The following is a 72,089-nucleotide window of genomic DNA, read 5'->3' on the forward strand; positions in this document are numbered from 1 at the left end:
TCTTATCCGTTTCCCTAACTACTGACTCTCCTACAATAACCACAGTGTGCTCCCCTTCCTTTGGCCCCTTCTTTCTAACAGTCCAATCACAGCTTGAACATGGACTTAAAACATTTTTACACCTTGTCACTGATGTTGTCAATGCCTTCCCTGTGCTTATCCTTCTAGGGATCTTGCATACAGAAAGGTGTCCACAACTGCTGTCGTTTTTAAAAACTGTATTCTCTGGATATGGCCATCACTGGAAAATCCACTATTTATTGAGTATTCCTAGTTTCTCTTGAGAAGGTGCTGCTGTACTATGTTATCATCCCGTGTAAACCCGTTTGTGGCCACAGTTTGTATCGTATTCTAAATTCACTGCTTATTAGGCGCGTGCGCAACAATAACACCTTTGTGCTTCTATCTCTCCATTGACTGGTACAGAGGGCAGTTCTACAATTCAGAGGAAACTTTTCAGGGTCCATTTGAACAGACAGTAGATTTTGGCCAGAATTACTAACATAAAATTGTGTGGTTGTTGCTCAGAACAGACCAGTCTCTTTAAGGGATGAGAAAGAACAACTGATTCAGCTAACCAGTTTTAAAACCTGCAGCTGTCATTTGCAGTGTTATTTTGCATTGCTTCTGTGGGGGGTTGATCACATTGCCAAGGCTCAGCTGAAACTCAGGCTATTATTTTGATTACAACACATAACCAAGGATGAACCCATGTGATTGCTTTATGTCATGTACTCTTTATGCCATTTATAGTAAGAACAGAACAGTCCACTATTTACAGGACACAAACACCCACCACCCTGCCGACCGAGAGATTGGAGCCAAAACTAGTGTCAGCTGACAAAGGCTCAGATTTAGCTCAGTTTGACGAAAATATCAGCCTTTGAGCCCAAACTGATTCAGCGCCTGAACTTTGCTAGGAACGGTTTCACTTATTCCTGACATAAGCAGTTTTAAATTGAGAATGATGACCCTCTTACTTCTACCAACAATTTTATATTTTTCTATTTCATCAACTAAATAATCCTAGCTTGCGGGCATCAGTAGCTGACACTGGACTGCATTGTTTTTTTATACATCATTCTTTCAGTACTTGGGACCTCACACTGATCCCAAAAACACATTGACCCATGTCTTCTGCCCCTCCAGGAGGTGAGGAAGGAGGTGGTGGACCTGGGAATTTGGCAGGTTGGCATCAGGACCCTTCCACCAGAAGTAAGCTCCAGGCAGGAAGGTCCAAGATCAACTTTCCTGGCCTGCCTCCAATTAATGGCCACTTAAAGGCCTCTTCCCGCCTCTGTTGCAATCTTCCCAACTCCAGGTGGGCCTGCCGACTTGTGACCTATGTGCCTGGTAAAGCCGTGCAGGCTACATGTCAGCTGGGCTGATGGGGTGGGGTGGCGGGCGGTGGAGGTGGTGGTGGGAATAGCTTGATCTGCAGTAATCTGTGCACGACTGAGGGCATGGACATGGCTGAGGGCCACCCCCCTGGCCTTGCTACCGACCCCCATGGAGCCCCCCTCACCCATGACCCCCACCCTATGAGACCCGCCACAACAGCACGTGCCTTTTTCCTGGCATCGCTCCACGATCCTTGGACTCTGGGGTTGGGGTGGGGGGTAGTGTGGCTCTGGCAGCGGCCACGGCCGCCTCCATGGCACCGCCAACTGCAAGAGCTGACAGCCCTCGGTGGGCAGAAAGTCGTCTTCCGGAGTCTTCAGTCTGGAGGAGGACCCGCCACTGTCCACTTAACTGCCTGATGAGTAGAAGATATGACGGGCTCTCCTCATCGGAGTCAGCGTGGGTAACTCACCGCTTTTTCAAGCAGCGATCAAGAATGCAAGATTCCGCCTGTTATGCAGGAACTAGGAACTGACTTACAATCAAAAACTGTCCTATGAATGAATTTTTATTAACCAGATTTTCCACAGGAAAAATTGCTCTGTTAGAAGGTCAGGACATATGTTGGAAATACTATTGTTTAGTAATACAGATCTTGGCAGTGCACAAGGTACACATGCAAAGTCATTATGGTGGTCTGTGTGATAACCATTACACGTTTGTATTTTGGATACTAATGATCCTACTAATGATCCTCAATTCAAGCACAAAGTAAAAACTGGAGACGGATGAAACCGAAAACTGAAACAGAAAATGCCAGAAACATTCAGGAGGCTGACTTGTGGAGAAAAGCGATGAATTAATGTTGCAAATGTGGAACCTTCATCAGAGTCATAAAACTCGACAGAAAAAAAATGTTTAAGAAGGAAAAGAGCAAAGGGAAGGTAAAAAGGGAAAAGCTTCACCTAAACTAAGTTGTGCATGTATCCAGTGACGGTTCAGAAAGGGACTGTATCAGATGTAAGTTAATGGCCTTTTTCATGTGGATCAGGCATATATTGTTATGAAGAATTTTTGTTGTGACTCCATGTGCACACTGGGCTACAATTTTTTTTACACAAAGAACAAAAGTTACTCTTGGGACCATGGCTTCCTTCAAAAACAGGAAGTCCACTCCAGATGAGAAACACATTTATCTAAATTCCCAGCCAAGCAAATCAGATTCTGAGTTTCTTCCAGAAGTTTTCTGTCTCATTTGAGTAAGCATTTAGCAAAACTTGTATTGATCGAGAAATTACTAAAAAAAAAGACCAATAATAGATTTTGGAAAATGTTCCAATCGGTTGTTCAAATTTAGTTTGGATGAAGTTTTTCCCTTTTTACTTTCCCTTTGCTCTTTTCTTTTTTAAATGTTGCTTTCTGTCATCTTTAATAACTCTGATGAAAGTTCCACATTTGCAACATTATTTCATCGCTTCTCTCCACAAGTCAGCCTCCTGAATGTTTCCGGCATATTCTATTTCTGTTTTAGGTTTCAACTATCTCCATTTTAACTTTGTGCTTGAATAGAGTGTTGTAGGACCATTAGTATCCAAAATATAAATGTGTCCATCAGTACAATAGGTAGGGCTAAAAATGTATTGGATGATTTCAGAATATTGAATCAGCGTACAATTTCTACCAGGGTAGTAATAAAAATGAAGCGTTAGCTGGAAAAGCTCAGCAGGTCTGACAGCAGCTGTGGAGAGAGAAACATAATTAACGGGCAGAATTTTGCCCTTGGCGGGTGGGCTCAGCAGGGATGGGCAGGGGTGGTCGAGAAGCTGATCGTCGCCCGCAATTGGCACCACACAGCAATTTCACACTGGCAGGCCAATTAAGGCCCGCTCAGCGAAACATTTATCTTAATTGATTATTTAATGGCCTTAACAGGCCTTTTAATTGTCGGCGGGCGTGCTGCCAACTCTTGTGCATGCCCACTGACCAAATTATCGCGCGATTGCGCGTTGACGTTGGCACGCTCGGCTGACATCAACACATATCATTTCATGCTCGAGCAGGTCGGGCGTGCACCCGCCCACCCGCTGGGCAAAAATTCCTGCCCACCGTTTCAAGTCCAAAATGACTGTTCTTCAGAGGTGAAGAAATGAGGGAATGTGATGGGTTTTATGCTGTCGTTGGTGACTTGAAATGGCAAACCTCCGGAAGATCAGGGTTGTGCTTACAGAGCGAGCCAAGGTGTTCCACAAAGCAATCACCCAATCTGCATTTGGTCTCCCCAGCATAGAGGAGACCCCATTGTGAGCAGCGAATACATTAGACTAAACTGAAAGAAGTACAAGTAAATCGCAGCTTTGCCTTAAGTAGTATTGGCCACTGGGATAGTACTGGGGACTCAATATTACGTCTTTATCCAGTAGCCAGCTCCAGTAAACCTGAACTTTCCATGGCATATATCTCCCAATGCGCTGCAGCGCTCTAGATTTTGGCTGTGTTTCAATGGAGCTCAAATAATTTAATTACAGGTTTTTATTGTATCATACGTTAATTTTAATCAACAGCCAACCAGAATCTCCATCTCGAAATGTCAACTCTTTTCTTCTCCCCAATGCTGCCAGACCTGCTGAGTTTTTCCAGGTAATTCTATTTTTGTTTCAGAATCTCCATCTGTCTGCAAGCCACAGTTGCAGAAATCTCCTCCTCCAGCAAAGATTATGAACTTCCTACGTATGGAGCCATATCTAATCCAAAGTCGATATGTCACGAGGGCTGAATGAAATGTATCCCAGGCTGTTAAAAGAAGCTGGGGAGGAAACTGTGGATGGCCTGGCCATCATTTTCCAATCCTCAGTGGATACAGGTGAGGTGCCAGAGGATTGGAGGTTTGCTAATGTTGTACCTTTGTTTAAAGAGGGAGGGAGGGATAGACCAAGGGCAGGATTTTTCGCTGAGGGGACAGGCATACGGTTGACCCACTCGGGTGTAAAATGACGCGTGATGATGTGGGGCGAGCGCCCCGACATCATCGCACATTGGCGCGATGTTTCGGTTGGCAGGCATGCAGGGGAATCGGCAGCGCACCCGCCGACAATTAAAAGGCCTATTAAGGCCATTAACACTGTACTTGATTTAAATATTTCGCTGCCCATCCAACCTTAAGGTTGGCAGGCAGACAAAAAGGCCAAGCAGCCTTTGCATTTTTGGTGAAACCTCATCCGCAGGCAGGATGAGGTTTCAACTTGTGACTTAAAAATTTTTTAAAACTTTTAAACCCATATTTTACATGTCCCTGCTCATGTGACAGAGCCACATGAGGGGACTTTTTTTTATCATATCAAAAATCTTTATTGTTAGATCTCAGAGCTCTTCATCTCCCTGAGGCAGCTCTGTTCCCCAGGGAGCTTTTCTAGAGTGCACATGTGCGCATGCACGGACTTACGCTCTCTCCCTCCTCTGCCCCCCCACCCAAACGCACAGGCAGTGCCTTAATTGGCCCGCCAGCGTGAAATCGTAGTCTGGCCCCGATCGTGGACGGCGGCCTTCTTCCCGCCCGCTTCCATCTGCCCCCCCACTGACCCTGCCCAACAAGAGAGATATCCTGGCCCAAATAATTACAGGCCAGTCAACCTGACCTCGATAGCGGGTATATTATTGGAATCAATTCTGAGGGACAGATAAATTGTCACTTAGAAAGGCAGGGATTAATCAAGGACAGTCAGCATGGATTTGTTAAGGGAAGGTCATGTCTGAATAATTTGAATTTTTTGAGGAAGTAACAAGGAGGATTGATGTGCGTAGCATGGTTGATGTGGTCTGCATAGATTTTAGCAAGGCTTTTGACAACGCCCCATCTGGCAGACTTGGTTAAACAAAATAAAAGTCCTTAGGATCCAGCGGAATGCAAGCAAGCTGGATACAAAATTGCAGACAACACAAAAATTGGCTAGTGTTGATAATGAGGAGGATTGCTGTAGACATGGAATAAAGGAACAGTAGCAACATGGATACAAAATTGGCTAAGTTATCGGAAACAGCAAGTAATAGTTAATTAATATTTTTCAAGCTGGAGGAAGATTTGTAGTGGAGTTCTCCAGGGGTCTGTATTGGGACTCTTGCTTTTCCTGATATATATTAATTATCTAAATCTTGGAATGCAGGGGACAATTTCAAAGTTTGTGGAAGATACAAAACTTGGAAGCATCGTAAACTGTGAGAGGGACAGTGTAGAACTTCAAAAGGACATAAACTAAATAGTTGGTGGAGTTCAATGCAGAGAAGTGTGCGGTGATTCCTTTTGACAAGAAGAACATGGAGAGACAGTATAAAAAGGGGTACAACTCTAAAGGGTGTGCAGGAGCAGAGGGACTTGGATGTATCTGTGCATAAATGATTAAAGGTGGCAGGACAGGTGGAGAGAGCCACAATGTGTGGTTCTGGAATGCACTGCCTGGAAGTGTGGTGGAAACAGGTTCAATCAAAGCATTCAAGAGGGCATTAGATGATTATTAAATGGAAACAATATGCAGGGTTACAGGGAAAAGGCGGGAGAATGGCATTGAGTCATAATGCTCATTTGGAGAGTCAGTGTAGACACAATGGAGCGAATGGTCTCCTTCTACACTGTAACAATTCTATGATTCTGTGACTGCAGGAAAATATAAATGGACTGGCCAGGCGGGCAGAAAAGTTGCAAATGGTATTCAACCTAGAGAAGCATTAGGTGATACATTTGGGAGGTCAATCAAGTGAAAGGATTACACAATAAATGAGAAGATACTGAGAGGTGCAGAGAAACTGAGAGACCTTGGAGTGAATGTCCACAGATCCTTGAAGGTGGCAGGAGAGGTTGACAAGGTGGTTAAGAAGGCATATGGAATCCTCTCATCAATTAGCCAATGCATAGAATATAAGAGCAGGGAGATTATGCTGGAACAATTTAAAACCTTAGTTAGGCCACAACTTGAGTACTGTGTGCAGTTCTGGTCACTTCATTACAGAACGTTGTAATTGCGTTAGGGTACAGAGGAGTTTTATGAGAGTGTTGCCAGGACTGGAAAAACGCAGCTATGAGGAAAGATTGGATAGTCTGGGGTTCTTCTCCTTGGAACAGAGGATGCTGAGTGGAGATTTGATTGAGATGTACAAAATTGGTTAAATAGAGTGGATGGGAAGAGCCTATTTACTTTAGCAGAGTGGTCAGTGACCAGGGAGCATAGATTTAAAGTGATTGGTAGAATGATTAGAGAGGAGAAGAGGAAAAACAAATTCACCCAGACGGTTTTTGGGGTCTGGAACTCACTGCCTGAAAGGGTAGTAGAGTAGAAACCCTCAACCCATTTAAAAGGTGCCTGGTTATGCACCTCAAGTACTGTAACCTGCAGGGCTATGGACCCAATGCTGGAAAATGGGATTAGGCTGGGTGGCTCGTTTCTCGGCCAGCACTGACATGATGCGCCAAGTAGCCTCTTTCTGTGCCATAAACTTTCTATGATTCCAATCTTACCTAAATCTAATGCTGGTTAAGACAAACCTAGTGCATTACAGAAGAATTCACTGGTAATTCATGCTCAGTGAAGTATGAGAGTGCTTTTTGCTTTAATCCAAACCCTAGAGGATATGAATTCTATCATTTTGAATGCCAACCAGCTTATGGGCATCTCTGAATTGGATTGTTATATATTGTGGACCTTTACCCATTCAAACTAGGTTTAGATTGGCCAATCTCATTACACCCAGGATCCTAAACAGCTGTTGGAGAGAAGGGCCACTATTTTATGCTGTTTTTTTCCAACCTCGGTCCCGGACATGAAAGGATAGCAATTTAACCCATTGTATCACCCAATTGGTTTTGTTACCTATTCTCATCCCTGTGGGAAAGTACAAGGCCACTACCTTGCCATGGCCATGAAATTATCAGACAATAGAAGCAGGCAGGAATATATTTGTAAAAACAAATAACCTATTCAATGTAGTGTAGTATCATTGAAAATCAGCATTGTAATATATTTCAGTTTAGGTATAAAAATATACAGTGTTCCCTTAACATCAGTAAATACAGTGTCAATGTTGGAATTAATCAACCAGTTAGACCCAGCCCGGATAATGAGATAATCTGCACGATGGAGATTGTAAATTTTACAAAGAGCTGCAGAATGTAAAGTTGTTTTACACATAATAAAATCTGGCTATTTCTTAAGGATTATTAACAACCAGAAAACTATTTAAGGACTATGCTAGTACTGTGTTCCTTCAATAATCTGTAGATTGGTTAAAATCTTGAAAAATGTGATTGATGTCAGCACCAGTAATGGTGTTTACCAATGTGATAATGGACAATCAAAATGGTGACAAGTGAACTCCAGTTACAGCTATCTCAGATTGAATCAGCTCTAGGCATGTGCCTATTTTTCATTTAGAATTTCAGTATAGACTATTCTGCCTGTATAGATAAATATGCAGTTTGACTTTGCCTTTATGATTGGACATGGTACAGAAGGGAAGCAAACCGTATTATGAGTCAGTGCAAGCTTTCACATTCTTGTCTATAATGCAGGCTGCCAATTGTATTATGCTGCTAGCAATGATATGTCAACATTAATTTGTCTGTCAAAACAAGATTAGAGAACAGCCCAGGGGGAAAAAAACAGTTTGGACAGTACGCTTATTTCCCAATTTTTACTGGCGTTCCATTTTAAGGTATACAAGGCCGGTTTGGACCAGTACCCTTATTTCCCAGTTTTTACTGTTTTTCCTTCTGGGAGACTTTCTTCTGAATCAATCACAAGTTTTGTCTTTGAAATTCGGAGGCCAGTCTAATTGGTTGTTGCATCTGGATAACACATGAAGAAATCGCCTGAAATAGACAACAGGCATATACAGTATGCAAATAAGCTTGTTTAGAAAATAGGCCGAGAATTAGGAACCCTTCCATAAAACTCGGAGAAATGGCTATCCAATCAGGCATAATACAGTAATGGTTTATGATAATTAGATTTTATTTGCATGCATAAATTAGATTTATTAGAATATAGATGTCATAACTTTAACTCATAACAGCACATCTTATCTGTTGCAAAATGTTTTATTTCAAGTGTTTGACACTCCAGTCCCACAAACCTCACCATTGTGAATATTTACTTCAACCAATTTCACATCATTTTAACAAAGTTAATATATCTTAATGTTGGTACTATCAATATTAATCAATTTTTGCTGTTTTGGCAAACATGTTCAGGGCTGTTCCATCGCATAATTGAGGGCTGGAAAGTACACTCACCCACTAAATAACTTGTGGGTGGTTGGGGTGGGGGGGGCGGGGTGGAGTGGGGTGGTGCAGGTTGGGGTAAATACTTTCCCACTTGGGTGAGGAGAACATTGAGATGATTTATCAGTTCAATCAGACCTCTAAGTTTCTCCTCATTCACTCTTTCTTCATTATTGTTTCCTGGCCTTCCTGTTGCACCTTTTCCCTCCTCAATGACCAGCCATATCTGTCCTAAAGGAACTGTTCTTTTACCGATTTACTTCTCTCATAATTGAAGGAATGATTTTGGCAACTGAGGCAATTAAGACACAATTTCTGGGAGCTGCAAAAGGCCATTAGGTGCAAGAAACCTGAGCCCTTTTTCATAGCTGCATGAGCTATCACCTTAGGGGGGAAGTTATAAGGATAGCAGTAATGATTTTACCACATATTGTGGAAACAGTTGCCCATGGTTTCCCTATTCCTTCTCTCTCTCATTGCCTTGCCTAAAAACCTATTCCACAACTCTATTGTTCTTTGGGTTAAATTTTTGACTGGATCCCTTCCCTACACCAAGCCTGTTTATGTATTGTATTTACATATCAATCAGTAACTTTATAGTAATGTTAGTGCTCTTTTTGGAAGCGCTGAGTATGGCTCCAATGAGAGCACAGATGAGGCTTCATTTGCCCTCGGTTGCCCACAAGACAGACTTGGTGATCTCACCCCTCACATTCTGGGCAATGTCAAGTGTAAGTTGGAAATATCTTCCTGAAGGAGTTTAAATCAAATGGGAGAGTCATGATCAGCCACACTTTCATGCACGGGGGCAAAAGCAGGCCCTTTGAGCCTGTCTTGTCATTCACTTACATCATGGTTAATCTGTACCTGAACTCCATTTATCCGTCTCGTAGTGTCTAACTGAGAGTGACTGAAAGTTCATTGACCTGAAATGTTAACTCTGTTTCTCTCTCTACAGAAGCTTCCTGACCTGCTGAGTATTTCCAGCATTTTCTATTTTCTTGTCAGTACAAGAGAATATCGGGTCAACTGTCTCACTGCTGTGCAAATTGCCAGCTGTGTTTACTACTTTACAATAGTGGCTACACTTCCAAAACACTCCATTGGTTGCAATGCATTTGGGTTTTGAATATTGCTATGTAAGTGCAAGTGTTTCTTTTAATTTTATGCCAAATTTAAACATCTGCAACTGTAAAATTAAATAACAATTATTTGCATTCACTCCAATTGCCATGCAGTGTTTTACATGGTTCTCCATTCACAAAGGCTGCTTCTATATGTGTCAATCTTTCATGTAAATTTTAATTTGTAATTTACAGATATTTACACACAGTATCTGACAATGTATCAATTTGGCAATTGGTTTGATCCTGCGCAAGTAGGACTGAAGATGCAGTTTTGTAAATAGAGACAAATTACTGCTGTGTAATGTTATTTAAACCTTAATAACTTTCGTTCAGGCTAGGAATGCAAAGAGGCATAGGACAAAACAAGTATATAGTTTTCTAGCTTCTATAAAGAATGGAAGGACAGGGTTTGAGAAGGGGTGAAGATGAACAATGATTAAACTGGTTTCTAGAAGACTGATTTGAATGATGGAGATAAATAGATAGAGTGCTCTTTTGTTACCTTTACGTTAGTTAACCAACACAACAATTTTTGGAATGCAAAATCCTTATTCTATATATAAAACTTTCCACTCATTACTGCCTCAAATTTCTGCAGGCAAAAAATGCCTACTCCATGACTGAATTCCATGTAGAAACAGCGGAACATTATAGGAGTCCTGTCCCCTTCAGTGAAGTGTGTTTTTTATTCTTTCATGCGATGTGGGCTTTCACTGGCAGGGCCTAGATTTGTTGTCCATCCCTAATTGTCCTTGAGATGGTGGTGGTTGATAATAATATGTTAATTATATTGCTAAGATACACAGGTGAAGGGCATTGTTTAATTAAATACTTTGAACACATATAAATAGGGGATAGCTGTGACACTAGGGGTGGGTGAGGAGTGTTGAGACTGAACAAATTCAATAAACTCTTTCAGTAAGGAAAAGCTCTGTGTCTTGGCTTTGACTTCACCAACAGGCTTAGATCCTGTTAAAATTTGTAGCAGAGCATGGTTGGCCTCAAGGTGAAGATTGGAAACTAAGGGGAGAATTTTCTCCCCATCGGGCGGGCCAATCAGGAGCAGGCGCAGGTGGGCATGGAGCTGATCGCCACCTGCAATTGGCCATGTGCCGCCATTTTATGTGGGTGGGCCACTTAAGGCCCACCCAGTGTGATGCGCAACTGGAAGCACATGCGCACAAAAAAGTGCAGAAATCGTCCTGAGGCACAGAGCTGCCTCAGCGAGATTAAGTTCAGTTATGAAGATGGTTGAAATAAAGAAATAAAATTAATCAGACATGAACCCTCATGTGACAGTGTCACGTGAGCTGAGACATATTTATGAATTTTAATAGAAATTTTTATTTAATTAATAAACCCTTCATGTAACCTCATCCTGCCTGTGATTGAGGTTCCATAAAAAATGTGAAGGCCGCCTGGGCTCTTCGCCTGCCCGATAACCTTAAGGTTGGACAGGCAGCCCTGACAATTGCTTTAATTCGGTTATTAATGACCTTAACAGGCCTTTGACAGTTCGATGGGCGCGCAGCCGACTCCAGGGCGTGCCCGCCGAATGAAAGATTGGAATGACGCATGGTGACGTCGGGACACACGCCCGATGTCATCGTGCGTCATTTTACGCATCGGTGAGTGGGGCCCACACCCACACGCCAAACAGAAGGTTCTGGCCTACGATATCTTTTCAGACAGAAGATTGTAATTGGAGTTATTTTGGAGAAGAATGGCTGAAACTAAGGGTGGGATTTTCCACACCTGCCCACCGCCATAATCTTCCAGTCGTGCCACAAGTCAACGGACTTCTAGCTGGGACGCCGTGACGGGCTGGAAAATCCCCGCCAAAGTGCAAAGTATCAGGGTATGATTTTCCACCATTGTTCTGTGAAGCTGAATCTTATCACTAATGGAAGAATGAAGTGGATATATAGACACGGGTTACTTCCTTACTAAAGGGAAAGCAAGGTTTGGCCTTGGTGCTTTTGCTTCCTAACAGAAGCATGATCAGGTGCTAGGAATTCTCGGAACTGGAGGCTCATAATTTGGACACTGAGGAAGGTTTAGATAATCTGTTTCGGATCAAGATTTCAGGAAAGATGACCTGTGAAATACATATGAGGCATGTTCAGACTTTGATAAATTTAGAAGGATGGATAGTTATTCAATAGGCGAATATGTCATACAGTTTAACAGGTTGTACACAAGATTTCAGAAATTCAATTTGGAGATCTCTAATTCAGTGCTTGCTTTCAAATTGTTGGATTGTACTAAACTATCAAACATAGGCTCTTAGTCTTGACTGGAGTTAGATCTTCAGAAAGAGATAAGTTTATGTAACAGATGTCTTGTAGTATAAGGGTGTTTGGGAAGAGCAAAGGTTAATGTGGGACCGGAGAACAATACTGCCCATAGTATCATGCAGAGAGTCACATGATGGTAGCCTGTGTGTAGTAGAGTCTAGCAGAAGCTAGCATGGAGATGGTAGCCAAGCACGGCTGTACCTTGGAGATGTAAACAATTATGAGTTACCAATAAACAGTTTATGTTCAACCATGCAAGCCTCCAGACATCTTAGTGAGACACCAAACATCCTTACGGCATGGTGGCAATGAAGGACAGGCACCAAAATCCCGAAAGCTTGAAAAAGTAAAGAAACTACAACCTGACCTATGAGAAATGTGCTTACATTGAGATCGCCAAAAAGATTTCCATTGTTAGACCTGATCAATCACAGAGGCAGAGTCAAGGGACCTAGCCATATTATAAAAGGGCTGAGCAAAAGTCAAAAAAGGAAAAGAGGCAGAAGAAGAATCCACAATGCAAATGAAAAGATGAACCTGAGTAAATGCAGAGTCAAGGGACCTGGCCAAATCACAACAGGGGTGAGCAAAATACAGTAAAAAGCAAAAATTACCTTTTAATATGGGTAGCATTCAGGATCAGCACTAGCATACCAGAGCAAAGCTAGAAGGAAGCTACAGGAGGGTCCACAGCTGGTGCCATAACACATGGTGGCCGAGCTTGACTAAAGAAAAAAGAATGTTTTGAAACTGAAGGCAGGACCAAATAACTGCCTTCAGTATATTTTACCTGGTTTAAAAATCCACTAGATGTCTCAGGCTTCTTGTTTTGTTCTTCAGAGTTAATCAGTTTAAAAAAAACAGCCTCATCAGCAGAACAGGAGCCTGCCATAACCCTACAAGTGCGGGAAGAACAAAGAGATGAAAAAAAATGACTGTGGGACCATCTCAAAGAAAAAAAATTAAAGAGGTTCTCCCCTGTTATGAAAAAATGACATTGTATAGTAAATTGAAACCACTAGACCAATTTGGGCTAAGGCAAGGGAAACCCAGACCCAAAATTGGGCATCTTAGAGAATGTTTTTTAAGCTACAGAGGTACATCAGGATCAAGTAAGAAATACATTTTTATACTTGTTTGGTATATTTGCAGATGAAGTAATCCTAAAACAAAGTATGGTTGAATCCTCAACCACATTTGGTGAGATATTAAAAGCCTTTGGCAAATATTTCAAACTCCATGTTGTGGAGAACGCAGACTTTAAAAGAAGGTCTAGAACACACCCAATAAAGCACCAAAGGGGCAAGGAGACCTCAGGCTGAGGGAGATAGGAGACCCCAGACTGAGGAAGATAATACCTCAGCAAACCACAAGATGGTTACAGACTATGTAATGCAATCAGGTGCATGAGCTGAAGAATTTAATGCAGAAGAAAGAAAAGGCTGAGAAGCAGCTAAAAGGCTTGAGAATAGAGTTTTTTGAAAATGCCAACACATTACCCAAACTGAAAGGCAGGTGACAATGCCAACCAAGCAGATGGCTGTGAATGAAGGAAAGATATCTGGTATGACCCAAAAGAAACAATACAATACCTGCATAAATGAAATGAAGCTATTCCACAGAAAAATGTTCATATCAAAGCTGAGTTGGAAGAACTCAATCAGAAGTATAGGCAGGCACAACAGCAGGCTGATAAGGTTCTCATAGAAGTTGCTGCCCTAAAAATTTTTTTTTTTTGAAGAATCAATACACCACCAAAAAAAAACATGAGTTAAAAAAGATGTTGAATACTACTTCAGCAAAATCTGCATTGGAACTATTAGTAGTGACAAAGCAATGCACTGAAGCACAGCGTGAGTTGGCAAGAGGTCAACAACAAAATAAACAGTTGAAAGAACAGATAATCATTCTTCAAGCTCAAATGCAAAAGGAGTACATCTCTCTTTAGCAGCATGAAGAAATGAAGACTGTCTTGAACAACAGAATGGCAGAACGGCAGAACAAAGTCAAGGAGTGCCTGAATTACAAGAAAACTCAAGATGAATCAATTGAGCTTTGCAAAGAAAAGGAAAACCTGTTAATGGACCTTTACATGCTATATAGATCCTTCAGGTCAAAGTTTGTTCCTCTGGAAATTTATGAAGAGAAGCAAAATGAATGTAATGTCACTCTGAAAGAACTGAGGAACCAGCTGGCAGAGAAGACTCAGTAATGTTCAATATTCCAGGAGGAAGCCAAGAGGTACAAGAAAGAGACTGAAGAGCTGAAAAACCAGCTGAATGGAAAAGCGGAGACACTGAAAGGAAAAGCTGTGGAGATTTCCAAGCTGTGAGAGGATAATTAAGTCAAGAGTATTCCATTACAGAATGGAAACAAATTAAAACTTTGCCAGGGAGACATGACTATCAGTGAAACCAAAATGAAATACAGGGACAAAGCTCTGCTGCAGACAAAAAAAAAGACAGAAATAAGATTGGAAAATATAAATCACACGCTGAAGCTCAAGATACTAGAAGAGAAAGCACTGGATGCCTCAAATGTACTGAGGGCTATTGAGTTGTTGAAAAATGGCATGTCTAAAATTGAAATCAAGAACCTAGAATGTCTAGAAAAAGTTGAACAGTTACAAGAGAAAGTAAAAGTTTTCACAAAGAAGCTTGAAGAGCCTCACAAACAACTAGCAGAAGTAAAATTAAAGTATGTGAGCTTGAAGGACAGGTGCTAAGGAAAAACTGTTCATTGTAAGGAACCAACTTTCATGCACAAAAATTGAGTTTTGCTATTGAAAAATTGGAATTTGTTGAATTTTAAGAATCAGAAGTATCTATTAAGTATCATGAAAATGCCTGAAACAGGAAAAGGAATTGCTGATCAGTCAGGACATTTAGTTGAATGCAGGATGAACAACCAAAACTAATGAAATGTTGGAACTTCATTGTGAAAAGGGCAATGAGATTTGTGAACTGTGATCCCATCTGTAGAACATGAATGATGACTTGCGCAGTATGGAAGAGCAACTCCAGACTTTAAAAGCAGAAAAGGAAAATTCTAAGAAACAGATTGAGGATCTAACAAGTGAATTGAGTGAGTCTCAAGAGCAGCCAGTGGCCATGGAAGAAACATTGCGAAAGGAACTGAATGCCCAGTTGAAGTTGTTAAACCCGTGTAAGGATTTCACAGATAACTCTGAAACAAAGACAACTGAACTCACCAGAGTGCTAGAATGGAAAGATTCATAAGCTTGAAAAAGAACTGGAAAATAAGAGTAAACAAATATATGACTGAATTTGTGAAACCTTCCATTTTTGAAATGTTAATGTGCAGCAAAAGTATGGCAGACCCTGCAGAAAAAGAAAACCTGAGTTCACTCTAGGAATGGAGAGAATGAGCATTATCTTTGGAAGGAAGGGGACAAACCCACAGTTTCTGAACAAAGCAGACGGTTTGTCAATAAAGAGACATGCGACTCAAAAGAGCACAAAAAGTGAATCAAATGGAGACAACCAAATGCCAGAAACATGGAGTACTACAATTTCAATGCCAAGTCGTCAATGTCAATCCAAGGCAACTGAGACTACCATTCCTGCAAACTTGACAAGAACAGGATCTGGAAGAATAGTAAAGCCTCCAGACTGTCTGAATTTATAAAGTCAGAAAATTGCTGGGGTTGGGGGGGGGGGGGGGGGCGGGGGGTGGGGGTAGTGGGGGGGGGTATGAGAGGCTGGGAGAGGGGGGTAGCAATTAAATATTATAACATAAATATATTTGGGTAAGTACTTGCGGGGGGGGGGGTGGTGGGGTGTAGTGCAAGGGGTCATGTGAGACTGGAGAACAGTGCTACCCACAGTATGATGTAGTGAGTCACATGATGGTAGACTGTATGTAGCAGAAGCCAGCATAGAGACAGCACTCATGCAGGGTTGTAACTTGGAGATGTATATAGTTATGTGTTACTAATAAATGGCTTATGTTCAACTATACCAGCCTCCAGACATCTTAGTGAGACACCAAACAACCTCACAACTCTGAAACTTTAAAAAAAATTCTGGAGTAGCATTCATTTCCAGCAACTTTCATGACACAATTGGGACTTTCAGTGGTAACACATAAGACGGAGGTTTCAATGTCAGCAGCATTTTGAGACCATTTAGATGTGGGGAGCACATGTCAATGCAAAAGAAGACAAAATAACAAAAGTAATGAGGATAGGAACCACTTTGGTAACTCTACAGATAACAGGAATTGGGTAACTATGGCAAGAGAATGCACCCCAAGAATAACCGAGGAATGGTCAACAGGCGTTTTGTGACTTGAAATATCATTGAACGATGAATTGTCCAAAATGGAATAACAGGGTTTTTGAAATAGCACATAACATGGAAGGTTTGGAAGGGGAATAAGACAATACTGGTCCGTCAGAAGGAATTGTACTGGTCACCAGACGCTTTAGTCCATTAATAGGTGTTCTATTTGTGGAATCATTCAATTGTGCTGTGTTGGACAGTGGGTGCACAACCATGGTATGTGGAGTGGATTGATTGAAGTGTTACCTGGATTCTCTAAATGGTAAAAACTGAAGTAAAGTTAAGTAATATGAAAATTCTGCTTCCTTCAGTTTCGGGGTCAATAACATGTTAAAGTCACCAAAGAGAGTTGTAATTCCGTGTAAAATAGCCAGGGTAAACCATTTTATCAGCACGGATGCAGTATCCAGTGAAATGTTCCTGCTGTCTATGAAAGAGGCTCAAATGAAATTAGATATGGAACATGATGAGGCAATTGTTTTTGAGAAACCTGTAGACTTACAGTTAACACAATCGCGACATTATTGTAAAAGCAAATAAAAACGGAAAATGCTGGAAAAACGCAGCAGGTCTGACAGCATCTGCGGAAAGAGAAACAGAGTTTCGAGTCTGTATGACTTCTTCAGAGCTAAAGAGAGTAGAAATGTGATGGGGTTTATACTGTTTAAGGGGTGTGGAGCAGGTAAAGCAGGATAGAAGGAGCTAAGGAGATGTCATGGACACAAGACAAAGTGAGTGTTAATGGTAGTGGTGAAGAAGAAAGGAGGTGCTGATAGTGGCATAAAGAAAGCAGAATGTGTTAATAGCAGAACAAGATTAAGCAGTCTGTGCAAGAACAACATAGAACAAGTGACAGACGGCCCTTTTGGGAAGGTTGGGGGGAGGGGATGGTGGTTGAGGGAAAAGTATAATAAAAGGGATTAAAAAGGAGATATAAGAAAGGGATAAAACAATGATTGAATAATATAACTGAAAATAAGTAAATAAAAATGAATTTTTAAAAAGGGATTAAAGAAGCGGTGAAGATGGAGGAGACGGTTCATGATCTGAAGTTGTAGAACTCAATGTTAAGTCTGGAAGGCTGTAAAGTGCCTAATCAGATGATGAGGTGCTGTTCCTCCAGTTTGGGTTGGGCTTCACTGAAACATTGCAGCAGGCCAAGGATGGATTTGTGGGCATGAGAGCAGGATGGTGTATTGAAATGGCAAGCAACAGGAAGGTCTGTGCCATGCTTGCAGATAGAGCAAATGGGTCCTGCAAAGTGGTCACCCAATCTGTTTTTGGTCTCCCCAATGCAGCAGACCAAATTGAAGGAGGTGCAAGTGAAGTGCTCCTTCACCTGAAAAAGTGTTTGGGCCCTTGGATGGTGAGGAGGGAAGGTGCTGTGGGAAGGGGATGAGGTGTTGGGGGTGATGGAGGAGTGGACCAGGGTTCACAGAGTTAACAGACCCTATGGAATGCTGACAGGGGCTGGGGGTGGTGCGGTTGTTGGGGGAAAGTGTGTTTGGTGGTGGCATCATGCTGGAGTTGACAGAGATGGTGGAGGATGATCCTTTGAATGCAGATGCTGGTGGAGTGAAAAGTGAGGACAAGGGGTGATGGTGCTGGGAGGGAGGGGAAGGGGTGAGGGCAGAGGTGCAGGAGATGGGTCAGACACGGTTGAGGGTCCTATCAATCACAGTTGGGGGGTGTGGGGGGAATCTCGGCTGAGGAAGAAGAAAGACGTGCCAGAAGCGTCATTTGGAAGGTGGCATTATCAGAACATACGCGACGGAGGCAAAGGAACTGAGAGAATGTGATGGATTCCTTACAGGAAGCGGGAACGGGGTATTTATATCCCCGTAACAAGATCTAACGTTGCTAATCACGATGTTAAAGAAGTTTTACAACATTTGGGTAGGAGTTCCAAGGAAAAGTGGCAAACTGTTTTAAAACTACAATGGCAGTTTGCCCATCCATCTTGTCATAGGTTAACAATCCTACTAAAGGATGCAGGAGTAATGGATGATGAAAATGCTAAACTTAGAGAAGAAATCAGTGAGAAAAGCGATCTGTATAAAAATCTAGGAGGTCACCATCACAGCCCATAGTGATTCTCCCATTAGCAAGCGACACTGAAGAAATTCTAACAATGGACTTGAAGGTATGGGATAAAGACAAAAACATTTACCTCTGTCCCATCCAGGAGACAGGAAGAAAAAAAAATACATAAAATACGTCAGCCTGGCTACTTTATAATTTTTTTTCTGTTTATCAAAATGGACAATTGTTGGGCTAATAAAATGGCTACAGTTGATCACATGCTCATAGTTCTGGAAGATTCTAAGCTGTTCCATTGGGCAAAGGCTACCTCACCATCCTTCTGGAATGTGACTTGTCATGCATAAATATTCCAGCCAAGCCCACACAAAGGATTCGTAGATGATACATCTGCACCAGCCAGCTCTGGACAAAGGTAGAACTGTTTGGGACTCATCATCTCCAATGTTGTATCAATGGGTTTAACAAGGGCGCCTTGTGAGCTGAACAGCTCGACCTGAAACCAACCTGTCACATGACTGAGAATTGAGCTGTTTGGATTCCTTTAACAATACAGTTTTTGAATTTTATCTTCAGTTGCTGTTTAACCTCTGAAGGGAACCAGACTCCAGGCTAGCAGCCTGTCTTTGACTTCCATCTCTCTTAAAGTCTGATTTCCAGAAAGAACCATAAATTTTTCCTACAGAATGAACTAATACCCAGGATATAAGAATACTTCGCTGCATCTTCAACAGACTCAACCTGAAACTGAGTTCCTAGGACCAAGACCAGGAATTATCCCAGACAAAGGCACATAAAAAAATTTCCTTGGACAGTAATTCTGGACTCTGAACTCATGTGAAACCATAACTCTTATTTTTATCATGGTCTTTGCCCTGAACCTCTTTTTTCACTTATACCTCTTTTACTGTATGAATGCAGAAGGAGCGGAAGTTGCAAACTTTCCCACATTTTGGGCAGAATTTAGCCCTTGATGGGTGGGTGGGCCCCACCAGTTTGGCAGTGGGCGAGCAGCTGAACCCCACCACCGAAACAGGCCCCGCCGCCATTTTGAGTTGGCGGGCTGCCCGATGGGAAGCCCCAAGCACTTCCTGTGCGGGGGTGGGGGGAGGTATTCCCCAACTGTCAAAGAGCGCTCTTTCACGCATGCACACGAAAGAGTGCACTACTCCCTGAGACTAAGTGCTGTCTCAGGGAGAGTGCTGAAAGTTTTATAAAACTCAAAAATAGCAAAATAAAAAAATTATTAACATGTCCCCCTCATGTGACAATGTCACACGAGATGGGACATGTTAATAAATATTACATAAATTTTATTAAAGTTTTTAAAAACAAACATGAAACCTCATCCCGCCAGTGGATGAGGTTTCATGTATTTTCGGAAGCCCGCTGGGGCTCCTGGCCTGCCCGCCAGCCTTAAGCTTGGATGGACAGGTCCTTTAATTGGATTAATTATTTCGCTGATTTTGCTGTCCACCTGCCTTCCTGAATATTTAAATGGATGGGATAACGCGGGGGTTCCTCCTGACATCATCCCGCATCATTTTCCCTCGGCGAGCAGGCCCCGCCCCCAACTCACCGACGGAAAACTTCTGGCCTTTGTGCATGTGTAAAATGAACTATCCCTCTTATTTTACCTTACCTAGAGTTTTCTGTGGGGTTACTAGTAGAGGATTGGATTACTCCAAAACAGAAGGGTTGGAGAAAACACGTCACCACTTCTAAAGGAGGAAATCAAAAATCAAAAATGCCTTTCTGTTTATGGATGGATAGTGAGAGGAGAAATCAGGGCTGTTTTAATTAATCCTCCTCGGGTCCGTAACACCTCTTACACTTCATAGATATGGTAACAAGATTCAGTCTGTCATCAGTAATATCTAGTAAAGAGAAAAAGCTAATTGTGGACAAGATAACTGAAAAATGGTTAGGAACTGGACTGAGAGCACAGGCTAAATTCCTAACTGACAATGGGGGTGGGGGTTGTTGGGGGTGGTGATGAGGGAATTTGCCAACAATAAATTTAAAAGTATGCATAAAAATATGAACACCATAGTAATGAACACAGCAGTGGAACGTAGCTTTAGCAATGTGGTTTGTGAAAGAAATCATGCAATAATTGATAAGGTGCTTCACAAAATCTTAGCTGACCAACGGAGCTGTAAACTGACATCTGCCCCAGCGTAGGCAGTCCATGCAAAAAATTCAATTGAAATGGTTGGGGCCTACAGCCCTTATAAACTAAAGTCTAATGATGACCATGAAACCATTGCTAATTGTCATTAAAAACCCATCTGGTTTACTCATGCCCCTTTAGGGAAGGAAATCTGCCATCCTTACCTGGTCTGGCCTACATATGATTCCAGACCCACAACGTGATTGACTCTTTAAAAAAAATGCCCTCTGAACAAGGGCCTTTAGGGTTGGGTAATAAATGCTGGCCTAGCCCGCAATGCCCACATCTCATAGACAAATAAAAAAGAAATGTTGATTTTCTGTGAGGATTTTGAGCAAAGGTTGATAGATAAATCAAAGAAGGAGATTAAGATTGGCAGTCCACCTGTGAGCACCTTTAAATTTATAGGGTTAGCCATTAAGCGGAATAAGTTGGGACTGGCCTTGAATCAACAGTCTTATTTAGAAAATGTCAATCACATCCTAATAAATCGGGCCAGGCATCCTCTCACAAAACAGAGGATCCCACATCCAAGGAAGAAACAGACCAATAAAGAAGTTTGATCGCACAGTTGAACTGGTTGTGCACTCCAACTAGACCTGAAGCTAGTTATGACATGTTGGAACTGCATACTATGATGAAACATGGTACAGTTGAGCAAGTTCTGAGAGCAAATAAAACATTAAAGACATTAAATTCAGAAAAATATACACTCAAGTTTCCAGCCTTTGGGTGGTCCAGCATATATGAAGTTATTCAGTTTTAGGAATGTTTCACATGCGAATCTCCCAGATGGATATTCTAGTACTACAGGGCTTATAATATTCTTGGTGGCAAAGAATAACAAATGTTCATTGGCCTGGGAAGCAAAGGAAATAAAAAGGGTGGTTAAAAGTACCTTAGCTGCAGAAACACTGGCTCTAGTAGAAGGGATAGATATGGGATTTTATTTATCAAACATTTTGAGGAAAATCCTATACAAGGGGCATTCTGAGAAAAGTTTGACCAGATAACCATTCTCTATCGGACAATGCACACTCAACGAATAGTGTGACGGAGAAAAAGTTAAGAATTGATCTTGCAAGAATAAAGGAAATGTTAAAGAGAAAAGAGTTCTCCAAGATAAAATGGGTTGATGCAAGTTAGCAACTATCGGACCATTTTATAAAAAGGAATCCTTGCTTGAATAAGTTGTTAGGGGTCCTAGAAAAGGGATGTCTTGTATTATGGTGGATTATATGAAGTGTGGAAAACTTTTTTTGTGTCTTTGATTTGTTTGGAAATTACTTAAATGTGTTATAAAGTTATTGTTTAAAGAAAGAAAGGGGAATCTGTTAATAGTATGTTATTTATATTGTTACGATACATAGGTGAAGGGCATTGTTTAATTAAGTACTTTGAACACTTACAAATTGGGGGACAGCTGGGACAGTGTGTGTGTGTGTGTGTGTGTGTTTGTGTGTGTGAGAGAGAGGAGTGTTGAGACTGAACAAAATTAATAAACTCTCTCAGTAAGGGAAAGCTATTGTCTTGGTTTCGACTTCACCAGCTGGCTTGGATCCTTTTTGAACCACTGCAGTCACTTTGGTGCAGTTGCACCCACAGTGCTGCTGGAGAGGGAGTTCCAGGATTTTGATCCAGTGACGGTGAATGAATGGCAATATTGTTCCAGGTCAGGAAGGTGTATGGCTTGGAGGGGAGCTTGCAGGTGGTGTTACAATTACCAATGAAAAGGAAGCATTCCAATGGACAACAGACACTAAAGGCCTGAAAATTCACAGGATGTGATTCCAACAGTCACACTAGCATCGTCCCTATCTGGGCCCTCTAGCACTGACTCTGCCAGAGTTTGTGGGATCAGTAGGAAGGTGGGTGGGTGCCAGTGCCACTGTAGGCATATGCCCACATGCACCCATGAAGCCATAAACTCATTCACCCATCATTTCTTCTGGGGAGGTGAGGGGGTGGGGGAGGAGAGGGGGTGAGGGAGGTTTCTCCTTTTGCCTCTTGACCCTGTCCAAGTTCTCTGTGGTCTTCTAAGTTAGGAGTGGGGGAGGGTGCTAATCAATTAAAATGTTACCAGAAATCTTTGAGGGCCCGATAAGCCCCCTGCCCTTTAGCCTATTTATAAAGCCCATATTCAGCCTTCTGAAAGTTGCCATGTTTCATTGAGCTTAGTTGCCTGCCTCCATAGATATGATGGATCCTGACTTAGCCAGTGGAGCAGGAACTCCAACCAAGGCAATTTGTCCCTTCACTCCCAACATTTCCCTTGTAAGAAGTGGGCAGATGCTCCTTGCCTTATAAGGCATGTTAGCTACTCTTGGAAAAGTAGGAGGCCTAGCAAAACCAGTTCTGTAATGTCAGAAGGTGCCTTTTTTCAGATGAGATATTGAGTCAAGGCCCCGTTTGTGTTCTCAGCTGCTTGGAAAAGATCCCATGGCATTATCTTGCAGAGGAGCATGGGAGTTGTCCTGGTCAGCATCTCTCAACTAACACCACCAAAATCAGATTATCCAATGACTGTCTCATATGCTGTTAGCTGGAACTTTGGTGTCCCCATTGGCTGCCTCATTTCCCTAATTTACAGTAGTGATTACCCTCCAAAAATGCACTTAATCAGCTATTGGTGGTGGTGAGCCTTCTTTTTGAACCTTTGCTGTCCAAGAGGTGAATATACTTTCACAAGGTAGTTAGGAAGTTCTAGGATTTTGACTCATTGACAATGAAGGAACAGCAATACACCTCTAGGTTGGGGAAGTGTGTGACTTGGAGGGGAACACTGAGGTAATGGTATTCTCGTGCACCTGCTATCCTTGTTCTTCATGGTGGTGTAGTTTGTGGGATTCAGAGTTGCTGCCAAAGACATCTTGGAAAGTTGCTACAGTGTATCACATACACACTGCAGCCACGGTATACTGATGGTCATCGGGCTGGATGGAAAACAACCCAGTTACCATGGGATGCTACTTGAGTGAGTCGCCAGGCCTCTTAAAGAAGGCACGAGCTCAGGACTTGCCCCAGCATCTAGGTGGCTCATTGACATCACTTTAGAAAACAAAGGCAAGAGAGCGAGGAATGCCTGGTCCTGCCTCAATATCTTAGCAACACTGCACCTGGTCTCATTTCCTTGCAACATTGGGCCTGGGTCCATTGCAAGTGTGCGACCAGCTCCATCCATTCAGGGAAATTAGCTTTTAGATTTCTATCAAATTTTTATTTAAGTCAATGTAGGAAACAGAAACAAAACAGAAGGTAGTGGGGAAAAATGAGTTTAAAATTCAGAAAGGCAGTTGGATATATTTATTTGTTTATCAGGATTTGCCTGCAACAAATTGGATTCTTCACAGTGGAGATAAGGCTGATGAAAACCCAAGTGCTTAGCAAAAACCTGCTGTGAATGCAAATTGCTTCACTGCAGGTTTTACTATTTTTAATCAATCTTTTGTAAACCAATGGTCAAACCTATTAAGGAATACAAGAAAAAAATAATGTTACAGATGACAGAACACCTTGCGAGTCCCTGCAAGGTCAGCTTTCTATCTTGGGTCTGACATGAGGGAGAGGTACCATGCAAAGTACAACCAGAGACAGATGCCACCTGAACTGCACCTTCTGGTAGCTTTGAGTGCCACACATCTTCAATCAGGTGCTGTGATTAGGGAATAATGCAAGCTACAGGGGGATCAGAAAGAGATAGGACAATAAAATGAAAGATGGGTAGTAGGAGTAAAGACTGATATCCAAAATAGCACAATTAATGGTTTGTGTTTCACTCCACTGCAGTAATGACTGTGGCACTGTAGAAGGTGTCATTTTTTTCAGATGAGATGTTCAACCGAAACGCCAGCCTGGATTTTTGTTGCATCGGAATAACTCGATAGCCCTTAAAAAATGGCGGGTGGGTCCCGATTCTGGGATTCCCGACCCCATTCTCAGGCTGTCTGATTTTCGGTGATGCTTTTGAAGGATGCAGGCCGGTTCCTGTCAAAAGCCCGCACCCAGCACTCCTGTCCTGGCCGACTCCAATGCTGAGATAGGCACATCTTACTCTTCCTCAATTTTCATGCAGTCGGGCCAGATTTTTAAAGAGTCGTGGTTCATGGCCCTATAGAGGAGTCATGGACCCTTCTTTGCATGAGGGGACCTTTTAAAGGTAAATTCAAAAGACCCTCCTCATACCCTCTATGCCAAGCAATGGCACTTCCATGCCCATTGACCCAATATACAATGTAAAAAAAGTAATTCATTCATGACCTTCTTTACATAGTAGTTATTTCACTTAGAATGCAATAAAAGTGTCAATCATCCAGATCCTTTAAAGTATCAACAACAAAAACCACAAATTCTTGAAGCCATTTAACTTTTTGTAAATAAACATTGTGAAATTGACAGCAGAGATCAGAGAGCCTGAGCTGTCAATCAAGCAATGTTTTCCATTGGGTGCTGATGTTCAAAAAGTATAATGGATGTCAGCTTAATGTTTGGATGACTGACACTTTTACTTCCTCCTAAAAGAAACAACTTTCTGCTACATTAAAAAAGTTATGAATGAATTACTTTTTTTAGATTTTTTTTTACATATCCTACCAGCACAGTGGGGTTCATCGACTTGCAATACACTGTACAAAACTAATGGGTGTAGAAGGACAGATCTTGGGATGGGGGTCATGAGGGACTATAGGAAGTGGGTGGGGGGCCATGAGATGGCATGGATGGGGCATGGGAAGTGAATGGAGGTTGAGGGGGTGTGAGTGCTCGAGGGCGTTTATGTTTTTATTTTAACTGGGACTAAGTCCCAATGCGCCGAGGCAGCCTTAAACACCTCGGCACCCAGCAACCCCTGTGGCTGCCTTCAGACATTTTCCTGGGTCAGCTGGCCTGAATCCAGCCCACACCTGCACCCACACCCACCCCCCCCAACCCCCGCCCCAACCACCACCACCACCTCCCCACCCCCCACCCCCAACCACGCTCCCCCCAACCCCCAGCAATGAAGATCCAGTCTTTGTGACACTCTCTCCTGACGCAGGCAGGCAAAGCCTGGAATTTTCCAAACTCCCGTTACCCACCTCGTGGATGAAAATTCTCCGCCTGCCCTCTCAGGTGGACATAAAAGACACCATGCGACTTCTTCGAAGAAGATCGCGAAGCTCTCTCCAGTTTTTTGGTCAATATTGTACTCTCAATCAACATCACTTAAAAAAGGTCATCTGTTCATTATCACATTGCTGTTTTGGGAACTTAGTCTGCACAAATTGGCTGCCAAATTTCCTTACACTACCATTAGCTGTAAAGCATGTTGTGGTGTTTTGAGGTCATGAAAGGCATAACATAAATACAATTCCTTTTTTTCTTTCCCGGACTTTAGCCACTTGTACAGTGAATTTGAAAAAGGAAAGCTGCAGATGTTATGGCAGACACAGCTCAGGTTCCGCTCTGCTTGCTTCAGATGTCAGTCACGCTGTGTAGGAGGCGACCCAGCATGGGAATCATAATTTTCTTTCAGCCAGTCGACCTCTGCTTATCTCCCAATGATCAGCCATGGGAGGGGTGGGGAAGGGGACACCAGCACCTGCCTGCTGATTCAGGGAGGGCAGACGAAGAACGGGTCAGAAATGTACAAAATGAAAGGAGGCGTTGTCCCAAAGCAGTCAATAAAGTGCATGGAACCCTGGGGCATTTTAAATTGAGGCCTAGGTTTGAAGACAGGACCGGGAGCAAAATCAGCAAATCTCGTATTGGGGCAGCTCTCCAACACACTCCCATCTCCAAGTGATCTTGCCGGAAACAGGTTACCAGATACCCAGCAACTCTTTTCTTCTCTGCCGATGCTGCCAGACCTGCTGAGTTTTTCCAGGTCATTCTGTTTTTGACCCGGCTGACAGTAGCGGTTAGCTAATTATCAATTTATGCCCACTTAAGGGAAAACTGGTGGCACTGCTGGAACTTTCCTGATGGCAGACAGGCCCTCCCACTGAGGCTGAAGCCCAGCAGGTGTCTGGAGGCAGCCCTTTGGCAGCAGACCATGGAGGAAGTTGGGGGGCGGTCAATGATGCCTTGTAGTCTCCCACCTACATTAGCAGCACTCTCCTTTCCTGGTGGGGTGCCAACGACCCTTGACCTCGGCCACTTTGTTTGACCCTCCTGCTTGCAGATAGGATTCCCAGAGGCAACCTGCTAGTTGGCTGCATCTGGGGAGATCATGCAGGCAGGCAGAACTTGAATATGATCAGGGTCAGGAGTGCATATGGTTCTGATAGCCAATAGCTAAGAGGAGAAGAGTACAAAAGCCAGGACGTTATACTAAACCTATGCAGCTCAAGCATCGGGTCCAATACTGGGCACTGCAATTCAGGAAGGAAATGGAGGCTTTGGAGAAGGTACACAAGAGATTTAATAGAATGGATTCAGGGATTGCAGTTGCATAGATAAAACGGAGAAGCTGAGGGTTGTTCATCTTAGAACAGAAAAGGATAAGTGCAGATTAGATAGAGGTATTTAAAATCATGGAGGGTTTAGATACTCTAAACAAAGAACAACTGTTACCATTGGAAGAAGAGTCGATAACCAGACTGCACAGATTTATGGTAATTGGCAGAAGAGCAAGGTGCGACATGAGGAAAAACATTTTTACATAACTAGTGGCTAGGATTTGGAATGCACTGCCCGATAGAATGGTGGAAACAGATTTAATCGTAGCCTTTGAAAGGGAATTTGATAAATGCTTGAAAAAGAAAAAAATCTCAGGGAAATGGGGAAAGAGCACAAGAAAGGGACGATAGGATTGCTCCACGGGAATGGCCTCCTCCTGTGCTGTATAATTCAATAATTCCAAAAGTGCTCAGTAAAATAAAGGAGAAGAAATTGCTTATTAAAAAATCCTTTTCAAATAATACATCTGTAAATGTTGATTGGAAATGAAAGGAATCCCACCCAAAATGAACATGAACAATTTGTTAACCTCTCTGAAGAGAATATTCAAGCTGTTAACATGAAGAATCTGTATGCTGAACCTGTGTGACTGCAGCAGCTTTCCTGAATGCTTGCAGCTCCCAAAACAAATTGCTCACAGCGCAAATCTGTCCTTTCCTGTTAGCCCTTTATGGATATGAAGCAGCCCACTGCTGATAGTGAGAGGTGCTGCAGAAAGTCAATGAAGGTTAAAATAAGTCAGGCTGCCAAGTCCCATGCACATAAATCCTCCACAAATGATACCACTGGAATTATTCTACTGCAGAGTAAAAAGTGTGGAGTCTGTCACATTGAACTAAGCCCAAAATAAATTACAATGTTTCCAGGTAGTTTTATTCCTTTCAATTTTTATACACCTGTAAGGACTCTCCAAAGACATTTCCTGAGTCTCTTTCTTTCAATTTGTCAAACAATTGGGTTTCAAGTATCTAAGCATTGAATAAAACAGGCCAATTATATTTCCTTTTTTTTTAAATGTAGCTTTTTCACGTTCTCAAGTCCAGTCATGCCTCTCAGGCTTGAACATCAGAAAGAGACTCTGGAACTTAGCAAGAAATGGTCAAAATTCAGACCAAAGATCAATTCAGGACTTTCTTGATCTGCAAGATTGATCTCCTGGCTTCCATGATGAGCTGAGTGGATGGGGAACTAACTTGCAAGTGCTGAATTCTTCCATGGAGGTAATGTAATTGAAAGAGCAGCTAATTATTAGATATCAAATAAACCCTGCAGTGTCTTCCTGTTCAATGACTGCAAGGTTCTGACATCAAAATAAAATGCTCTAAAACATTACATGGAGTGTTACCAGTTGCACTTGCTAAAAACTACATCAATTCAAATGGCCTACTGAACCTCAATTAAGGCTAATTCTCAGTCTAAACAAGGCATAAATTAATCCAATAGATTTCTCTAATAACTTAGATAAGTAGGATTCACACTGATATTCAAACAATAATAGCAATAAACTTCAATCAAACCTTTGGTGTCGAAATGTAATGCATGCTGTTTCATGTCTGAAATCCCTGCAGTGCAGTAGTGATTGCTGCAATCTTATTTTAGACTGACTTCTGTCAGTAATTTTTAATGCCATTTGTCTTACAGATCTGTTAGTATCAGTGGGCTATTTGTATCTGGCAGGCTTCACTGCTGAGCCCAATCTGGTTCTTCCAGCATTTACACGCAAACACTTTCCACCATTTTTGTTTCCCCCCTCCTCCCTGGCCAATTTGAGCCTTGACCACTCTGCTAACTCACCTGTAGCATTCAGTATCATGCCGTGTGGTGCATTTACCTGCTAACGTTCTGAGGGGCTATCCCACTTGATGGTGCAAGAGCCTTAGAAACCACCATTAAGTGTTCATGCTGTTTTTGCCATGGTTACCACAGCTCTTCTGCCAAAGTTATGGTGGAAATTCACCATCTTTAATAATAAAGCTTATCTTAAAACCCCTGCCTTGCAAACACTGGATTGTTGTTGCCAAATAATCTGAGTTTGAGGACTTTATTTATAGATCAGTTCACATTGCAAAAAGTGGGGCACCTGACGGGCTCAGTATCATGTGATGTTTTATCAGTTTTTGACTTTGACAGGAAGTTAAGAAACTGTTACATTGGGCTTAATGGGGAACATCCACAAAGCACACAATGAACTGCGATGTACAGGGAACATTCAAGTAGTTGTTTGTGATCCAGATTAATGTACAAATGGATGAGAACAAAATGTATTGGAGGTGAGAACTGAGTCAGATGGCAACCCTGAAGTGAACGTAGACCAGGCTGTTTTGGTTCTTTTGCGAGTACGTGCACAGATCTGTGTTTCACCCTGTCCAGAGTTGGTGGCAAAGATGACAGTGGATATGGGGCGACATCTCGTGACTCTAACAATCCACTGGCACTAAGGCAGGTGTTGAGTGAGCAACTGCTGTTCATGGCAGGGTGCCCACAGAAACAACGATATTTATAAAAGTGATGGCTGCTGGCTGCCAGCTGTATTCCTAGGGCTGGGTTCTATTCCTGTAAGACTGCGCATCTGGTCCACTTTTAAAGTGAAACAAGCATCATGTTCTTTTAGGAGTATTTATTTACTTCATGGTAATTTTTGGAATATGCAAGCCCTGCTACACTAGTGGGAAAGGGAAATTTTAATTCAAGCCTAGAAATGACTGTCAGCACATTTTCACAAGCAAAGGTCGAGTGCTGCAGATAGGCCCTGCAACCAGCGCATATCAGGGAATCGGTTAGTCAACTTGCGTTTTTTCCCAGCTGCACTGGCTGCGAAGGGCCTCACTATATTAATGTTTGTGTGACATCCTTCTGTTCTACCTGAGGCACTGAAAGTCATTTTAACCTATGTCAATGGGCGGGAGCTCATCAGGATCAGATTGTACCCCAGTTATACACCCTGCCCAATATTACACTTCATTGATTTCACTAGCAAGTCAAGTCAAGCAGTGTATTCAATCAGTGTTGTACCCAATCCCGTCAGATTCGCAATGGGCAGATTAGGTTAAAATTAGCCCCTTTAATGAATTTACAGCAAACAGGTTAAAGGTTCCTGTAACAGATAAGACAGAGGGGTATCATATGAATGCACTAAGGGCAGAATCATCCCAGATTTGCACAAAGGGCGGTAGAGGGTGGGAAGAAGGGCATTTTACCCACCGGTCGCAATGGCAGGTTTTTGTGCTCTATCGCTCCCTACCCGCCTCATTAATTATGCAGCCACAGGGAACACGCCGTCTCACTGGCAGGTGGCCTCCGGTTTGTCCCCCATGTTGTTACCTCACTCTTCCTCACGCAGGGTGCCATATTTCAACCACAGCTGCGCACACACTTCTCAATGCCTGCAGCCCAGGACTGCTCCAGTCAAGATATGGCCCCAAAAGACAAGAAGAGTGCAGCCCCCCGATTCAGTGACACATCCCTGGGATGCCTTCTGGACGCCGTGATACCCTCTACCCCCCGTTCTGGCCGCAAGGGGCCCATCAGTGTCAACACTCCGGCTTGGGAGGCGGTGGCAGTGTTGGTCAGTGCCAATGTTGCACACAAGATGTCGGCCATCAAGTGCAGAAAACGGTTGAGTGATTTCATCCATGCTGCCAGGGTAAGGCAACCTTCCCCTCACTCTAAACTCAAACATCACAAAACATCCCATTCACTGGCATCTCACTCACTGCCAGTTCAAGGGACATCACCACTCATTCTATCACACACACCCTCACACCTCCATCTGGCCTCATCTCTAGAGACTGCCTCCTCAGCCATCACCATCCAGAGGCCACTTGCACAGATCAACATGTGTCCCCCCACGCACACACCCTGGGATATCCTCCTTCCCCAGAACAGCCCTGGCCCTGCAGCCTCTTCCCTTGCCTGAGGCCACTTCTTCCCCTACCCCAAGCAAGCCATTGAAAAGCCACCCCCATCTTACGCTGGCCTGGTAGGCAGCGACCTGCCCGTGAGCCCCCCTAATGTGATGTGGTGCTGCCTGTGAAGCCTGGCGCTGAGACTGTGAGTGCTGCCTGAAGCAAGGTGGGCAAACAAACCTCAAAGTCCCGAGCAGTGCGCCAGGTGCACGTCGCTTATGTACAGTTATGTACATCAAAGTGCCCGGATCATCCAGCATGGGGGGGATGATTCCAGTGAGCGGGGCTTACAATTATATGCAGATGTATTAAAGTGATGTTCCTGATGTGCGGCGGCAGGAAATGCAGCCCGCCATTGACGGGCAGGGCGGACGATTGCAAACTGGTTTCACGACAGCGTGAAACAGCTTTTTTTGGCCTTCCTGCCATATTGTCTGCTTGTACCCACCATGATGCCGGATGCCAAAGGGGACAGAAAATCCTGACCTCGGTGTTTTTGCTCTGTCATCACAAATCATTGCTGGATAGATGGATGAAGAAAAGGGGATATAGGACAAGGTGCTAAATGTTAATAAGGCTATTTGCTCACATTGGAGGGTAAACAGCAATCTGGACTCATTAGGCGGAGGGCCTGTTTCAGTGTTCTTCCACATGTTTTTGAAAATATGGCCCTGCTACTGACAGTGTCAGCTTTCTGAGCATAGAGCTTCAGTTCTCTGCTTGGAAGCCAGGCTGATTGACAGATCGGAGTTGCAGGAGCAGATAAGGATCCTACTGCTGCTTTAGTGGGAGCTCGGAAGTGGTCCTACCCCCAGGAGGGTCCAACCCCGGACCCTGAAGGTGGGGGGGGGGGGGTGGTGGGGGGGGCGCAGTCTTTGGACTGAGTAGGAGGGTCCAATATCTGGGCGTAGGCTGGCATCCGATGGTATTTAGGGAGCGGGGGAAATAGTTTCAATGATGGTCGGGGAAGGGAAGCCAAGGTAAGGGAAGGTATTTAATGGCAGTGAAGTAAGTAACTTGGGGGACTGGGAGGAAGCTCTCATGTTTCTCTTGGCCCTCAAGCCATGCTATAAAGGCATTTACTTCTCAGTGATGCTGTCCTTGGCTCCGTTGAGCTGCTGGGTTTCCCAAGGCCTAAGAAATCTGGCTGTCCAGGATCAAGTCTGTAAAGCAATTTATGTGTGAGCAACTTATCATTATAAAATTTAAATAGCCAAAATGCCTCCAGGAAACAGGTTCCTTGTCTACTCTCTCCATTAACCTGAAGTGAATGGGTCAGAATGGGGTTCAAGATTACCTTTAAATTTTTACATCTCGCCTAACCCGCCTTATGGGGGTTAAATTTCCTCCCTACATGTTCAGCATTTCATCCAAACTTGGTAACAAAGGGGGAGATAATTGCTGCTCTACAGAGAGTCAGGTTATGAAAAACTTGATTGCACATATCATCTGTTACCTAGTAGAATGGAGTGAAGCGTTTGTGTTGCCGTGTGCTGGCTTCTACTCCTGCTGGAAAATGCACCCATCCATTTGAAGCATGGTAAAGGGCTGGAGGTAGACAGAGCTGTGGTGTTGCTGAATTTGTGAAATTTCTTGGAGTTAAATGTTACAAAGTAACCCATTATGTTATGGTGTTTAAAATGAGAGCTGCTTCTGATGTTCTGTCATCTCAGTGAAAAATGTGCAATAATTTTTTCTCCAAATTATACATCACTATGCAAAGAGTGAAGTTGTCAGTAAGGTAGTGTGAAACCAATCATTCCACAATTACATTCAAAGTGACAGCTCCAGCTATCAGCTCCCTATTTTACAAAATAGACACGTCTATCACTGGGTTAGGTCTTTTGTTAAGATAGGTTCTCTCTGTAAGTTTCCTAGTAATGGTTATTCAGCTGATCGTGATGATAGTACAAGAGCACGGAACACGTCCTGCCTGCAATATGTGGTGGAGCTCTGTGGTTGTCCCTTACAATTTACTGTTTAAAGAGCGACCAGAACCCCAGAGACTGGTGCTGACTGCAGCAACACTGCACTTTAATCTTGGCATCAAATCCATGGAGTTCCTTAGCGAAACAATTAGCAAAATAGGTGAAAAAAGGTCTAATTTCAACCCATTGGCACTGCCCAATTACTTTTCTCTTTGGATTGATGAATATTTGATCCTTGTTGTATGGTTTCAACGTTACTGGACCCTGCCACTCAAAGCACTTCCCTAACCAAGAGGTCTGGGCTAACCTCTTCACATTACAAGAATGAATTTTCGTCATTTTCAGCCTATTACTAGTGTATAAATACTATAATATTTTTACTTTTACAGCAGAAATTCAGGTGAAAGTTAGTTGCACCACTTGTGCACCTTTCAGATCCGCCTGCCAAGTTTGCTGGTTCTGTTTAAGTCTTCATACAATTCATTTGCCAAGTTCCCACTGGCCTTATTAATATGTCTCAGAGTATGATCCAGTGGTGTAACAGTTCCAACTTTCCTGGATTAACACTACACGAGGGGCAGCAGCTTGAGAGTCAGCAGATATAGGCGGAAGTAAAAGATTCCTGACTCCACAGAATCTGCAGGTCATAGAATCTAGATTTACCCAGCTGGGATAAGTTTTTCAAAGCATTTTAACTTCTGTCATTTTGCCTCCACACACCTTTTCACTGGTTTTCAATGCTTTTCACTGGATCAGACCACATGCTGAATATCAGATCTTCCACCCTCACAAACCTACCCACAGCCATGGTTCCCAAACCTAGTATGGCATTACCTAATGTAGAGTCTTGTGTATGCTATTATCGTGGAGAAGGAAGATCATAGGTACATAGGAACAGGAGCATAGTTCAGTCCATCAAGTTTCAACATTCAACTATGTCATGACTAATGTGTACTTTCACTTAATTTACCAGCTTTGTTCCATATTGCTTTGATATCCTTACTTAACAATAAACTTTCTCCACCTTGAGTATTTCAATTGCTCTTGTCTTTTGGGCGGGGGGGGGGGGGGGGCGGGGGGGGGGGGGAAATTCCAGAATTCGTGTAACATCCTGGTGAATCTGAGCTAGAGCCCCTCTAAGGCCGAGATATCCTTCCTGAAGTTTGATGCCCGAAACCTCAGAGTGCAATCTCCAGATAGGCCCTGACAAACTGAAGCTGCGCTTCATCATTTTTGTATTCCAACCCCCTTAAGAAAGAGAGTCAAAATTCCATTACTCATTTTAATTACTCTTGCATGTGTGTACGCCCTTTTAATTATTTTTGTATGTGGGTACCTAAATTTGTTTGCTCCTCCACAGCTTCTAGTCTCCAGAATAGGAGATTGAGTGGTGATCTGCTCAAGGTGGTTAAATGTTAAAAGGGTGTGCATAGGTTAGATTGGGGGAGATCAAAAACAAGGGGATATAATTTTACAATTAGAACTTGGCCATTTAGGAGTGAAATTAGGGAACATTTTTTCACACAATGCAAAGTAGAAATTTGCGGCTTTCTTCCCAAAGATCTGTCAATGCTGGGACGATTTGGAGCTTTCACTAGTGAGATTGATAGATTTACTGTTAGGTAGGGACATAGTGCAAAAGCAGAAAAATAGAATTGAGTGCTAATCAATTGTGATCTAATTTAATGGCAGAGCAAGCCCAAGGGGTTGAATGACCTATTGTTGTTCTTCATGTTCCTATATTTCTGTTCATACGGCCCAGATGGCATCTGCTTGGTCATAATTCACAAGATAATTCACAAAAACATTGCCAGGACATCCAACAAAGTTATTGGAGAGTGAAGGGAAAGAACCAAACATTGTCCTTCTCTAATAATATGTACTAATGATGCATATAGAGGGGTGGTTAGCTTAGATGGTTAGCTATAGATGGCAGAATAACACCAACAGCACTGGTTTGATTCCCATTCCAGCTGGGGTAGACTTGGGTCCTACCTCTCTACCCTGCACTTGAGAGTGGAAAGCAATGGCAAACCACAACTGACAAAAACAGCCAAGAAAAGCCGTTCAGGATTAAGCATCAGCAGACGATGAACCAAGGACCTGCCTTCAGTCCAAGTATACAAACCATACTAATAATATGTATGTGTTATGTGAAAAGGGGCTTCTTGATTTCACTCCTAAATGGTCAAGCTCTAATTCTAAAAATTATATTCCCTCATTCTTGATTTCCCACTACAAGAAATAGTTTTCAACCATCCGATCAAATTTCTTTAATATTTTAAACATTTTATTTCAGGTTTCCAACATCCACAGTACATTGCTTTTGTTCAACTGTTCTATATAACTTTTATTAAATTTCTATTGCTGCGGACATATATTTAATAGTGAGATCATAGCAAATTACAAGATTTAATGGAAACTGTTTCCTACTTTTTGCTAAAAGGAAAAGTGGAAATGCTTTAGTAGGTGAAGAAGGTTAGGAACTAAAAACATACAATGGTATTAAATTCAGTCTGGAAAGACTCTTCCATCCACTTGTTGGAGGTACAAGTTCAAACCAAGCTCCAACCTGTCAGAAATGGTAGATCAGGTCCTACTCTTCTTCCTCTTGAGAAAAAGGCCATTAAGTATCATCATTCCAAATCAGGCAACACTGTGGGGTACATTTTCAAATGTGTTAATTCCCATGAAAAAGTTAACATATAAACAACCTTTCCCACAGAAAGAGCAGTGTAACAATAAATACTAAATCTTACTCAATCTGAAAATCTGCTAATGTGATTAGCATGGGGAAAATGTTGATCATTAAGATTTGTTTTAAGGATGCAAATGAAAATTAATTGTGAAGTATAGTTAAGTGCTGGATAAAGTCAGACTTGGAAGCATCAGCAAAGCATTCCAACGTAAGTGCCAAGTGCGGATAAGCTTGCAGCCTACAAAAGGGGTCAGTGGCTATTGGGACTATATGCGATGGAGCAGGAGCAGAGGGCAGCTCCAGATCAAAGAAGGCATAGGAAGCACATGAACCACTGAATTGAAAGTTGTCCCAATGTCAGTGTTCTGGATATGTTGGAGGATAAGTGTGTGTTTAACCTATTTTGTATTGTTTCCATTTACAAAATTACTTGCAGCAAAATGCTCTCACCTGCTATTTTGATTGGTAGTCATTAGATCTACAGAAATAGTACTACTAAAATTTAAAAACACCATATTAGACAATATTTTCTAATAGCCACCTGAGTCCAGTGTACATCTGTCCTACACCAGTCATTAAACTGAAAGCAATGAGTATAAAAATCATTTTGTGTTGATCTGGAGATGGAAATTTACAGGTATTACCCAACTTAAAAACTTGCCTCAACAACAGTTAACCTCAAATGGGCCTCAGGATTTACAGCATGTGAAATTTTATGCCAGTGAAAGAATAAATCAGCTTTTACACAGCTGCAACTTGGCACATAACACATGGTGCTGTATGAGGTATTCTATTCCTGGCAATTAAAGGAGTGAATCATCTGATTAACATGGCCAATGCCACAAGAAATGCATTAGTAAAATGAAAGATACTTTACTAAGCTCTGTGCAATTTCATTTCTACTAGTGAGAACAACAGGATGAGATTTTACAAAAGCATTAAACTGTAGATGCTGGAAATTTGAAATAAAAACAGAAACTGCTGGAAATACTCAGCAGATCAGGCAGCATCTGTTCTGAAGAAAGGCCATCAACCTAAAACATTGGGATGGACTTTCATCCTAGAGATGGGTAGCAGGAATTGGGAAATTTCCCGGCTTGGTGCTCCCGACTTGGGAGAAAGTGCCTGTAAAGACAGGGTTTTCATTCTGGGTGGCAGGGTGGCAGTGTGGGAGGTAACTAGACTTGTGCCCTCCACCTTGGAACCTTTGAGGAATTGAGAAATAAATCTAAGGGAAAAAGCTGGTAATCAAGCAATGTTTTCCTGAGATGCAGCTGTTTCAACAGACTAATGGATATCTGGGCTCTCAGCCAAGTCTTATTATACATTGTCTTAATACATTGATATTAAATTCAGTATGGAAAGACTCTTCCATCCAGAATCCAAACATCCATTAGTCAGTTGAAAAGCTGCACCCCAAGGAAAATATTGTTTGACTGACAGATCTTTTCTGTAATCTATTCTGTCAGTTGCACAATGTTTAGTTACCCAACATAAAGAGGCGTCAAGTGCTTGTAGTTTCGGCTATTGAAACTTTAAAGGGTCTGGATGATTGACACTTTTATAGAGCTGTAGTTAAAAGCATTGTTTAAGGAAAGTACAAAGAAATGAACGAATGACTGTTTTTTAAACCTTTTTTGCACATGCTATTGTTACTATAAGGTTAATTAGTTCTGTACAGAGCGTATACTGGGTGAATGCACATGGAAGTGCCAGAGGTTGACATGGGAGGAATGAGAGGTCATGGGGATGGGTGGAGGGGCATGGGTTGGCAAGGGGGGAGGTGTGGGTAAGACATTTTGACCTTACCTTTCAGAATGTTCCATCATCCAGACTATGGTTTGCAACGCCTCTGAAGGTTCCATGAACCACAACTCCTTGAAAAGCTGGCCCAACTCCATGAAAATTGCAGAGAATTAGGAAATATCTATCCCTGCAATGGAATTGGCTAGGTTATGAGGGCAGGGTATGGGCTCACAACCCATACCAGCCCGCACCTTATCCCACCCTGGTGAAAATTGGGGGTGCCAGGAATGGGGTCGAGAACCATGGAATCGGGTCCCTGCTACCATTTTCAAATTTCCATGGGATCTCCCCAACTCCGGAAACAGCAAGCCCAAAAGCTTTATTTCTTTCCACAGATGTTATCTGACCTGCTGAGTATTTCCAGCAAACCCACTCACTTGACAAAAGTAAATTCAGGTTGCGGACAGTGTAAACCTCATTAGTCAGAAGTAAAGATTAAATTTGGGATCTCAGAGAAGTATTCCTTCAAGAACAGGAATAACCTTGGGAATTACAATGAAATATGTAACAGTATATTGGTTTTAATATGACATCATAAATATAAACTGTCATTTATTCATTGTCACCATAGCCTCAGTTGGACCATTGACATCATCTTGCTTCTTCTCTGGTTTTCCTCAAGCTTCCCTCGGTCCACATCTCAATGTTATCAACCCATTCAATTTTTCTTCTTCCTCTTCTTTTTTCACCCTCAGCCTCTCCTTCAGGACAAGGTTGCAGGTCTTCGTTTCCAGTGTCCATATGTGACTATCTTTCTCACTCTAATGGTACTTAGCAATGTAGTTCCATGTGGTTCCAACATTGGAAATGAGTTCAAGCTAAACAATGGGAAATTACTGTGATAATGCTGGAAGAAAGTTTAAGTGTGACGTCCTGCTATTTTAACAGCACCATTGACCTATTTAAAATAGCAGACTTAATGTCTCTGTGACAGTCACAGTGTAAATTTAGGCTGCATTAACTCAAGCCTTTTATGTAGTTTATGTTCTCTATAAATTAAAAGCCAAGGCAGCTTTTATCTTATGCTCAGCAATCTTAAAATTGATGCCACATACTATTGTACTTGGGCTGCTATATTTTTTGTTCTTGACCTTCAGATTTGTTAGACATGCCAATCCAGCCAGGAAAATCAGTTTTAGTGGTGTGACAACACCTGTTCTATGCATGACTCATCTTTAAACAGTCAGTGTCCCTGACAGGATGAGAAACACACAGTATGTCGGCCTGTAACCGTGGAGAGAATGGACAGTCAACATACCAGCTTCCCACCCTTCTTCAGAGCTAAAAAATAAAGACAAGCATGTCAATAGAAACAGAATAAGGGTCAGGAGAGTGAGAGAAAACATGAAGGAGATGTATCAGGGAATGGTTGTTGAGTGTTGTAACTGATCTTCTCCATCTAGTAATGGACAGAAGCATTAAATAAATTGGACATCGTAGAAACAAAAGAATGTGTGACTATCTACAGAAGTGGGAGGCCTAAAGAAAAAGCAAGAAACTGGTAGAGGTGGAACACCTCGGGCAGGATTTTATGCTGGCAGGATTTCATGGTCCCGCCGAAGTGAATGGACTTTTGAGCAGCTCGCCGCAATTTACAGCCCCACCCCCACCACAACAAGGCCATATAATTCCAGCCCTGGAAAACCTAGGGGTCAGAATTGAAATTACTACAGAAGACACTGGTAAAACCTGGTCAGCCACCAATCCAAAAAAGGCAAGAACAGATCAATAAGGAAGTCTTCATCTACCGTTATGCTTTAATAGGAATCTTTCCCTGCCTAGCATAGCATTTTGGCTGGAGAGACTCCTTCCTCGGAGGGAAGAAAAATGGCAACATATTGGAGAGGGGAAGAAGAAAATAAGAACAGCTTAGTTGTGAAAAATTGCTGCAGGCAAATTAGCCCAGGTTAACTGCTCCAAATGTAGTAAATCCAAATAATTTGGAATTCAATAACCTTGATCTAAATCAGAAAATGGCAAACGGAAAATCTGTCGTCTGTTTTAATATAATGGCATTTTAACCTCCAGTACTGAAGCCCTCATCCCGGTAACCAATATCTTAATTAAGGTATTCCTTAAAATTGCCAAGAGACACCAGGGAAAGCTGATACAACATACTACACAGAAGCGTATGCAAGATGTAACTGTCTTGGTTTCACAAAACAAAGGTTATTCATTTAAAACCAATGGATCATCCCATCTAGTGACCTCGATAAATCTATTCTTATACTGTACACACAACTGCAGAAAACTTACGGGAGGAGGAAATTTTTTTTTGAAAGAGAGCTTAACCAAGAGGAAAGACTCTCAAATTAGCAAATTATGTCATTTAGCCATGGGGGGGGTAAGATGTTCTCATTCTGGAAAAACAAGGGCCGGATTTTCTTATGGGCTCGGGAAAACCTGACCTACACACTTTTGCGCTTTCCAAAATGTGAATCTGACCTACTCGTGGCTTTGGGATTTTTGTTTTTCCACACAGGGGTCGGGTTTCGCACTGCATTTTACAAGCCGCCATGGAGTTCACCAAGAGCGTGGATGTGGAAGCAAGCCGGTTGGAAGGCCTGACTCGGTCGTCCAACACAGCAGCCCAGCTCGCAACATCATTTAAAGGCCCCCTAAAGGTCACTACACACCCCTCACCCCCATCTACCTGCATGCCACCCCATGTCCCCTCAGATTGTCCTTGCCACCCCATACTCTCCCACCCCACCATGCACCCCATGCCACACCATGTTCATTAGGTCATCCATGCCACCCGCCTTCCCTCCCGATGACCGCTCAAGTCAGCCTTGTTACTCCATGCCCCCTCATCCCCTCATCCCCATCCAGTCCCCACATCACCTCATGCCCCCTCAGGTCTCCCATGCCACCTCCATATCCCTCAAGTATCCTTCATAGCTACTCACCCAGTGTGCGCTATGAACAGTCCTCAGGAACCATGCTATCGGAATGGGAATTATTTTAAAATCATTGGGAAAAATTAAACCTCTAACAATCTAATAAAGCCCAGAATTCAAACACTGTCATTGATTGTGCAAAGAAAGAAAACTACTCCAGTGCAAATAAAATGTCATCCTTTAAGTGCCTATTAACAATAAATAAACAAGAAGCAAGCGATCCCACAACCAACAGATCAGATCTAAGCTCTGCAGTCCTGCCACATCCAGTTGTGAATGGTGGTGGACAATTAAACAACTCACAGGAGGAGGAGGGTCCACAAATATCCCCATCCTCAATGATGGAGGAACCCAGCACATCAGTGCAAAAGACAAGGCTGAAGCATTTGTTACAATCTTCAGCCAGAAGCGTCGAGTGGATGATCTATCTCGGCCTCCTCCGGAGGACCCCAGCATCACAGATGCCAGTCTTCAGCCAATTTGATTCACTCCATGTGATATCAAGAAACAGCTGAAGGCACTGGAAACTGCAAAGGCTATGGGCCCTGACAATATTCCAGCAATAGTCCTGAAGGCTTGTGCTCCAGAAGTTGCTGTACCCCTAGCCAAGCTGTTCCAGTACAACTACAACACTCGCATCTACCCGGCAATGTGGAAAATTGCCCAGGTATGTCCTATACACAAAAAGCAGGACAAATCTAATCTGGCCAATTACCGCCCCATCAGTCTATTCTCGATCATCAGTAATGTAATAGAAGGGTCATCAACAGTGTTATCAAGCGGCACTTGCTTAACAATAACCTGCTCACTGATGCCCAGTTTGGGTTCTGCCAGGGTCACTCAGCTCCTCACCTCATTACAGCCTTGATTCAAACATGGACAAAAGAGCTGAACCCCCGCGAGGTGAGGTGAGAGTGACTGCCCTGGACATCAAGGCCATATTTGACTGAGTGTGGCATCAAGGAGCCCTAGCAAAACTGAAGTCAGTGGAATCAGGGGAAAACTCTCTGCTGGCTGGACTCATGCTTCGCACAAAGGAAGATGATTGTGGTTGTTGGAGGTCAGTCATCTCTGCTCCAGGACACAACTGCAGGAGTTCCTCAGGAAAGTGTCCTCGGCCCAACCATCTTCAGCTGCTTCATCAATGACCTTCCTTCCATCATAAGGTCAGAAGTGGGGATGTTTGCTGATGATTGCACAATGTTCAGCACCATTCACGACTCCTCAGATACTGAAGCATTCCATGTCCAAATGCAGCAAGACCTGGACAATATCCAGGTTTGGGCTGACAAGTAGCGAGTAACATTTGTGCCACACAAGTATGAGGCAATGACCATTTACAACAAGAGAGAATCTAATTATCATCCCTTGATGTTCAATGGCATTACCATCACTGAATTCCCCACTATCAACCTTCTTGGGGTTACCATTGACCAGGAACTGAACTGGACTAGCCATATAAATACTGTGGATATAAGAGCAGGTCAGAGGCTAAGAATTGTGCAATGATTAACTCACCTCCTGACTCCCCAAAGCCTGTCTACCATCTACAAGGCACAAGTCAGAGTGTAATGGAATACTCCCCACTTGCCTGGATGAGTGCAGCTCCCACAACACTCAAGAAGCTTGACACCGTCCAGGACAAAGCAGCCTGGTTGATTGGCACCGTCCACAAACATTCACTCGGTCCACCACCGGTGCACAGTAGCAGCAGCGTTTACCATCTACAAGATGCACTGTCGGAATTCACCAAGGCTCCTTCGACAACACCTTTCGAACCCACATCCACTACCATCTAGGAGGACAAGGGCAGCAGATAGATGAGAATAACACCAACTGGAAGTTCCCCTCCAAGTCACTCACCATCCTGACTTGGAAATATATCGCTGTTCCTTCACTGTCGCTAAATCAACATCCAGGAACTCCCTTCCTAACAGCACTGTGGGTGTACCTACACCTCATGGACTGCAGCAGTTCAAGAAGGCAGCTCACCATCTTCTCAAGGGCAACTAGAGATGGGCAATAAATGCTGGCCCAGCCAACGAAGCCCACATCCCATGAATAAGTGAAAAAAGGAAACCATATCAAAAGCTATATGCTGTTACTGCAGCCTCTTAATAGATTCAATTGTTCTTGGATCAATAGAGCACCTGCTGAGGTGAAGCAAAACCCAGCCAAAGATTCATTCTGGCTACAGCTGTCGTAACAAAAGCTTCCAACTACATTGCCTAAAACTAAAAGAACGGAATGGTGGCTAATTTCTATTTCAAAGCAAAGTGCCTGTCAATCAATGGAGAGGAGCAGGTGAAGAAATTTTTTCAGCTTTCAAAGGAGATTTTTTTTAACAGCCAGAGCTGTTGGTCAATTTAAATCACAGCACAAAACATGACAACAGAGGCTGATTGGACTTTTTTTTACATTTTTAATGCAGCATGGCACTTTTTTCCATGGAAAAAGTATGACAACATTTAATTAATAGCGGTCAATATAAGGGTCAATTACCTTTCAAGGACAGATCCCTATGATGAATCCCTGCATTAAAAACATTGTAATGCAATATATAATAGTGACATCTGAAGGTGTTAAAACATTTTACGCTTATCCTGACTTAGCAGGCTTTCCCCACTGGTGATGAACACGCCAAGGATTTTGGTGCATTTCTCTAGCGCTTCCAAAACCCACACCAGCACAAGAAAATTGTGGGCAGCAGGAAATGCAAATTTCCTGTGCTCCTCACAATGGAGATCCCAACCTTGGAGGAGGTGGGTGTGTGTGTTGCATCTAAGACTTTCCCAACATGTGAAAAAGCCACGAGGAAATAGCATTGGGGAAAATTGTTACACCAGCAACAAAATACCTGGGGCAGGATTTTCCAGCCCTGACATTGGCGGGCATCATCACGGGCAGGACGGAAAAATTTGGAGAACCGTTGACTTTTAACGGCTCTGCAAATTTTCCTGTCCTGCCACGAAGGTGCCCGCCGGTGTTGGGGCTGGCCCCTAATTTCAGTCTTTCGGGGCACAAATCGTACCACCCTTGGGATACGAAAATCCAGCCCAGAGTTTCTGATTTTGCTAGACTTCAGATTTAGAATAAATTGTCCACTCACCATGTACAGGCTCTCACCATTGCAATAGAGGATTACTGAAGCAAACGCTTCTGTCTCTCTATGCCGTGTTATGTAATATCCTATTTCTGGAATGGTGAAATTGCAACCCTTGGCCAAAAACCTAACGGCATATAAACTCATTGTGGAACCCAGTTTGTGAGTTCTAAATTGCTCTTTAATTTGAGTGATGTTGATATTAATTCACAGTTCACATAACCTGAAATGCTGTTTGATGTTTAATGTTTTTTAATTTAAATTAAATAAATTGCCTGAGAACATATGAAACCTAGTTGAAAAAAAGTTGATTTAAAATTAGCTGAACACTCTAGCTGCAAGTTTAAAATGGGACAACAAATTGCGGGTACTTCACCTGCCAGTAACCCATCAGAAATTCAGGCCAGCACTCGCCAAGGCTTCCCATGAGTTAATATTAAAATTACTGCTCCCTTTTGCCTAGTTATCATCCTGTTTCCCTACACCTCTGGGCTGGAGCATCTCAAAATGTTGGGTGCACCACTCCTGGCCACTTCTGGCACTGCCCAACTGCTTGTGAGTCCACTAGTGTGGGAATGCCTTGCCTGCGTCAGAGGCATGCAGAGTGGGAAAATTGTGATGTCAAACAGCCTGTAATGCTGATTTCATGCACGTTTTGCGAATCTGGATATCACAGGTCTAGATAACACAATCTCATAATGACTCCTGGATGTGTGAAGGGGCGTGTACTTGGAGGGCATTTTGATGATTTCCTGGATTTTAAAGGGAATGTTTCTGTATCTTAACAGGAATGTCAAAGGAGTTTTCAGACCTGTGTACAGAAAGCCTGCTAGAGTTATCAGGAGCATAGCTGCAGTCCCTCCTTGGGCTGCAACATGACATGGCCATGGATCACAGGCTGCAGAGAGAGGGAGTTGGGCACAGAAGGAAGAGGAGGAAGGCTCTCAACAGAATGTGCTACCTACCAAGGGTTAGGCAATTGCAATTCAACGAGGAGGTGGTCGCAGAACTGTGCTACCATCTTGAACTGTGCTGCCAGTGGCCATCAAGCTCACAGTTCTTCTCATCTTCTATGCAAACTGCTCTTTCCAGGCCTGAGAAGGTGATATGCCACTATTTTCTAGTTCACTGTCCATTGTGAACTCAAGAAGGTGATGGAGAACCTGCATGCCTAGATGGGCTTTGGGACAAAAACAAACTATTGCTTCTACTGAGATTAACTAACACACAAACTGAAGGTTGAACTTAGGACTTTCCTGGCTGGCTACCACAAAGTTATTAGCAGGATGTTTTCTCTTTCCTCAGTTCCTTCCACTCCTGAAAAGATTTACTGCTTAACGGCTTATAGTTCCCATGTAAAATAGCTTGCCTAAACGCCTATTATTTGTATGTGAATGTTAAAAGTGAGTATCAGCCGATAATTGACTGCAGGGGGCATGATAGATATGGTCCATCTTAACATGTCCACACACACTAGAGACTGAATAGAAGCAAGCTACTGAGATGCTGGAAATCTGAAATTAAAACAGAAAATGCTGGAAGAGCTCAGCAGGTCTGAGAGCATCCATGGTGAAAGAAACAGAAAACTCATGACTTTTACGGTTCACTCTCTCCACAGAGCCAGACCTGCTGAGTTTTTCCAGCACTTTTTGTTTTTATAAGATTTTTCCTGATTAGCCAATTGGGATGCCTTAAAATTGCCACAATTACAGAATGATTTCAACTAGGCTGAGGCACATCATTAAGTATTATAACAACTTGGGGAGAGTGGTAATTTTAAATACAAGGCCAAATGTTGCCTAAGTACTGGAGGACAAAAATACACTGTGGCAAACATACAATTAAGACTGTTGCTGATAGATTGGATATCATGACTTGCGCCACTCTATTTCCCACCACTATTTCTGTAGCCATTTTGTTGTCATGCTTCAGGATATTTTGACCATCTTTCCACAGAGCTGATCTGGAAAAAGTTACTTTCTTAAGTTACATTTTAAAAGCTTAATGAATTATTGCAAGTTAAAAAAGGAGTGCGCAAGACAGTTTGCAATTAACACGCAAATGAGCAAGTCTTGATGGTGCATCTAGAATGCAAATAATAAGCAACTCATTGACTTATCTTCGTACTAGACAAACACTTCATGACCATTTTGTCGGGAGGATTTTGATCTCTTTCTGACAGCCAGGAAATAAAGCAGAATGTCAAACACCTAAACAGCAGGCAGCCTAGCTAAGGCAGGAAGGCCGAGAAAAGACAGCTCAAAACGCCAGAATCCAGATGAGTTAATTTGTTTAGGTTAAGCAAGGTGACCTGTGCAACAACATAACGTGTTCATTATTTCATCTTGTTACACAGAGGGAAGTTGCATCAATTAAGCTAAGCAAACTTAATCATTGATATTGCTCTGTTCCTTGTCGTGGAATAAACAATTCAAATCAACCTTCAATTCATCTCTTAGCTTAGTTGTCTTCAGAGGGACTGGCGAAATGCATGCACAAAAGAAATCCAATTCAGATCACGTGTGAGTTCTATTGTTATGCTTCACCCCCATCAATGCCTCCCCACATCCCCACTCCATTCCTGTCACCCCCAACTCTTGGTCCTGCTATCATACAAGGGCAATGTCAACTCCCAGGAAATCAAAACACTTAATCACTTACATTAATTTGGTGCCACTGATCCCAAGTATCAACTGGCAAACTCAAATTCATAACGCTTTGTGATTCCATCCAGCAGGCCCACAACTGAAGCATTAGCTCTGACCTGCAACCTGCACTACAAATTACAGTTCATAACTGGTTCAGCAATCCCCCTGCTGCTCTGCATTGGCCTCAAAATATCCTGAACTAACATCCTTAGGCTCCATGTTGTCTGGGTTATGGACATTCCAGTATTACTCACACATATAAACATATTTACACCCAGTGTAAGTCCTTATTTGATAATGTACTAATCAAAAATATCCTTTTGTTTATATTGACTTTAACACAGAGCCAAAATTAGCAAGTTTCTAGCAGCTACTATTTTCTTAAACTTAGATAACATCATGATGCAGAGTCACATTTTTGCAAAACTCAGCCTATACTTATAATAAATTTAAGGCAACTTTAGTCTACACTTTCTTGCCCCTTTCTTATAGATAAATGGTAAATAATGGTCCTCAATGGCAAATGTCCATGAAATGGAAAAAAAAAATTATAGGGCGGAGTTGTCCCAGATTTGCACTAAGTGCAGTAGCAGGTGGGTAAATCGACGTTTTACCCTCCAGTCATGATGACGGGTTTTCACACCGTATTGTCCCAAACCTGCGGTATTAATTATGCGTTCCTGGGTAACACACTTTTTCCATGGCAGACGGGCTCTCGTTCACTGACCATGCCACCACCTCACCACTTCAGCACGCCAGACGCCATCGAGCGACTATTAGGGCCTCCACTGCGTCCCCATGACAGAAGCATTATTACAAAGGGTATTCCCGCTGCCATAAGTCAGACTGAGGTTGCATTGTTCACAGAAGCAATGTGAGAATCTATGGGGCTTCCTCACCGCATGTCGTCATCATCCTCCACAAACCTAGCAGCTATGAGGGCTTCCTGAGTGCACCTGCCACATCTGGCCTGTACGAGGGCCTCATCCCCTTCATCATCAAGGACCTTCAAGGACCTTGTCAACCTCATCCCTGTCAGCATCCTCCTCATCGGAGGAGACGCCCAGCTCCTGCATCTCTTCCTCAGCCAGTTCCTCACCCCAGTATTAGGTTGTAAAGGACACAGCAGATGACGATGATGCGTGAAACCTTCTGTGGACTATATTGCAGGGCTCCACCAGACCAGTCCAGGCACTGGAAACTCATTTCCAGCATCCCGGTGGTTTGCTCCGCCAAGTTGCGAGGTGCAGCATGAGCTCGTTATACCTTCGCTTTGCTGCAGTCTGAGGCCACCACACGGGCTTCATCATCCACGTCTTCTGTGGGTAGCCCTTGTCCCCGGGGAGCCATCCCTGCAGCTTCTGTGGACCCCAGAAGACATCAGGGATCTGAGACTGACTAAGAATGCAGGAGTCGTGCACACTCCCTGGAAACCATGGGCAGGCCTGCGGGATGCATTTCTGGTGGCCGCACACCAGCTGCACATTCAGCAAATGGAAGCCCTTGCAGTTGACATAGTTGACCACTTGTGATGGAGACCTGAGCGTCACATGAGTGCTGTCGCTGGCACCCTGACCCTGTGGGAAACCTGAGAACTGGGCAACTCCAATCACTCTTCATCCTGGCTGTCCTGGTCCTGGATGAAATGCACAAAGTTGTGTGCCCTCGCAAAGATGGGATCTGTGACTTCATGGATATTTTGTGGGTGGAGGCTTGTGATATCCCACAGAGGTATCCTGTGGAGCCCTGGAAGGAGCCACTGGCATAGAAATTGAGTGGTGCTGTCACTTCCACTGCCACTGGCAGTGGCTGCCCTCCGTGTTGCCAAATCCTGCAGTGGCTGGCAGATGTAATTGACCAGTTCCCTAGACATAAACAGTCTTTGGCGACACTGGTTCTCAGTCATCTGCAGGAATGAAAGGCGTTGTCTATAGACCCTGAGCACTGACCAGCGACAGCTCACTGTGGCTCTTCAGGGATGTTTGTGGGAGCCCCAGCCGGCCCTTTCTCTTGAGGGTATAACTCCTCCCCCTGCGCAGCTAGGCACCTCAGTCACTCCTTCATCCATCATCTTCACTCTTTGTAGGCCATCAGGCAAACAGTTAGTTCACCGGCTCCATGCTCCTGATGTGCTCCTCCAGCAGGATGAAAGAGGGAGACACGTGGGTTAGCGTGGGTGTACTTAGAACCTGTCCTGGTTAGATGTGAAGGCCCCTTGATGCATCCCAGAGAGTGTTGGCCACCCCTTGGATGGCCAGAGATTAGTGTGCTGCATGGCTACCCAAAACCCCACCCACCTCCACCCCACTCCACCTGACCAATTGGCAGCAGCTTTGCCCACTGGTCTGCATGCTGTGCTCTCAGCTCAGGCACAGGCATTCTCCTAACCCACACTGCAAGGCTGCACAGTTAGCTTGAACCATGGGGGAGACTGGTCCAAACTGGGATGCTGACATTGCAAGGGACTGTGAGCGCCTCCACCAGTGCTCCATGGCCAGCTTTAGCAAGGAGATTGTACAACGTGCCCAGTCACCCAACTGTTCTACAGTCCACTAAAACGCTTATTACTTTGCATTCTGTGCTCGAAGGGTGAAAAGCTCTGGAGCGCTTGGTGGCTCTTTGATGCATCTGTGTTGCCTGAGTGGGCAGATAATCTAGAGGCCCGAACCCAATCATATCAATGGCTGTGCCTGAGCTGTCTCAGCTGAAGAGGAATGGTCACTTTATATCAGGTTTCCCTAATGCATGGCCACTTCCCTCACCCACCCTACCCCCCACCCTGAATGCTTCTGCACTACATTTAACTGCAGCGCTGCCTTACCCACCACCCCCCCAAGTCATCTCAACTGCGGGGCTGCCCTTGACCTCCCCCCACCCCAATGTGCCTCAAGCTTGAAGTCCAACAGGCGACCTGAGTGAGCGCTGTGCAACGTTACTGTGTACTCACTTCCGAATTCCCCTCAAAGTGCAGCTCGCCTTTTATATGCTGTTGTTGGCATGCTTTCCCGCCAACCTGGGCAGACAATCCAGTGGAGGGGGTTGGGGGGAACGATTCCGGCAGGCAGGCCTAATGATGATGTGCAGATGTATTACAATGAGACTCCTGACATTCAATGGTGGGAAATGCGGCCCACTATCAGCGGGCTGAGCGGATGATCGCAAACTGGTTTCATGCCATCGTGAAACCAATCACGCCATATTGTCTGCTCACACCACCAAAAACGCCAGGCGCCAGCGGGCACAGAAAATCCCAGCCATTATCGCAGAATCACAGAATCACAGAGCAGAAGAGGCCCTTCGGCCCATCGAGTCTGCACCGACACGTGAGAAACACCTGACCTACCTACCTAATCCCATTTACCAGCACTTGGCCCATAGTCTTGAATGTTATGATATGCCAACTGCTCATCCAGGTACTTTTTAAAGGATGTGAGGCAACCCGCCTCCACCACCCTCCCAGGCAGCGCATTCCAGACCATCACCACCCTCTGGGTAAAAAAGTTTTTCCTCACAGCCTCCCCTAAACTTCCTGCCCCTCACCTGGAACTTATGTTCCCTCGTGACTGACCCTTCAACTAAGGGGAACAGCTGCTCCCTATCCACCCCGTCCATGCCCCTCATAACCTTGTACATCTCGATCAGGTCACCCCTCAGTCTTCTCTGCTCCAGCAAAAACAACCCAAGTCTATCCTACCTCTCTTCATAACTTAAATGTTTCATCCCAGGCAACATCCTGGTGAATTTCCTCCACACCCCCTCCAGTGCAATCACATCCTTCCTGTAATGTGGCGACCAGAACTGCACACAGTACTCCAGCTGTGGCCTCACCAAGGTTCTATACAACTCCAACATGACATCCCTACTTTTGTAATCTATGCCTCGAATGATAAGGGCAAGTGTCCCACATGCCTTTTTCACCACTCCACTAACATGCTCCTCTGTCTTCAGAGATCTTTGGGATTAGGTAGGCAGGTCAGGTATTTCTCACGTGTTGGTGCAGGCTCGATGGGCCGAAGGGCCTCTTCTGCTATTTGTGTACCTTCTGCAAGCCACACTGTCGCAACTCACCAAGGCTTCTTCGACAACACCTTCCAAACCCATGACCTCTATCGCCTAGAAGAACAATGGTGGCAGGCACAATGGAACACCACTATTACAACGCAGTAGATGACGTGTGCCAGGTGGGCCAAGTCCATGAGAGAAACTTGGTCGCACTATCACAACGGTTTTGTAATTTGTATTCATTACGAGATGTGTGCACTGATTTCAGAATAGGTCCACCAAGACCTTTAGAGCATTTTTTAAAAATTAAATTAAAATATTTATTAACAAAATAACAGAGTTCAAATACATACATAAAACTGCAATTACTACTACAATAACTCCTAATATTCCTAATTAACCTGACCCCCAGCTATACTCCCTTTAAGGCTATTTCACACACTTCTGTTAAATCTCACATGGCCTTCTGCTGATACATAGCCTCATTCTCCTTTAAATTTGTTTCTCTCTTTTTAATATGTAAATTCTATTGTTTCATATGTCTTTAAAATTGTATGTTCCTCACAATATAAAATCTTTCATGTTGCTACTATTTATTGTCAGTACTCTTTGGGAAAAATAGACACATTCCTTAGCCTTGCTTATCTGGCTAAATCCCTTTGAAATCCAAATGTCCCTTCATTTATCAAAAAATGCAAATCCCCTTCACGCCTTAAATGCTAAGTCAGCATCCATGTTTACCTATCAGCATTTCAAGCACCTAGTTTCTTTTGATGAGTTAAAGCTTGCAGTCTGCTTGACTCCAAATGTAATTAAATCACACACCGACAGGCCCAATTGTACTTACTTCCATAAACCTACCTTACAATAAACCATAAAAATATTATGAAAATGGTTATACTTTCATTACACCACCACCTTCAAGCATCCCTCCAAGTCACTCACCATTCTAACATGGAAATATATAGCCATTCCTTTATCATTGCTGGGTCAGAATCTTAGAACCTCTTACCTAACAGCACTGTGGGTGTACCTACATCACAAGGACTGCACCAGTTCAAGTGACATCTCACCATCCCTTCTCAAGCACAATTAGGGATGGGTAATAAACGCTGTCCTTGCCAGTGATACGATAGCCAATGTATGAATAAAAACAAAATCACCTTTGTAGACCATATCATAAACATTAAGCACGTAAACAAAACTCAGCAAGAGAAGTAATGTGTGGATAATGCAACAGCAGCATAGGGCATTACAGATATATTCTGAATATCATTCAGCAACTTTAGGAAACATCCATTGGAAAGAAAAAATAGCTTTGCAAAGCATTGTGCAGCAAATACCAAAATACTTATTTAGCTTAGTTGATAACTTTTTTTTTGGTTAAGTGAAAGACAACAGGCATGTAGTAGTTTAGCATCTTTGTTCACTAAGGCCTTCAGTCATTAAGTGGTTTGATTTAAGTTTCTAATCTTGACTGGAGCAGGTAGGAAGGTACCAGGCAGAAACCTTGGTCTCAGCCATGGACGGTATATCAAATCTGTTAAAAAGGGGACAGGAAAAGAGAAAATTAATTAAACTTAAAGATGATGGCCGGAATTTTCTGGTCCCATTGGTGTTGGGCATCATGGCAGTGGAGGGGGGATAATATGGCGAGAAAGCCAAAAATCGGTTTCACGCCAGCGTGAAATCACAGCAGGATCACCTGATTGGTTGAACGCCAATCCTGCTGGAGGCCGGCGAGAACCTGCTTTGTATCCCTGCTAGTGAGATGCAAAGTAAGGCCCAACCAGAATCATGCTCCCCATGCCCGATTTACTGTTACGCAGTGGGAAAACATGCCGGCCCAGAACACATCTGGACAAGTGTGATGTGCAGAAGACAGGACTTACAGTTAGGGCCTTGTTCAGATTGTGGACATCCAAGGAGCAGAAGATGCTGGAACCCAACAGCTACCGGACTCTGGAGGAACACATGCATCACATGCTGGGTGTATCCTCATGGACATGGCTCCGCCACAAAGCAGCCAAGGTCTCTGTTGATGTCTTGGGTCTGCCTCGGAACATCACGGTCTTGGCCATGGGCTACTACAGATGGTCGGCAAGATAGCGGGGGAGAGGAAGATCCAGCTGTGAGTGAGAGAGGAAGGTGTACTGGGGGAGTGGGGGGGTTGGACATGGGGAGGGAGAGTGTAACAGGGAAGAATGCAGCAAGTGGGGAAGTAGGTGTAAGGGAGAGGAAGGTGTAAGAGGAGTTGAGAGGGCTAAGGATTCCGGGGGGGAGGAAGGAGTCCAGGGAGGAAGGGGTTCAGAGGGGGGAAGGGGTAAGGGTAGAGGAGGGAGTAAGGGTGGAGGAGGGAGTAAAGGGTGGTGGATGTCCAGGTGAACGTGCAAAGGAGGGGTCTGTGGAGTCAATAACTGCCTCCTGAGGAACGAACTGAGGGTTGAAGCGGTTTTAAGGGAATGGTGTGGATGAGAGGGAGCAGAGTGAGCCGGAAGGGTGGGAGGTGAGAGTGGATGGTGGGCACTTGAAGGTAGACATGGACCCTAGGGATAGGAAGGACGGGGTCAATGTGGATGAGGGTGAGATTCTCAGGAAGGTAGGAAACGTGCACTTGTGTGGGAGTGTGCTTGCACAAGGCTCCAAAAGGTCCTGTCACACACACTCACACTTCTCCCTCCAGAACCACTTGTGGTCCAGCTGCGTGCAGCTGAACTGCTTGCAGAGGGGGGAATAGTGCAGCGGGAGGACTTGCGAAGCCTGTAAATGAAGTTGAAAGGCACCAATACATATTATGCAGTGAAAGTGAATATGTTTTCAGATTATAAAGTAACAAAATGTGTTCATCCATGCAATCACGTGATCAGAAATTCTTAGCTTTTCTAGGCCTACCGCATTTTCTAGGTTCTGCCTTGATGCTCACCAGGGGTGGAGACAGCCTGTGCAATGGTTGGCCCTGTTGCCTCTGGTTATTTTGGCAATTGTCCTCTGGAGAGCCAAGGCCTCGCGGTCTCCAGTTGCTTTGGCTGTCTTCCTGTGGGCCAGCTGTTCCCTCTGCGGTGACAGAGGATGAGTTTGGGGGGGCTCACAGGGAGAGACTCAGAGGGAGAGGACAGCCTCTGAGATTCCTAAGTGGATGACCCAGGGGTGCACAGCTGCTGCTCCTCCTCCCTTCGGGTGCCCAAGAGTCCCACATGACTCATCGAGGGGATGGAGAACGTGGGGGAAAGTTGAGGTGCGCCATTTCCCTCTCACGTTGCCTCTGCAGGAACTCACCCATGGATCCCAAAATGCAGTGCAGGTCTGCACACATCTCCACGTTCTGCTGGACCAGGGGTTTCTATGGTGTCTGCCATCTTTCCCATGGAGACCTCCATGCGAGCAAATGTAGCATCACTTCATCAGGCAGACACACCCCTCCGACTTGTTGAGGGCTTCCAACAGGTCTGTATGATGTTACCCCACCTTCTGCTGACTCTCCGCAATGCGTTGGAAGGCCGAATCCAGAGGCTCATTACTTGACTCAGACCACACAGATGCCTCTTCTCCAGCAGTCCTCTGAGTGCCAGCGAGCTCAGCTGAACCTGCCTCCGCCTGCTGTGGACATGTGTCTGTGCGGTAACCACCAGATTGTGAACCTGAGCCTGCTCTAGATCTAGGTCCCACCGAGGTTTGTGTCTCTGCACTGGTAGAGGGTGAGGGTAAAGACCGTGGGGGTCTTCCAGGTTGCTTATTTCCAGCTCTTTAATGGAGCAGGTGTCCTCTTGGCTGCGGGCGAGGACCTAGATGGAGCTGTGGCACTGGCTGGCCAAGGGTGTTAGTCGCTCCCTGTGAACCAAAGTAGAGACAATTAGTGCCTGACAGCAGAGTCAAAAACAGGAGTGAGAGCACTCATAGTTGTTTTGCAAGAAGGATGATGGGGTGCAGGATCCTCACGTGGTGTTCGCCGCCGATCTAACTGTCACCACAGGCACGGTCCACATCCTCACCAGTGGCACAATCCTCAAAGTGAGTGAGGGGCCTAATATGGGCCACTGCACCTCCCGTCTGAGTCCTCTCCCTGCTGATGTGAGCAAGCTTCTCCTGCATGGAAACAGATGGAGAGAGTGTGAGCAGGACCCATGGGCACTGCGTGGAATGTTTGTGTGGTTGAGTAGAGCCATGGACAGGATGAGGACATGAATTCGAGAGAATATGAGCCTGATGGAGATGTGAGGGTGTGTGTGAGAGTTAGTGGTGTTGTCACTTGAGGTGTGAGATCCCTGTGGATGTGTGATGGATTTGTGAGTATGTGAGTTGAGAATGATGAGGTGGTTGACTTCCCCTGGTGGAATGGATAGAGCATTCCTCCTCTTTCTGCATTTGATGGCTGATCTCCCCAGTACTTTTTGGCACTGACCACTGCTGCCACCACCTCCCAGGCTGGATTGGTGATGCTGGTGGACCTCTTGCAGCCAGAATGGGAGTAGAGGACATCACAGCAGCCTACCACTATGTCCAGCAGGCGCCTCAGAAAGACGTCACTAAATTTGGGTGCTGCTGTCTTCTTTGCCTTCGGGGCCATCTGTCACCTGGAGCAGTCCTGATCTGTAGATACGAAGTAGGCTGTGCCCTGGTGCGCTTTAAATATGGCACCCAAAGCAAGATGTCGCAACGTGGGGTGCAAATCTGAGTCCACCCAGCATGTTCTCCATGAATGCATAATTAATGAGGCGAGACGCACCAGAAATGAGACAACTATGGCATGAAAAGCCACCATTGCAGCTGACAGGTAAAACATCCTTTTTCCCGCCCACGATCGTATTCAGTGAGAATCTGGGATGATTCTGCCCGATAACCTGCTGTAGGTTTTTCTAAAAATGCTAATAAATTGAAGTGGATTGGACTATCATATTAAATGCAATTATTTACTGGATAAAAAGAAAGATTATATAGTACGGAATTAAACAGCTGTGATGAAGCATCTGAACTGATATCAATGACTATAGAGTGCAAAGCACAGCTGGAAAACCAATTATACTGTGGGCTATGCCTGGCTGTGTATGGATTCTGTCTGTGAGGAGAGATCTGTGTTCTTCCATGTAAAGATTCTAAACTAAGTTTATGAAGATATAGCCAGAAGATATAGTTCCTAACTTTACAGAGCATAAATCTTTATGTTCTATGTGTTGGAGTTTAGTCAGTGAGATTCTGGCTGTTTCACACCACTTGGCTTCTAATGCATGCTGGAGTCGAATTAGGACCAGAATTACGTTGCTGCTTCTGCATTGATGTAAAACCACACTACTTCGATCAACACAAAATGGGACAATATAATTGCTGCTTTTATATAATGAGTAGGTTTTCTTTGAATGAACTGACAAATTAAAGACAACTAAGTCTTCCAAGTCTCTTTTTTAAACATTATTCTGAAGGTGACTCTTTTGATTTACTGATTTCAACTTATTCATTTTTTTTGTTAAGCTTTGTAGTCCATTTCTATAAATGTTCCAAACATCAGTATGAAACTGAATCAGATAGTTATATTCAACATGCCACATGAGGGAACTTTTATATTTTTCCTATCTGCAGTTGCCAAGGCCAATTACTTGACAGGAAAAAAATACCCTAATTCAATTTGACTGTCACAAGTGTCCTTTCTTTTACCATAATTCACAATCTGGAAATCCTGTAGCACTGTTAATGGGAGAGACTGGACTGAAATAAGGCATTTAAAGTTCAGGCTTACAGTTCACTATATGATGGCAGAGCAGCAGTAATGAAATTAACTTTTTTTTCACATATGAATTCATGAAGACATTTTGGTTAGGAATGTACAATGATCGTTTGTTACATGGCTTAGGACACAAGTCTTTGAAAAGCTAAACTTTAAAAAAACTGCTGCAGAAGTGATTTATTGCTGAAAAAAGAGACATGCTATCTAAGCTTGTTGTCTTGCACTTATCAGGTTAGCTCACAAGAAATACCAACAGGTCAGAGGCTGGGAATCCTGCAGCGAGTAACTCACCTCCTGACTCCCCAAAACCTGTCCACCATCTATAAGGCCCAAGTCAGGAGTGTGATGGAATACTCTCCACTTTCCTGGATGAGTGCAGCTCCAGCAGCACTCAAGAAGCTTAACACCATCCAGGACAAAGCAACCCACTTGATTGGCACCCCATCCATAAACAGTCACTCCTACCACCAACAACTCACAGTGGCAGCAGTGTGTACCATCTACAAGATGCACTGCAGGAACTCACCAAGGCTTCTATGACTGCACCTTCCAAACCCACAACTACTACCATCTAGAAGGACAGGGGCAGCAGACACAGGAGAACACCGCCACATGGAAGTGCCCCTCCAAGCCACTCACCATTCTGACATGGAAATATATCACCGTTCCTTCATTGTTGCTGGGTCAAAATCCTGAAACTCCCTCCCTAACAGCCCTGTAGTTGTACCTACACCACATCGACTGCAGTGGTTCAAGAAGGCAGCTCACCATCACCTTCTCAAGGGCAATTAGGGATGGGCAATAAATACTAGCCGAGCCAGCATTGCCCAGATCCCATGAATGTATTTTTAAAAAGGGAACAACAACTTATATTGGCAGGTATGATGTGGTGGGTATCACGGAGACATGGCTGCAAGGGGATCAGGACTGGGAGCTAAATATCCAAGGGTATAAATCCTATCGAAAAGATAGGCAGGTTGGCAGAGGGGTGGCATTGCTTTGTCAGTAAGAAATGAAATGAAATTGATAGCAAGAAATGACGTAGGGTCAGATGATGTAGAATCTGTGTGGGTAGAGTTGAGGAACCGCAAAGGTAAAAAAACCATAATGGGAGTTATGTACAGGCCTCCGAACAGTAGTCAGGATGTGGGGCACAAGATACACAAGGAGATAGAAAAGGCGTGTAAGAAAGGCAAGGTTACAGTGATCATGGGGGATTTCAATATGCAGGTAGACTGGGAAAATCAGGTTGGTAGTAGATCCCAAGAAAAGGAATTTGTGGAATGTCTACAAAATGGCTTCTTAGAGCAGCTTGTGGTGGAGCCAACTAGGGAACAGGCAATTCTAGATTTAGTGATGTGTAATGAGGCAGATTTGATAAGGGAGCTTAAGGTGAAGGAACCCTTGGGAGGAAGTGACCATAATATGATAGAATTTACCCTGCAATTTGAGAGGAAAAAGCTGGAATCAGATGTAATGGTATTACAGTTGAATAAAGGCAACTACAAAGGCATAAGGGAGGAGCTGGCCAGAATTGACTGGGAGATGAGCCAAGCAGGAAAGACAGTGGAACAGCAATGGCAGGAGTTTCTGGGAGTAATTTGGGAGATACAGCAAAAATTCATCCCTAGGAAGAAGAAGCATACTAAATGGAGGACGAGGCAACCATGGCTGACAAGGGAAGTCAGAGACAGCATAAAAGCTAAAGAGAAAGCATACAACGCGGCAAAGAGCTGTGGGAAACCAGGGGATTGGGAAGCCTACAAAGACCAACAGAGGACAACTAAAAAAGAAATAAGGAGGGAAAATATTAAATATGAGGGTAAGCTAGCCAGTAATATAAAAAAAATTGCAAGAGTTTTTTTAGATATATAAAGGGTAAGAGAGAGGCAAAAGTGGACATTGGGCCGCTGGAAAATGACACTGGAGAAGTAGTAGAGGGGAACAAAGAAATGGCAGAGGAACTGAATAGGTACTTTGTGTCAGTCTTCATGGTGGAAGACATGAGTAACATCCCCAAAGTTCAGAGAGTCAGGGGGCAGAGGTGAGTATGGTGGCCATTACCAAGGAGAAGGTGCTAGGAAAACTGAAAGGTCTGAAGGTGGATAAATCGCCTGGACCAGATGGATTACACCTCAGAGTTCTGAAGGAGATAGCTGAAAAGATAGTGGGGACGTTAGCGGTCATCTTTCAAGAATCATTGGAATCAGGGAGGGTCTCAGAGGACTGGAAAATCGCTAATGTAACCCTCCTGTTTAAGAAGGGAGTGAGGCAAAAGACGGGAAATTACAGGCCGATTAACCTGACCTCAGTCATTGGTACGATTTTAGAGTCCATTATTAAGGATGAGATTTCAGAATACTTGGAAGTGCATGGTAAAATAGGGCAAAGTCAGTACGGTTTCATCAAGGGGAGGTCATGCCTGACAAATCTGTTAGAATTCTTTGAGGAGGTAACGAGTAGGTTAGATAAAGGAGAGCCAATGGATGTTATCTACTTGGACTTCCAGAAGGCCTTTGACAAGGTGCCACACAGGAGGCTGCTCAGTAAGATAAGAGCCCATGGTGTTAGAGGCAAGGTACTAGCATGGATAGAAGATTAGCTGTCTGGCAGGAGGCAGAGATGGTGGCCGGTGACTAGTGGAGTTCCACAGGGGTCATTGTTGGGAACACAACTTTTCAATTTATACATTAATGATCTAGATGAAGGAACTGAGGGCATTCTGGCTAAGTTTGCAGATGATACTAAGATAGGTGGAGGGACAGGTAGTATTGAGGAGGTGGGGAGGCTGCAGAAGGATTTAGACAGGTTAGGAGAATGGGCAAAGAAGTGGCAGATGGAATACAACGTGGGGAAGTGTAAGGTTATGCATTTTGGTAGGAAGAAGAGGCATAGACTATTTTCTAAATGGGGAGAGAATTCAGAAATCTGGAGTGCAAAGGGACTTGGGAGTCCTAGTCCAGGATTCTGTTAAGCTTAACTTGCAGGTTGAGTCAGTAGTTAGGAAGACAAATGCAATGTTGGCATTTATTTTGAGAGGACTAGAATATAAAAGCAGGGATGTGCTGCTGAGGCTTTATAAGGCTCTGGTCAGACCACATTTAGAATATTCTGAGCAATTTTGGGCCCCATATCTCAGGAAGGATGTGCTGGCCCTGGAGAGGGTCCAGAGGAGGTTCATGAGAATGATCCCAGGAATGAAAGGCTTAACATAAGAGGAACGTTTGAGGACTCTGGGTCGAAACTCGATGGAGTTTAGAAGGATGAGGGGGATCTGATTGAAACTTACAGAATACTGAAAGGCCTGGATAGAGTGGATGTGGGGAAGATGTTTCCATTAGTAGGAGAGACTAGGACCCGAGGGCACTGCCTCAGAGTAAAGGGAAGACCTTTTAGAACAGAGATGAGGAGAAACTTCTTTAGCCAGAGAGTGGTGAATCTATGGAATTCATTGCCACAGAAGGCTGTGGAGGCTAGGTCATTGAGTGTATTTAAGACTGAGATAGATAGGTTTTTGATTGGTAAGGGGATCAAAGGTTACGGGGAGAAGGCGGGAGAATGGGGTTGAGAAACTTATCAGCCATGATTGAATGGCGGAGCAGACTCGATGAGCCAAATGGCCTAATTTCTGCTTCTATGTCTTATGGTCTTATGGTCTATACTACATGAGAAGAGAATGCAGATTGGTTGGTAAGTGAACTCTGAATAGTAGAGGCTTTGCCACAGAGAATGCAGCAGAGAACATTTACTGCAAAGCTTTTGTTCAAATTCAAACCAAGCAGGTGATTCTGGTTGGCCAAGGCATTGACATGGGGGAATGAATCAGGGAATGGCTGCCCCCCAATCTTTAATTTAATTGAAAAAGGTGTAGTGCGTGGACATGCCCTTTCTGTTTGCAAAGGACCAGGGCCCTGTGTGTGAATATATGTGGCTCTAGCATGAGTAATTGAGCTACACTTTGAGTCGACTGATAATCTTAAACTGGCTTTCAGTATAATTCTTAACACAATCAGGATTGTTTAGCAAGTGTTGTCCAATTACATCTAATACTGGACACTATGTTTTGAGATTTGCATGCACGGTCTGGTTGGGTATGGTCAGCACTTTCCCTGTTGTGAACAGCCGAAGGGACATGCTGTTTGATATGATCTATCTGTCTTTGGGACATGTGACCTACATACCTGGCATCACACCAGCACTGAAATTCATATACCACATTACTCATTTGTGTGATAGGCAGAAGATATTTTTGGCTTGATGGCAGCATCCTGTTAATGGACTCTTATTGCTACTGCATTATAACAGCATACAACAGCTAGCTTTACCTGTTGCTCAAATTTCTGTGACACCTTACCCTTCCAGGGTAATCTGAGGTTGACTAGGCACTTTTCAGGACTATTTCAATTCTGTGCTACCAAAAGAATAGAAGTGTTTTAGTTAACTTACATTGTAAGCTTCCAAAGAACATCATTGACAAATATGGTTAAATCAATACTTCAAGACTTATATGTATTGATATACTGACACCTAAATTAAGAACTTCTCGAGCCTCTTTACAACAATTAATTGGATTACTGACCTGATAAATTTGATTTTACCTTTTCTGAAATATGCAATTAAACATCAACAATAATGACAACAGTTTGCATTTATATAGTGCCTTTCACATAGTAAATTATCCCAAGGCACTTCACAGGAACATTATGGGACAAAGTTTGACACTGAGTTATAAGATGATCAAAAGCTTGGTCAAAGAGGTAGGCATTAAGGAGTATCTTAAAGGTGGGGAGAGAGGTGGAGAAGTTCAGGGTGAGAATTCAGAGCTTAGGGCTCAGACAGCTGAAAGCGTGACTGCCAATGGTGCAGCGATTAAATAGAGGTTGCACAAGAGACCAGAATTCGGGAGCACTGAAATGTTTGTAGGGGTGTAAGAAGTTTCAGAGGTGCAGAGGGGCAAGTCCATGGAGGGTTTGAAAACAAGGATGAGAATTTTAAAGTCAAAGGCATTGTTGGACTGGGAGCCAGACCAATGAGCACAGGGGTGATGGATGAATGGGACTTGATGTGAGTTAGGACACAGGCAGAAGAGTTTTGGATGAGCTCAAGTTTACAAAGGGTAGAAGATGGGAGACTGGCCAACAAGGTATTGGAATAGTCAAGTTCACCAATGGGATGTGAATAAATACAAGTTCCTTTCTGAGCGATTAGAAAAGATATTCTCCCGTTGTTTACTGGCTGTCCATCCACAATCTGTTTCTTAAGCCTGGTGGCTTAGTTTTAACTGGGAACTGATATTAGGTTTGAGGTTGGACTTGGGGCTAGTACACTTTGGTTTGTATTCTCAAGTCCCACATCTATCTATATCCTTTTGGCACGGAGCTCTATGAGTTTCCTCAGTTCTTGAAGTGTTTTTTTCTCACTCAACAATTTATAAAGGCATCTGCAGCTTGTTTATTGGGTCAGTGTAGCATCTTGTTGACTATTTGAAACATAATTAAACTGTCTTAGTATTCACTGGATACACTATTTGGTTTAGATATTTTTTGCGGGACATTTTCTTTCCATGAGTTAAAAACTTATGCTTGGATATTGATATATGATGTATTCATTATAAAATAAGCAAAGTAAGGCTGTGTTGAAGGACCTATAACTCATGATGGCTTTGATACATTAAACCAAGTAGAGTTGAACAGTCATCTCTTGTGTGTTTACTTTCTGTGCCTTCTGGGAAGAGATTACTCCCCATTTGTGATTTTTCTGCAAACAGGATTTTCAAACTCACTGAGATTTTACTTATATTTCTCCTCGTCCAAGGTAACAGAGAACCTTAATCTATTTATGAGCTTTTGATACATCTTCAAATAGCATTAAGCCTAGCTCCAAAATAAGTGTTTGAGCAAAGTTCATACTGTTGATGGAGTGTGTAGATCTCTGCGGATTAATTTGTTTCAAAGAAGAATAAACATTTTTCTTTCTACTCACCTCATTCAAATTCATTGATCTCAACAATCAATTTTACACACATGAACAAATTATGGTAGATCCAGGCCCCTCTCTTTCCACAAGCACTTCAAGCAGGACCACAATAACCTATATAGTGAAGGAATCTGTGTAAAGAAATCCGGCTACAATTAGGAGATATAAGGCTAAGAGTTATGAAAGCTTTAAAAAATAAAAAAGGGTTCATTTTGTTAAAAGGTGAAATACAGTTTACACTCTGTAGCTATGGGCCTCTGCAAAAAGGAACTACCCCCTTCTTACAGCAATATGAGAACCCCTGATAAGAGAGATCCATACCCAAAGTTACAGAGAAAAGCATATTTTTTGCAAACTCTCAACACAGTGTAATATCTGATCAGAAGACTTTCTGCTGATAGCCCCAAACCACAATGAAATTAAGTTTTTACAAAGCTCGCCCAACCCAAAAACTATGTGATAATCTTAAAACACAGCCAGAATAATAAAACATGACCATCATGAGCCCTCACAACTTGGCTTCAACAGATCGATGAGGGACTGACTTTATCTGCAAATTAAGTTATAGAAACTTACTTAGAAATCAAGGAGGGCCAGATCAACTTAGAAATTAACAGAGATAAATCTTATATGGGACATATAAAAGCTGAACTTAATTACAATTAAGATACCACCCCCTTATGTAAGAAATTAGTCATACAGCCCCAAGAAGCACTATAAATATTGTGAGCACACAATGGAATTTTAGATTCAATGAATTTGCCCCAGCGTCTCTCGTGGTAAAGGTACGACAATTGGGACTTGGTGTCGATAATTCTTTCCCTAACTGGGACATGGAGCGGAATGGTCCCAGATTTGCACAAAATGTGGTAGCTGGCGGGAAGAAAGTCATCTTACCCGCTGGCTGCAATGGCAAGTTTTCACACCGTATTGTCGCATTGGTCTCATTAATTATGAAGCTACAGGAAACATATTGTCTTACTGGCGGGCAGCCCCTGATTTGCCTGCCGCATTGTTACCTCGCCACTCCCTCATGCAGGGCACCATATTTAAACCGCAGCCACACACACATGCCAATGCTTGCAGCCCAGGACTGCTTGGTGAAGACATAGCCCCAAAAGCCAATAAAAGTTCAGCCCCCGATGCGCTGACACATCCCTGGGACACTTTCTGGAGACCGTGGTGGCCTGCCATGATATCCCCTACCCCTGCTCTGTCCACAGGAGGCCCATCAGACTTACCACTCCGGTTTGGGAGGCGGTGGCTGTGGTGGTCAGTGCCAACACTGCACACAAAAGGTCAGCTTTCAAGTGCAGAAAATGTATGAGCGATCGGATCCTTGCCGCCAAAGTGAAGCAACCATCTCATCACTCTAAACTCTCATACTCACAAGGCAATCATTCACTGGCATCTCACTCACTGCCAGCTCAAGGGACATCACCACTCACTCTCTCACACACACCCTCACATCTCCATCTGTCTCCATCTCCTCCGGAGACTGCCTCCTCAGCCCTCACCATCTTGCGGCCACTTGCACAGATCAACATGTGCCCCCAAGCACATCATGGAATAACCCCCTTCCCCAGTAAAGCCCTAACCCTGCAGCCATTGAAAAGCCACCCCCTCCTTATGGCAGATCTGGAAGGTAGAGACCTGCCCATGAGCCCCACTCAAAGTGATGTGGTGCTGTCTGTAAAACCTTGGCGCTGATGACTGCAAGTGCTGCCTGAAGCAAGGTAGGCAAACAAGCCTCAAAGTCCTGAGCGAAGTGCAGCTTACCAGGTGCGCGTGGCTTATGCACAGTTGTGAAACACAATCATGCCAGTGTGGGGGGATGATTCTGGTGAGCAGGGCTTATAATGAGATGCTAAAGTATTGAAATTATGTTCCCGACGTGCGGTGGTGGGAAACGCAGCCCGCCATTGATGGGTGGAGTGGACGATCGCAAACTGGTTTCATTATGGCAAGAAATTGATTTTTGGCCTTCTCACCATATTGTCATCTCCCCTGCCCGCTATGATGCCCGACGCCTATGGGACTAGAAAATTCTGGCCATACTCATCTTGCTAACTCTGTAGTTTCAGTCGGGTATTAAGGTAAATGCTACTTTAATAATTGCTGGATATCCTACTTGAAATGTTTTACTGCAACAATAGTTGAATTTAAAAATTAGATCCTTTATTCGAAATAAAATTGTATTTTCAATCTTTTCCTAGAACATTTTAATGTTACGATTGATTGTTCTTACCTCACTGTGAATTGCATGTTTGGTTTTTTAATAGACTTCTATATAGTTTAGAATTTATATTGCCTCACATAGTTTCCTGCATCACTAACTCGTGAGCGCAACTCCCTACCCTCTTTGGTGGCAGATATATCACTGAGGAGTTATTACTAGATCCTAATAATACCCAGGATATTACAATCTCACTGAAACTTGTTAAAAGAGTCTACCTGGAGGACAGCAATGCTCTTAATGGGCTCATTTCCTTTGGGAAGAGATAGATCAGTCCATCAGACCTATCTTTAGGAACTTTAGGATCATTTTTTCCAACTAAAGTTAAGAGGAATCATCTGCTAGGTACGCCTGATCTGGAATTGTCCCAAAAAGGGACTAAGATTATAATCCACCATAATATTAATATTATGCCTTTAACAAGGTGCTTCACAGGAATATCATAAAGTAAAATTAGGCACCAAGTCACATAAGGAGATATTATGGCAGATGGTCAAAAGCTTGGTCAAACACCTGGTGCACCACATGTAGCAAGAGCACCTGCATTGCTCCCTACATATTGGGATATGAAAATTTGGACAATTTCTGGTCTGTAAAATAATCAATCTCCTGAACAATAGTACTATACCTGTGACGTCTCCCATTCCACAGTGGGAACACCCAGAACTGACAAAGAAGGTCATTAATTACACTTAATGAAGGTGTGAAAACAGATACTAAAGTTATATAAAGGTTAAAGTCCTTTAAAATTAAGATAATCTTAAAGGACCATAGATAATATTGTGAATTAATGAAGCCCACAGTGTAATGAAAAACAGAGCAGAGTTCGCTTTTTCTGAAACAGACAATCAGAAAAGGCAAATGCTAGTAATTTTGGGGCAGCTACAAGGACATCCCAGCTGGAATTGACAAACGATTGACACCATTATTGGATCAATTCATTTTGAATGTTCCCTGATCGTCTCTTTCTATCGCACAATTCCTGCCATTTCTATTCTGTAGAATGTGAATGGTTTCTTAATTCCTTTTACCTCCGGGCTTCAATCATGCTGAGACTCTTTTGAGTCCTATTTTGTTTGCACAAGAACGTAATGAAATATGGCACCAGGTGGGAATCCGGGACTGAATGGCTTTCCAGCTGATTTCTGTAAAACCTTCTCTGAAAGTCTTGGTCTTTGTTCAGACAATGCAGGAAAAGACTTTTTGTCAATTAGGGATGGGCAATAAATGCTGGCCTAGCCACCAATGCCACATCCCATGAACGAATAAAATAAAATGATTACTGGGCAGAAAATGTAGCCTATTCTTCCTAAGTCAACATGTTTAGCTCCTATTTCAGTTCTACCTAAAAAATTAATGATGTCATCACATGCATCAGTTAAAAATGCACTGATGGTATAGAATATGAAGCAGAGCTGTCTGTAACATAACACAGAATCATAGAGAGCCCAGATTTGGGTTATGTGTGGGGGAGAGGGTTTGTGAAGTGAGGAAACACAGAAGAGTATATGTAGGTACATGCAGTCCTTAACTGCAGGGCTTGTTTACTTTTTTTCTGTCAGGTTGTCATCCACAGGCAGCCTGACTAATAGGTTGGGGGTGTCTTTGGAGGGAAGCCTGCTTCATCAGACCACAGCTTACAAGAGCAGGTAGGTGTTGTGGGGAAGTGAGAGATTGTGGTGAGAGGTCCTGATCATAGGGGTGAGGCTCACTTGGGGTGGGAAGGGCAGGTTCCCGAATTCAATAGTGGGCAGAGGTGACAGCTGATAGTTGGGGGCAGATATTGGTCAGAGGTGGAGCAGACTGTGGTTAGGGTCAGATAATGATCAGGGTGGAGGGAAGGTCATGGTTGAGGGGGCAGATGGGTGGTCAGGAGGGGCAGATCATGGTTGAGAGCAGATAATGTTCAGTGGTGGCACAATTGGTGATTGGGGTGGGGCAGATAGTAATTGGGAGTGGAGCAGATGTAATAGGGAATTGGGCAAATGGCTGTCGGAATGGGGCAGATGTTTGGGGGTGGGGCAGATGGTGGTCGGGGGTGGGGCAGGAAGTGGTCAGGGATGAGGAATACGGTGTTTGGGTAGGGGCGGACAGGTCGTGGGAGAGTTCACTGGACACTTGTTAGAGATGGAGGAAGCACTACTGCTCCTCCTAGTCCATAAGCAGTGATGTAAAGTCACTTACCCCATAGATTCAGCCCATCTCGCCTCGTTTCAGCTGTCAGGTTTTCTGAGGTTTAGGAAATCCAGCAAAATGAATTACAAATAGAATGAATGTTAAAATGAAGACAGACAGCCTCATTATAATACATAAGCAATGCTGAAGGAATACCAGTATATGCCCTGGTGAAGATGATATGTTTTGGAGGGAACTTGGAGGTGCTGATGTTCCCATGACATCGCTGGTTTTTATGTTAATACACATGCTAAAAATAGCAGACAGTGTATCTATAAGTTTATTCAGGATTCACTGAATGACATGCAGTGTCTTGGTTTCAATGTAAAATTTCTTAGGACTGGCAAATTATTTGGAGAGGTGCCTGATACGTTCCTCGTATCCCAGATTTCTACAGTTTTGGACTTTGAAAATAATTACCAGTCTGCACTTGTCACTGGGTAAAATAAACGATTAAAATCATGGAATTCACCTTTCCATCAGATGTGTGCAGAAGATAATGCAGACAAGGGGTTAGAAATTTGGCTCTGCAGCACCTGGGTTTTTAACACGACAGGTACCATTTTGCGTACAAGATGGTGGCTGTGCCGTTTGTGCATGATTCTGGCATGGGCTCCGCCAGATGCCATTTTGGTAAGGTTCAAACAAAAGGAGTCCTTTTCCCATGTCCTAAGCAGGCCTAACATCTGCTTCTGCTTCCTCTTGCAATCTCAACTTGTGCCTGAGGGAGCTGATTTATTTCCAGGAAAACAAATTGTTGTGAAACCGTTCCATATATCAAAAAAAATATTTTTGATTTTACTGGCTGGAAACCCCTAACTGACTTTTTAAACAAAGACTAAAGCCATGTTCCAGTGATTTAAGATTATAGTCAAAGATGGCTGAACATTTGTATCACTGTAACTTTTACAATCTAAAAGCCATTGAAATGGAGACAACCTCACTGAAAAGCCACATCAGGGAACAATGGCCTTGAAATAGGATGAATGGGAACCATCTCTTATGCAATTAGCAAAAGGTTCAGAAATCACCAGGACACTCAACTGGTTGGAGACAAATCATTAGACATAATTAGACAATGGGACCCTGGCTGAGTGTAGAATTTCTAGCCATGCTCGAATCAAGTTATAATTGGAAAACACTAGCCATGACCTTATTTGGATCACTGGGCAGTTGGAGAGAGAAGGTCATGTGACTAGTCAATCCTTTGTGTGTCTTAAGCAGCTGCTTACTCTGCAGAAGTAGACAAGCAACTCAGACGCTGAAGAGACAGGACCCTAATTGGATTCCTTTTCTCTTTCTCTCTCTTTACCTCTTTCTCTCCGTCCAGCTTGCAAGTTTTTGAAACTTATCTGCTGATTTTGACTATCCAGGTGACGCAGGCAGAGATTTTAAAAAGAGTTCAACCCAACGCTGTTGTCTTCAGAAGAGCAGATAAATCATCTGTCTACAACTTTAAATGACCTTGATGCCCAAAGCAGCAGAACCACCGAGTGAAAGCAACAGGACTGCCGAATTCAACCTGACGCCAGCCAAATCATCAGCCTTTAAAAGCTGTATATTCTTTAATTTTACTGGACTCTAAGTTACTAAATCTATCTTCCTCACTCTGTAATCTATTTGTGCTTGTGTGTGTGTTGGTATGGCACAGCCGATGGTAAATGCTAAGTTGGCCAAATCCCAAAGGGAAACTTGAAACAACTGCCACAACTTATTTTGCAGTTTGTATAAATTTCTAGATGCGTGGCTTGAATTCAGTAGTAGAAAAGAATATGGAGCAGAGTTGTCTGTGACATGACAGAGTTATAGAGAGCCCAGGGGTGGGTTATGTGTGGGGTACAGGGTTTGTGAAGTCAGGAAATACAGAGGAGTATATGTAAGTACATGCACTCCTCTCTGTTTATAAGACCATCAAGTCTTATAGGCTTTTATAAAACTAAATTAAATAGTTATTAATAAGAGGAATAATTTTAAATATATACATATATTTACAAATTACTACAATGATAACTTCTAAATCCCCTAATCAATCTAACTCCCAGTTACACTTTTGTTAAGGCAACAGGAAGACACACAGATTTCAAAAGTCCCAGGCAAAGAAACATGATACCCTGAACAAGTCAAATTCCAAGTGAGTTTTCTTAACTTCAGTCTTTTGGAGACAGCAGTTTGAGACATAGATGCTGAAGGCTTTTTCACACTTGTAAGATCTTAAAATGCCTTCCCTTACAAACAGTCTTTTCTCCTTTGGACAGATTTTCCTCTTTGAATGCAAATACCCATTGTTTCCCTATGTCTTTGGAGTTTATCTTCCTGATAATAAAAAACCTCTCATAGTACTAAGTTTTACCAGTAATCTTTGGCAAAATTAAACACACTGGGTGGAATTTTCCCAGATTTACACTGAGTGTGGTAGTGGGCCGGCAAAATGGAGTCCTGCCCTCCAACGAAAATGCCAAGTTTTCACACCATATCGTCCCAAGCCTGCCTCGTTATTTAATCACTCCTGTAAAACACACCTTTTCTGTGGCAGGCAAGCTCTCATTTGCCTACCAGCCATCACCCCGCTGTTGCATCACGCCGGTGGCTATCTTTAAAAGGCAGCCGCCAGCAAAGGCAAAAAAGACTACAGACCCTGCCTCAATGATGGGTCCCTCGAGTGACTGCTGGATGCAGTGGAGGCCCGCCGGGATGTGCTCTACACCCTCTTTGGCCGCAGGATGGGCAGCAAAGTCACCAACCCCGCTTGGGACACGATGGCAGCGGTGGTCAGCGCAAACGCCCTGCAGAGGAGGCTAGCCATCCAATGCCGCAAAGGATGAGTGATCTCCTCCGCTCCCAGCTCACACCTTCACAAACCCATCACACACCCACAGGGCCCTCATTCACTATCAGTGCAAAGGACATCACCATTCACACTTTCACACACACCTGCATTGTCCTCATCCCATCCATGAGATCTTTCACCACCCACACAGGCCAGGCATGCTTATCATCTGGCCCAGCAGGCATCCTGATACACTCTCCCCATCTCCCCATGCAGGACAAACTGGCTTACAACAGGAGGGAAAGGTGGCAGACAGGTGAGAGATGCAGGAGATCAAAGTTCTGACAGAGTTCGAGAACAGACCCACCCAACTGGCCGGCGATGACCGGGACCGGTCCTGTGCAGACGGTGAGGTCGGTGCTGCTCTACCAAGTGAGGATCTAGCAGTGCAACATCTATCAGATAACCATGCCGTGAGTGATGTCTGTTTTACAGGCCACTGCCATGCATTAATTATGTCCCCTTGCTTTCGCTGGCACATCTGCCAAACAGTCAACAGAGTCAATGAGCCAGGGCTTCCAATCCAGCCCTGAAGAAACCTCTGAAGAGGAATATGGAGACGCCCTCCTTGAAGTCTCATCACAGCGTTCACCCACACCCTCCACCAGCGCAGAGACACACACCTCGGTGGGACTTAGCTTTAGAGTAGCCTTGGGGGTTACAATCTGGTGAGCACTTTCTGATCCACAGCAGATGGAAGCAGGGACTTCCTAGGTCCCCAGCACTCAGAGGGCTACTGGAGGCCAGAACGTTGCTGAGTCCAAGTCACATGACGAAGCTTCTGGACTCGGTCATGTCAGTTGCTGGTGCTGCAAAGGCAAGCTCGGGAACATCAGGAAGGCGTTTTCGCTGCACTCCTCAGATTATAAGGCACGATGGAGGAGTCCGTTCATCTTCAGACTGAGGTGATAGCGCTGACATTGCAATGCACTGAGGTAAACACTAGCAGGATGGTGGTTGCCATGGGGACCTTGGTCCAGTATGCTACTCCTGCACTGCTGCGCGGGCTTAACCCCATCGCTGATGCCATAGTTGGCTCCTAACAGTGTGTACGCAAGAGGGGTGCTGGGCAGCTCGATCTCACTCCAGCTACCCCTCCCACTCACCAAGTCAGCCAGGGGCCTTCATGTACCCGTAGGAAGGAGGATCAGCAGATGCAAACTCCGGGGCCATCCACCCAGGTGACTCTGGGAGTGACCGGCCCATCTGACTCCCCTCTACCTGTGACCTCCACAGCTCCAGCTTCACAGGCCGAGGAGGATACCACTGCCACACAACAGGACCCGGAAGCTGGCCGGGGCCCTCTAGGTCTCAGCCCTCCAGAAGACATCTGCCAAGGTCATCACAGACAGGGTGTAGCAGTCAGCAGGCTGCCTCCACCTGTTGATGTCCAGGGAGCACCAAGACATAGCGGCAAGGTTACAAAAGTTAGGTAAAAAATAGTTGCACAGCCTGGGTGCAGGTGTTGATCACTTGTACATACTGTTCACTATGGTCAATAAACGCCTAAGAATGTCTCCCTGCCTATGGCTCTTTGTTCTGATGAGCAGTGTTGTTGTCACTCGAATGTGAAGCGTTTCTGCACAAGATAATAGGCAGGTGTCTCAGTCCTGGGCCTCTTCCCTGTGCTCTGTGCAGCCTTCAGACCAAAGTGAAGGTCCAGCCTCACACTCACTGGACACATTACTGGTGCCTACACCTTGGCGGTGCTGGTCATTGCTGCCAGAATGGAGTGGGCCGGTGTTACAGAGTTCTCTCATACTCTGTCTGCTCTCAGCACCTTTAAGGTGGGGCTGGCCCTCATCACGCCAGCACCTGTGACCAGTGATGCTGTGCATCAGCTCCTGAAGGGCTGAGTTGCTGAAGGTGGATGAGATGCATCTAAAGTTTCATGGCTGCGTCTCTGAGATGGCTCTGATCATGGAGCCAAGCAAGCTGCCCTCAGCCAGACAGGAGTCAGACATTCTCAGAAGCTATGTAAAGATATATGAAGTGTCCTCGCTGCATGTTGTCATCATCCTCCTGCAATCGAGTGACTATTAGGGCCTCCACTGCATCTCTATGACAGGAGCATTCTCACAGAGGGTATTGGTGCTGACATAAGCCTGTCTGGAGTCAAACGTTCACAACTGTGATGTGAGGATCTATGGGGACACCTCACTGCATGTGGTCATCATCCTCCACAAATCTGGCAGCTATGAGGGCCTCCTGAGCACACCTGCCTCATCTAGCAAGTGTGAGAGCCTCACCCCTGTCGTCATCACCACCAAGGACCCCCTCACCCTCATCCCTGTTAGCATCCTCCTCATCCGAGATCTCCAGTTCCTCCATCTCCTCCTCAGCCATCTCGTCTCCCCATTGCAGCACCAGGTTGTAAGAGGCGCAGCAAATGACGATGATGTGAGACATCCTCTGTGGACTGTATTGCAGGGCTCCACCAAACATCCAGGCATTGAAACCTCATCTTCAGCATCCCAGTGGTCTGCTCCATCAAGTTGCGAGCTGCTGCATGAGCCTCATTATAGCATCGCTCTGCTGCAGTCTGAGGCCGCCGCACAGGTATCATCAGCCACGACCTCTGCGGGTAGCCTTTGTTCCCGAGGAGCCAACTCTGCAGCTTCTAGAAGACTCCAGAGATCTGCGAGCAACTCAGGATGTAGGCTTTATGCACAATCCCTGGAAATCGTGCGCATACCTGCAGGATGCGTTTCTGGTGTTCGTATACCAGCTGCACATTCAGCGAGTGGAAGCCCTTGCAGTTGATGAAGTCCACCGTGTGTAGCGACGGAGACCTGAGCGCCACATGATGCAGTTAATCTCACCCTGCATCTGTGAGAATCCTGTGATCAGGGCGAATCCAATGGCCCTTGCATCCTGGCTGTCCCAGTACTGAGTGAAATGCTCAAAGTTGTGTGCCAAGGAGAAGATGGCATCTGTACCTCATGGATGCATTTGTGGGTGGCGGATTGTGAAATCCCACAGAGGTCAACTGTGGAGCCTTGAAAGGAGCCCATTGGCATAGAAATTGAGCAACATGGTCACTTTCACAGCCACCGGCAGTGGATACCCTCCATGTCCCCTTGACCCAAATCCTGCAGTAAGTGGCAGATGTGAGCCACCAGGTCCCTAGACATGTGCAGTCATCAGCGACACTGGTTCTCAATCATCTGCAGGAATGGCAGGTGGCG

The sequence above is a fragment of the Carcharodon carcharias genome, chromosome 23 (assembly GCF_017639515.1).
Source record: "Carcharodon carcharias isolate sCarCar2 chromosome 23, sCarCar2.pri, whole genome shotgun sequence".
NCBI classification, from domain to species: domain Eukaryota; kingdom Metazoa; phylum Chordata; class Chondrichthyes; order Lamniformes; family Lamnidae; genus Carcharodon; species Carcharodon carcharias.